The 72,089-nt window shown below is 40.8% G+C and overlaps 1 protein-coding gene and 1 non-coding gene across 4 annotated transcripts; both read right to left on the reverse strand.

Annotated features, from left to right (window-relative positions):
- Nucleotides 1-17,595: 17,595 nt before the first annotated feature.
- On the reverse strand, nt 17,596-58,882 carry HSD17B3 (hydroxysteroid 17-beta dehydrogenase 3). 3 transcript variants are annotated; one of them, XM_024753895.1, is made up of 12 exons: nt 55,893-58,882; nt 51,888-51,934; nt 35,722-35,797; nt 33,498-33,605; nt 32,416-32,483; nt 30,932-30,967; nt 28,014-28,048; nt 26,851-26,932; nt 26,320-26,370; nt 26,157-26,222; nt 22,855-23,004; nt 17,596-19,227 (listed from the first exon to the last, which is right to left on the reverse strand). In XM_024753895.1, exons 1-12 carry the CDS (start codon nt 56,044-56,046, stop codon nt 19,117-19,119), a joined length of 984 nt encoding a protein of 327 aa, XP_024609663.1. In that variant the 5' UTR covers nt 56,047-58,882; the 3' UTR covers nt 17,596-19,116. The 3 variants fall into 3 exon arrangements, with proteins under 3 accessions (XP_024609663.1, XP_024609664.1, XP_024609665.1); XM_024753896.1 differs by lacking the exon at nt 26,320-26,370 and having other exon boundaries at nt 17,596-19,252; XM_024753897.1 differs by lacking the exon at nt 26,320-26,370 and having other exon boundaries at nt 18,480-19,227.
- LOC112405490 (U6 spliceosomal RNA) lies at nt 36,988-37,089 on the reverse strand. The gene has a single exon (XR_003004345.1). It is a non-coding gene; the product is annotated as a U6 spliceosomal RNA (small nuclear RNA).
- Nucleotides 58,883-72,089: the final 13,207 nt, after the last annotated feature.

Raw genomic sequence — 72,089 nt, forward strand, 5'->3', positions numbered from 1 at the left:
TTAAACTGTTCTGTAGGATAAAAACAAATGGAAAATGTCCTGGTTCATTTTACTAAATTAACACAATCCTGATGCCATGGTTGGTGGGAGGATTAATTGGCAGACATGTGCTGGAGCAACCAGGGAGGTAAAAAAAAACTAGGGTGTGGTGTCATAAAGTCACATAAAGAAAGTGTTCCGAGAAGAGTATATGGGTGACAATCACAATAAGAAACTGAACACCGGATTAGCAACATAAGGGTCAGTGCTGTCCTTGACAAGCATAGTCTCATTGGAGAGGTGAGAACAAAGGCTGATTGGAATGGGTTGAAGGGAAAATGTGAGGTGAGGAAGTGGAGACAGTGACAAAGGAAAACTCTTTTGAGAAGCTCTGTGAAAGGGGACAGAGAGAGGAGGCAGCAGCCAAAGGATGACATAGAGACAAGGAAGAAACATTTTTTAATGGCACATGCTAGAGCTTGTTTGTGAGAGTGATCCAGGAGTGGGAGATTAACTGATGGTAAAGAAAGGAGTGGAGATAATTATAGGAAAAGTGGGAGGGAAACCAGAGGACCAGTGGTCTTGGATAAGAGCAGGGACCTTTCATCCATAGTAAAAGGAGGAAAATAGAGAGCGTGGACATTTAGGAGGGTGCAACTATGAAATGCATAAAGCTTTTGCAGTAAGAATATTTATTGAAATATTGTTTATAATAGGAAAAAATAAAAAACAAGCTAAATGTGAAAAGAAGCATTGGCTAAATGTACCAGAATGCTATGCAGACATTAGAAGAGATGTTATATACCCACAGCTAACATTTTACTTAATGATAAAGACTGAATTTTCCACCTAAGATCAGAAACAAGGCAAGGATGCCTGCTTTCATCACTCCTATTCAGTATAGTATCAGAAGTCCTAGACAGTACAATAATGCAAGGAAAAGAAAGTCATACAGACTAGAAAAGAAGAAATAAAACTGTTATTTCCAAATGACATGACTGTCTTTGTAGAAAATACCAAAGAATCTACAAAAACATTACTAGTACTAATAAGTGGCTTTAGCAAATCCGCAGGATACAAGATCGGCACACAAAAATTAATTGCATTTCTCTATACTAGCAACGGATGATTGGAAACAAATTCAAACATAAAACCATTTATAATTGGTGGAGGGAAAAGAGAAAGAAGGAGAGAGTTAGGTATAAATCTAAAAAAAATGTACAGGATCTGTATGCTGAAAACTGCCCAACTGTGATGAAAGAAATCAAAGAAGATCTAAATAATTGGAAAGACATAACATGCTCATAGATTATTAAGACTCAGCTCAGTAAAGACGTCAATTCTTAAACTGATTTATGAGTTTAACACAATTCCTATTAAAAAATCCTAACAGGATTCTTTGTAGATACAGACAAGCTAAATCTAAAATTTATATGAAAAGGCAAAGTAACTAAATCACTAAAATGATTTTTTTAAGTATTACCTGATTTTAACACTTATTATGGGGACTTCCCTGGTAGTCCAGTGGTAAAGAATCCGCTTTCCAATGCAGGGGACGTGGGTTCGATCCCTGCTCAGGGAACTAAGATCCCACATGCCTCGGGGCAACTAAGCCCTCACGCCACAACTACTGAGCTCACGCGCCTCAAGGAGAGAGCCCGTGTGCCGCAAACTACAGAGCCCATGCACCCTGGAGCCCGCGTGCCACATCTAGGGGGAGAAAAATCCGCAAGCCACAACTAGAGAGAAGCCTGCACACCACAGACAAAAAAATAAAAGAAAGAAAAAAGGACTTACTATGGCTATAGCAACAAAGATAATGTGGTATTGGCAGAGACACAGACACATAAATCAATGAAACAGGATAGAATTTTCAGAAATAGATCCACAGAAGGATGGCAAACTGATTTTTGACAAAGATGCAATAGCAACTCAATGGAAAAGGGTCTTTTCAACAAATGGTATTTGAACAATTGGACATTCATAGGCAAAAACATGAATTTCAACCTAAACTTCACACATCATACAAAAATTAACTGAAAGTAGACCATAAATTGAGATGTAAAACTGCAAAACGTCTAAAGGAAAACAGGATAAAATGTTTGTGACCTAGGATTAGGCATAAAATTTTTAGATATGACACCAAAGGCACAATTCACAAAAGAAAGTTTGGATCCATTGGACTTCACCAAAATTAGAAATACTTGCTCTGCAAAAGACCCTGTTAAGAGGATTAAAAGACAAGACACAGACTTGGGGGAAACAAAAAACAATGCATATTCTACAAATTCACTGGGACACTGTTGAAACCCTAAGTTGCCAAGCAAGATCTCTGTGCTGTGAGGAAGCTCAAGCCACATGGGGAGGCTTCAACTTACAGCCCCAGCTGAGGTCCCAGCCAATTGCTAGACGCTGTCACTTCCATCCATCAAACCGCCCAGGTGAGGCTTCATGCATCTTGAAGCAGATACAAGTCTTTTCCACTATATCCTGTCTGAATTCAAAACCTGCAAAATCCACGAGCATAATAGTTTTATGCTAAGTTGTGGGGTATTCATTACACAGCAATAGTAACCAGAGCAAACGGGTACTCTTAGTTCTCTCTGAAAAACATACTGACTCGTTGGGGGGATTTTGAAACTCCAAAAGGATTCTGCATTCAGATTGCTTTTAAATGTCAAGTTCTCATTTCCCTTTAAAGAAATAAAATATATATGCTGTAATTGACGCATTATATTGTGTGATTTATGTAAGAAAGTAAAGTTACAATTCCAATCAGTGGACCCATATTTAAAAGAAAGGACTTGGCCCTACATCAAAAGATTGGCAAAGAAATACACTTTTATATGTTTTAAGTTAAAATAAAATGTTTAATACAGCAACCCTTTGACCCAATAAATTCACTCCTGGACATAAACCGAGGAGAAATGAAAACATATGTTCACAAAAGTACTTAGGCAAAGATGTTCATAGCAGCATTTGTCATGATAACCCAAACTGGAAAACCAAATGTCCGTCAAGAGAAGAGTGGATAAACAAATTGTGATATGTTCCTACATGAAATAATACTCAAAAGTAAAAAGGAGTGAGTGAGATAACACGGGTGAACTTCACAGACATGATACTGAGTTAAAGCAGCCAGACACAAAGGAACCCAGACTGTATGATTTCACTTATATAAAATTCTAGCACAGACAAAGCTAATCTATAGTGATGGAATTCAGGAAACTTTCTGGGGTAATGAAAATGTTTGATATCTTGATAAGATTGTGGATCACACACCTGCCATTTTCAAAATTGTACAGTTAAGATTTGTATATTTTAATTATGTAAATTTTACCTAAAGAAAATGGAATTTTAAAACTCAAGTAGGGGCTGGGAAGAAAATGAAGTTATAGATGAGGCAAGAAGAGCAAAATGTCGATAACTGTTGAAAAGTATAATGAGGGTGCCTTAAACTATTGTGATTGCTTTTGTGTGTGTTTGGAATTTTCCATAATAATTTGTTAAGTTAAAATGTTTAAGGTATGTGTTATCCTCCAGGAATCCCAGGTTTAACCAGCTTTTTTTCCCTGCCCCAGACAGGGGCCTCTGCTGCACAGATTCCTATGTGCTCTCTCCAAAGGCTGAGTCACAGCACCGGCATGAGGTTGGCACAGGGGAGCTTTTAAAACCACAGCCAGAACTGGGGGCCTACTGCTCTCTGACACATATTCTAACACTTTAAAAATATCTGCCTTGTTTTATAATTGATTCATGTCTTGATACATCATTACAACTTTAAGTGAAATGTGATATGATATAACAGAAAAAAAACCCATGAATTTTGTTATCAGACAGAGCTAGGGTCAAATCTCAGGTCTGACATTTATGTATGTCCCTGAGCTTCCATATCCTTACCTGTAAAAAGAGGGCAAAAACTGTGCACAGACCGCTGTTGTCTCTCCATTTCGGTTACCCTTTTTTCACAGTAATACAAGTCTTGAGATTTTCATGTGGTGCCACAGAATGCCAGCCTCTCTTACAGATAAGTGTGGCCCTGAAACTAAGGTCTGCCCATGAGAAAGAAAAGAATATATCATGTGACAGCTTCTAGGAATCTTCCTTAAAACAAAACTGGCATACACTTGTTCCTTTTTTGTCATCCCTTTCTTCCATTTTGCTACCTAAGTGTGGATGTGATGGCTGGAGATTCAGCCACCGTCTTGGACACCTTAGAAATAGAGTAGTAATAAGCTGGCAGGAACCTGGGTACATTGAGATAGACACCCTCATAAACCAAAGATCAGAGTTCCTCAGCATCAGCACTGTTGACATTTGGGGCCAGGTAATTCTGTCTTGGGTGGAGGGAAGGGGCTATACTGTTAGGATGCTTAGAAGCACCCCTGGCTTCTACTCATGAGATATAGCAGGGGTATCCTACTTCCCTGACTTCAGGCAACCAAAAATGTCTCCAAATATTGCAAAAAGTTCCTGGGGGAGAAAATCACACCCACGGTTGAGAACCACTGCTAAAGATGAAGGTATAAATTTATACAACTTTTCTACAAACGACTTAGAAATAAGCATTAGGAGTTTTTTTTAATGTTTAGACCTTTTCCTCCAGAAACCCTACTTCAAAAAAATAATCAGTAAAGTTATACACACATGAATAAAAAAGACAACCTCATTTAAAAATGGGCAAACAGAAAAAGTAGCTTCAATATGACGTAAGAGTAAGAGGTGGAGATCATGTTCCTCCCCACAAATACACCAGAAATACATCTACATGTGGAACAACTCCTACAGAACACCTACTGAACGCGGGCAGAAGACCTCAGACCTCCCAAAAGGTAAGAAACTCCCCACGTACCTGGGTAGGGCAAAAGAAAAAAAGAAGAAACAGAGACAAAACAATAGGGACGGGACCTGCACCAGTGGGAGGGAGCTGTGAAGGAGGAAAGGTGTCCACACACTAGGAAGCCGCTTTGCGGGTGGAGACTGGGGGTGGCGGAGGGGGGAAGCTTCAGAGACATGGAGGAGAGCGCAGCCACCGGGGTGCGGAGGGCAAAGCGGAGAGATTCCCGCACAGAGGATCGGTGCCGACCAGCACTCACCAGCCCGAGGGGCTTGTCTGCTCATCCACCGGGGGGAACGGGGGCTGGGAGCTGAGGCTCGTGCTTTGGTCAGATCCCAGGGAGAGGACTGGGGTTGGCTGCGTGGACACAGCCTGAAGGGGGCGAGTGCGCCACAGCTAGCCGGGAGGGAGTCCGGGAAAAGGTCTGGAACTGCCAAAGAGGCAACAGACTTTTTCTTGCCACTTTGTTTCGTGGTGCGCGAGGAGAGGGCATTAAGAGCACCACGTAAAGGAGCTCCAGAGACTGGCGCAAGCCACAGATATCAACGCAGACCCCAGTGATGGGCATGAGACGCTAAGGCTGCTGCTGCAGCCACCAAGAAGCCTGTGTGCAAGCACAGGTCACTATCCACACCTCCCCTACCGGGAGCCTGTGCAGCCCACCACTGCCAGGGTCCCGTGATCCAGGGACAACTTCTCCGGGAGAACGCACAGCGTTCCTCAGGCTGGTGCAACGTCATGTTAGTCTCTGCGGCCGCAGGCTCGCCCCGCATCCGTATCCCTCCCTCCTCCCGGCCTGAGTGAGCCAGAGCCCCCGAATCAGCGGCTCCTTTAACCCCGTCCTGTCTGAGCGAAGAACAGATGCCCTCAGGCGACCTACATGCAGAGGCAGGACCAAATCCAAAGCTGAACCCCAGGAGCTGTGAGAACAAAGAAGAGAAAGGGAAATCTCTCCCAGCAGCCTCAGGAGCAGCGGATTAAATCCCCACAGTCAACTTGAGGTACCCCGCATCTTTGGAATACATGAATAGACAATGAATCATCCCAAATTGAGGAGGTGGACTCTAGGAACAACGATATATATTTTTTCTTCCCTTTTTCTCTTTTTGTGAGTATGTATATGTATGCTTCTGTGTGTGATTTTGTCTGTATAGCTTTGCTTTTACCATTTGTCCTAGGGTTCTGTCTGTCCGTTTTTTTTTCTTTCTTTCTTTTCTTCTTAGTATAGTTTTTAGCACTTGTTATCATTGGTGGATTTCTTTTTTGGTTTCGTTGCTCTCTTCTTTCTTTCTTTTTCATTACTTTTAATTTTTTTTAATAATTATTTTTTATTTTAATAACTTTATTTCATTTCATTTTACCTTTTTCATTCTTTCTTTCATTTTTTTCTCCCTTTTATTCTGAGCTGTATGGATGACAGGCTCTTGGTACTCCATCCAGGTCTCAGGGCTGTGCCTCTGAGGTGGAAGAGCCAAGTTCAGGACATTGGTCCAATGAGACCTCCCAGCTACACATAATATCAAATGGCAAAAATCTACAGGAGATCTCCATCTCAACACCAAGACCCAGCTCCACTCAACGACCAGCAAGATGCAGTGCTGGACACCCTATAGTAAACAACTAGCAACACAGGAACACAACCCCACCCATTAGCACAAAGGTTGCCTAAAATCATTATAAGGTCACAGACACCCCAAAACACACCACAAGATGTGGACCTGCCCACCAGAAAGACAAGATCCAGCCTCATCCACCAGAACACAGGCACTAGTCCCCTCCACCAGGAAGCCTACACAACCCACAGAAGAAACCTTACCCACTGAGGGTAGACACAAAAAACAACAGGAACTACAAACCTGGAGCCTGTGAAAGGAGGCCCAAAACTCAGTAAGTTAAGCAAAATGAGAAGACAGAGAAACACACAGCAGATGAAGGAGCAAGGTAAAAACACACCAGACCTAACAAATGAAGAGGAAATAGGCAGTCTACCTGAAAAAGAATTCAGAATAATGATAGTAAAGATGATCCAAATCTTGGAAACAGAATGGAAAAAATACAAGAAACATTTAACAAGCACCTAGAAGAACTAAAGAGCAAACAAACAATGATTAACAATGCAATAAATGAAATTAAAAATTCTCTCGAAGGGATCAATAGCAGAATAGCTGAGGCAGAAGAACGGATAAGTGACCTGGAAGATAAAACAATGGAAATAACTACTGCAGAGCAGAATAAAGAAAAAAGAATGAAAAGAACTGAGGACAGTCTCAGAGACCTCTGGGACAACATTAAATGCACCAACATTTGAATGATAGGGGTCCCAGAAGAAGAAGAGAAAAATAAAGGGAATGAGAAAATATTTGAAGAGATTATAGTTGAAAACTTCCCTAAAATGGGAAAGGAAATAGTTAATCAAGTCCAGGAAGCACAGAGAATCCCATACAGGATAAATCCAACAAGAAACACGACAAGACACATACTAATCAAACTATCAAAAATTAAATACAAAGAAAAAATATTAAAACCAGGAAGGGAAAAACAACAAATAATATAAAAGGGAATTCCCATAAGGTTAACAGCTGATATTTCAGCAAAAGTCTGCAAGCCAGAAGGGAGTGGCAGGACATATTTAAAGTTATGAAAGGGAAAAATCTACAACCAAGAATACTCTACCCAGTAAGGATCTCATTCAGATTTGATGGAGAAATTAAAATCTTTACAGACAAGCAAAAACTAAGAGAATTCAGCACCACAAAACCACCTTTATGACAAATGGTAAAGGTACTTCTCTAGACAGGAAACAAAAGAGAAGGAAAAGACCTACACAAAAATATCCAAAACAATTAAGAAAATGGTAATAAGAACATACATATCAATAATGACTGTAAATGTAAATGGATTAAATGCTCCAACCAAAAGAAATAGACTGGCTGAATGGATACAAAAACAAGACCCATATATATGCCGTCTACAAGAGACCCATTTCAGACCTAGGAGCACATACTAACTGAAAGTGAGGGGATGGAAAAAGATATTCCATGCAAATGGAAATCAAAAGAAACCTGGAGTAGCAGTTCTCATATCGGACAAAATAGACTTTAAAACAAAGACTATTACAAGAGACAAAGAAGGACACTACATAATGATCAAGGGATCAATCCAAGAAGAAGATATAACAATTGTAAATATTTATGCACCCAACATAAGAGCACCTCAATACTTAGGGCAAATACTAACAGCCATAAAAGGGGAAATCGACAGTAACACAATCATAGTAGGGGACTTTAACACCCCACTTTCACCAATGGACAGATCATCCAAAATGAAAATAAATAAGGAAGCACAAGCTTTAAATGATACATTAAACAATATGGGCTTAATTGATATTTATAGGACATTCCATCCAAAAACAACAGAATACACTTTCTTCTCAAGTGCCATGGAACAATCTCCAGGATAGATCATATCTTGGTTCACAAATCAAGCCTTGGTAAATTTAAGAAAATTGAAATCAGATCAAGTACCTTTTCTGACCACAACTCTATGTGACTAGATATCAGTTACAGGAAAAAAATCTGTAAAACATACAAACACATGGAAGCTAAGCAATACACTACTTAATAACCAAGAGATCACTGAAGAACTCAAAGAGGAAATTTAAAAAAACCTAGAAACAAATGACAATGAAGACACGATGATCCAAAACCTATGGGATGCAGCAAAAGCAGTTCTAAGAGGGAAGTAAAATAAACAACCTAACCTTACACCTAAAGCAATTAGAGAGAGAAGAACAAAAACACCCCCAAAGTCAGCAGAAGGAAAGAAATCATAAAGCTCAGATCAGAAATAAATGAAAAAGAAATTAAGGAAACAATAGCAAAGATCAACAAAACTAAAAGCTGGTTCTTTGAGAAGAAAAACAAAATTGATAAACCATTAGTCAGACTCATCAAGAAAAAAAAGGGAGAAGACTCAAATCAATAGAATTAGAAATGAAAAAAGGAGAAGTAACAACTGATACTGCAGAAATACAAAGGATCATGAGAGATTACTACAAGAAAGTATATGCCAATAAAATGGACAGATTCTTAGAAATGCACAACCTTCCGAGACTGACCCAGGATGAAATAGAAAATATGAACAGACCAATCACAAGCACTGAAATTGAAACTGTGATTAAAAATCTTCCAACAAACAAAACCCCAAGACTAAATGCCTTCACAGGCAAATTCTTTCAAACATTTAGAGAAGAGCTAACACCTATTCTTTTCAAACTTTTCCAAAATATAGCAGAGGGAGGAACACTCCCAAACTCATTCTATGGGGCCACCATCACCCTGAAACCAAAACCAGACAAAGATGTCACAAGGAAAGAAAACTACAGGCCAATATCACTGATGAATATAGATGCAACAATCCTCAACAAAATACTAGCAAAGAGAATCCAACAGCACATTAAAAGGATCATACACCATGATCAAGTGAGGTTTATCCCAGGAATGCAAGGATTCTCAAATATGCAAATCAATCAATGTGATACACTATATTAACAAATTGAAGGAGAAGAGCCATATGATCATCTCAATAGATGCAGAGAAAGCTTTTGACAAAATTCATCACCCATTTGTGATTTAAAAAAATACCCTCCAGAAAGTAGGCAGAGAGGGAACTTACCTCAACATAATAAAGGCCATATATGACAAACCCACAGCCAACATCGTCCTCGGTGGTGAAAAACTGAAACCATTTCCACTAAGATCAGGAACAAGACAAGCTTGCCCACTCTCACCACTATTATTCAACAAAGTTTTGGAAGTTTTAGCCACAGCAATCAGAGAAGAAAAAGAAATAAAAGCAATCCAAATCAGAAAAGAAGAAGTAAAGCTTTCATTCTTTGCAGATGACATGATACTATACATGGAGAATCCTAAAGATGCTACCAGAAAGATACTAGAGCAAATCAATGAATTTGGTAAAGAATCAGGATACAAAATTAATTCTCAGAAATCTCTGGCATTCCTATACACTAATGATGAAAAATCTGAAAGTGAAATCAAGAAAACACTTCCATTTACCACTGCACCAAAAAGAATAAAATACCTAGGAATAAACCTACCTTGGGAGACAAAAGACCTGTATGCAGAAAACTCTAAGACACTGATGAAATAAATTAAAGGCAATACCTACAGATGGAGAGATATACCATGTTTTTGGATTGGAATAATCAACATTGTGAAAATCACTATACTACCCAAAGCAATCTACAGATTCAATGCAATCCTTATCAAACTACCACTGACATTTTGCACAGAACTAGAACAAAAACTTTTACAACTTGTATGGAAACACAAAAGACCCCGAATAGCCAAAGCAATCTTGAGAACGAAAAACGGAGCTGGAGGAATCAGGCTCCCTGACTTCAGACTATACTACAAAGCTACAGTAATCAAGACAGTATGGTACTGGCACAAAAACAGAAATATAGATCAATGGAACAGGATAGAAAGCCCAGAGATAAACCCATGCACATATGGTCACCTTATTTTTGATAAAGGAGGCAAGAATATACAATGGAGAAAAGACAGCCTCTTCAATAAGTGGTGCTGGGAAAACTGGACAGCTACATGTAAAAGAATGAAATTAGAACACTCCCTAACACCATACACAAAAATAAACTCAAAATGGATTAAAGACCTAAATGTAAGGCCAGACACCATCAAACTCTTAGAGGAAAACATAGGTAGAACACTCTATGACATAAATCACAGCAAGATCCTTTTTGACCCACCTCCTAGAGAAGTGGAAATAAAAACACAAATAAACAAATGGGACCTAATGAAACTTAAAATCTTTTGCACAGCAAAGGAAACCATAAACAAGACCAAAAGACAACCCTCAGAATGGGAGAAAATATTTGCAAACAAAGCAAATGACAAAGGATTAATCTCCAAAATTTACAAGCAGCTCATGCAGCTCAATATCAAAAAAACAAACAACTCAATCCAAAAAAAGGCAGAAGACCTAAATAGACATTTCTCCAAAGAAGATATACAGATTGCCAACAAACACATGAAAGAATGCTCAACATCATTAATCATTAGAGAAATGCAAATCAAAACTACAATGAGATATCATCTCACACCGGTCAGAATGGCCATCATCAAAAAATCTAGAAACAATAAATGCTGGCGAGGGTGTGGAGAAAATGGAACACTCTCGCACTGTTGGTGGGAATGTAAATTGATACAGCCACTATGGAGAACAGTATGGAGGTTCCTTAAAAACTACAAATAGAACTACCATAAGACCCAGCAATCCTACTACTGGGCCTGTACCCTGAGAAAACCATAATTCAAAAAGTCATGTACCAAAATGTTCATTGCAGGTCTATTTACCATAGCCAGGACATGGAAGCAACCTAGGTGTCCATCAACAGAGGAATAGATACAGAAGATGTGGCACATATATACAATGGAATATTACTCAGCCATAAAAAGAAACGAAATTTTAGTTATTTGTAATGAGTTGGATGGACCTAGGGTCTCTCATACAGAGTGAAGTAAGTCAGAAAGGGAAAAACAAATACCATATGCTAACACATATATATGGAATCTAAAAAAAAAAAAAGGTCATAACCTAAGGGCAAGATGGGAGTAAAGATGCAGACCTACTAGAGAATGAACTTGAGGACACAGGGAGGGGGACGGGTAAGCCTGGACAAAGTGAGAGATTGTCATGGACATATATACACTACCAAATGTAAAATAGATAGCTAGTGGGAAGCAGCCGCATAGCACAGGGAGATAAGCTCAGTGCTTTGTGACCACCTAGAGGGGTCAGATAGGGAGGGTGGGAGGGAGGGAGACGCAAGAGGGAAGAGATATGGGGATATATGTATATGTGTAACTGATTCACTTTGTTATAAAGCAGAAACTAACACACCATTGTAAAGCAATTATACTCCAATAAAGATGTTAAATTAAAAAAAACAATGGGCAAACAATCTGAGTATATATTTCTCCAAAGAAAATTTAGGGTCAATAAGGACTTTAAAAGATTCTCAACATCATTAGCCACCAAGGAAATGAAAATCAAAACCACAGTGAGGTATCACTTCATATCCACTAGGATGGCTATAATTTAAAAGATAGACAATAACAAGTGCTGGTGAGGATGTAGAGGAATTGGGACACTCATACACTGCTGGTGGTAATGTGAAAATGGTATCACCACTTTGGAAAACGGTGTGGCAGTTCCTCAAAAGGTCAAACATAGAGTTGCCACACCACCCAGCAATTCCACTCCTAGGTATATACCCAAGAGAAATGAAAATATATGTCCACACAAAAATTTGTATGCAAATGTTCATAGTAGCATTATTTGTAATAGCTAAAAAGTAGAAATAACCTAAATGTCCATCAACTGATCAACTGACAAAATGTGATATTATTCATACAATAGAATATTATTCAGCATTAAAAAGTAATGAAGTACTGATATCTACTACAACACGGATAAACCTTGAAACATTATGCTAAGTGAAAGAAGCCAATAAAAAAACCCACATATTAGATGACTCCAGTTATACTAAAAGTCCAAAATAGGCAAATCCATAGAGACAGAAAGTAGATTAGTGGTTGCGTGGGGCTGGGGAGGGGGCATGTGGAATGGGGAGTGACTGCTGATGGGCATGGCGTTCCTATGTGGGGTGATGAAATGTAAAAAAATTGTTCTAAAATTAATTGTGCCAATGGCTGCACAACTTTTTGAATATACTAAAAACAATCAAAGTGTATGCTTTAAATGGGTGAATTGTATAGTATGTGAATTAGTAAAGCCATTATAAAAATACTCAAAACATCAACATCAACAACTGTAAAAAAGATGCATATAAAGGATGTATACTGGTGGGGCTTCCCTGGTGGCGCAGTGGTTGAGAGTCCACCTGCCAATGCAGGGGACACGGGTTCGTGCCCCGGTCCAGGAAGATCCCACATGCTGCAACAGGAGAGGTCACAGCAGTGAGAAGCCCCCATAACTGGAAAAAAAAAAAAAAAAGGGATGCATATTGGTGTAAGTTATTTTTAAGATTTTAGAAATAAGAAAATACCTAAATGCAAAGCAAAAAAAAAGATGGTAAAATAAACGATGTTGAGTCATTTAAGTAACCATTGTAAATCATTTTCTGAATACTGATTAACACAAAGAAATCTCATGCTATAATCTTAAGGGGAGAGGCAGAATATAAAATCTGCACTTAGACACACACACAGAGAAAATTTATAAAAGAAAATCCATAATCAATGAAGAATGGCTAATATTGGGTGGTGGGATAAATGGTGGTTTTTATTTTCTTCTCTTTCTTCTATAGTTTCTATATTTCCTATACTACATGAATTTTATAATCAGGAAAATTATTTTTTAAGGATTGAGAAAGAAAGTTTATTTGCAAAACTTACTTGAGAGACAAACAAGTCAGACAGAAAAGACAAATACAGTATGATCTCCTGTATATGTGGAATCTTTTTTAAAAACCCAAATTCATAGATACAGAGAGCAGATTGATGGTTAGCAGAGGCATGGTGTAGGGTGAGGGGGTGAGAGTGGTCAAAAGGTTATGAAATAAGCAAGTCCTGGTGATATAGTGTGCAGCATGGTGACTAAAGGTAACAATACTGTGTTGTATATTTGAAAGGGGTTAAGAGAGTAGATCTTAAAAGTTCTCATCACAAGAAAAAGTTTTTGTAAACATGTGTGATGATGGATGTTAAGTAAACGTATGGTGCTGATCATTTTATATACATGTATCGAATTATGTTGTACACTTGAAACTAATATTATGTTATATGTGAAGTATACCTTAGTTTAAAAAAAAAAGAACTAAAAATAACTTGAGAGATTTCTTTCCCCAAATTGACTTCTGTTCTAAAACTCCTATAGGATTATATAAAAAAAAAAAAAAAAACCAACAATCTCTGTCCTAGACCATTAGAGGGCAGTCACAAGTTAAAACAGACTGCACCCTAAGCACGGTGGATAAACCACAATGAGAATAGTCATCTTTTTTGGCATCGGAAGCAGACAAACATGATTAAAATCATGCTGACCTTGGGATGACCGTCTTCAGCTTTCTCTGGCAAGCTCTGGCTAAAAAAGTCTTTTTGAAGTGGGGCGTTCTGGTTCCCATCCCACAAGAACAAGAAATGGATGATGCCTCAGGGAACTGCCCCAGCAACAGCTCCCAACTTTTTTGGAGCAGCAGCCCATAATCACCTCATTTTCCTGCTCCAAGTGTTGTCAGAGGGATTCTTCTGCCTTTGGCATCCAGGGAGGTAATACAGATGGAAGGCTGGAAGAATGACCAGCTGCTGATGCCGTTCCTCAGGCTCCCAAGACCTCCAAACAAAAAGAAGAGAATCGGGCAAGAAACAAGAGCTCAGTACTCCTCAGCGGAAACAAAAGTTCTGTGAAGTCTGGCAAGCCTCGCTGTTCCCAAATGATTCCCAGATGATGGTGAATTTGGAAAATGGTCAGTGTTGAAATCGAGACACGTGGGCCTGGTTGCAAAGCCCAATTCCTCCCCTCTCTCCAGGACATGTGAAAGTGAAAAATACAAAGCTGGGGGCAATAGTGTTCACCTCTTGCCATTACTCCATTACATTAAAGAACCTTATCCAGACAGTTAGGGCTATACTATAGTGCTTTAGCCTACAGATGCTGGAAGAGGACGCATGTTCATATCCCAGCTCTGTCACTCACTGGTCAGGTGAATCGGTATGAGTTACTCAACTTTTCTGTGCCTCAGTTTCCTCATCTGTAAAATGAAGGCAATAATAATATGATTTCCTACCTACTTCCTAAGTTATTATATAGGAAGGATTTACATAGTCCCTGACACATTATTAGTACTCAACAAATGTTAGTTATTATCTAGTGCTAGTGGTGATGGGAATAAAGATCTTAAAATACAGAATTGTTCTACCCTTATTTCATCCAGTGCAACATCTTAGGGCTTTTCCTATGAGGAAATGCTCTCTTAAAGACCCTCAGAAAGGTTGTTAGATCATCAGTCATTCAAATCTACCCAGAATTAATACATTGGAAAAACCCCTAATCTCTAACATCTGCCCCAGGTTTTATTAGCTGAACTGCATTCCTTTTCTCACCTAAGCTGCTGGTTGTAGAAGTTCTTCCCCAAAGGCAAATTTACCAGGGATTGAAGTAAAGGTTTTGAAACACAGTATCTACACTTTTATAAGTTGCTCCATCGATAGTTGAAATGCCAAGTAACTCTCCATAATTGATATAGGCCAGGACAAACAAGAATTAATTAGTGCGGCTCGTTGTATTTTCCAGAGATGGTCACAACAATATTTCCTATTACATGTGATACTTCTCCCATCAAGAGGTGGTGTTTGTGTTCCCTCCCATTGAATCTGGGAGGGCTTTCAAATGATGCCATGTGACTTCCAAGGTTAAGTCATATAAACAGTATGGCTTCCTCCTAGTTTTCTTTGGGATGCTCATTCTTGGAACCCAGCCACCATGCTGTGAGGAAAACCAAGCTGCATTTAGAGAAGCCATGTGTAGGTTTCCATCCTGCAGCCCCATCTGGGGTCCCAGGCAGCAACTCCCATCCATTGCCAGACACGTAACTAAGCAACCCTTCAGATGATTCTAGCTCCGGAAGCTGAATCATTTCCAGTCATTGAGCCTTCCCAGCTGAGCCCCCAGATATCATGGAGCAAAACAAACCTTCCCACTGTGCCCTTTCTGACACACAGAATCTGTAAGCACGAGAAAATTGTTGTCATTTTATGCTACTAAGTTGGGCATCACTTATTACACAGCAATAATAACTGGTACAGCAAGCAAGCATGATTGTCTCACGTTTAAGTAGATTAGCCTTTAATGTCTGTAAAATACCCTTCACTTTGCTGATATCGTAAATTCCACAATGAGATACTTACTCTTTGGGCTTAAAGTTTTAACCCTTTTGAAACACAGAGTGAAGTGGAGTAAGAAAGAAGCCCAATGTCCCAATCCAGGTGCTACCAACTATTAATGGTACAACTTGGACAAATCACCTAATATGTGGGGCTTATGTTGCATCCCTTTTCTCCAGATCCAGCCTCTACCCTTCGCCCTCCCCACCCCAAACTTGGTATCTCAGGAGATTAACCTTATGATTTACATCAGTGAGCTTCCAGTTGGATGTGACCAATGGGAGGCACCAGCCGGAGGCCCAGAAGACAGCAGGAGAATGAAGTTTGGGTATCATTCCAGTAAAGGTAAAACAACCCTGTTTTTCCACTCAACCCTCTCTCTACTCTCAAGTAATTCTGATCACCAACTGTGCAGGGAGATTTTCCCACAGCACGCAATTCTTGGACACCCACTGGATGTCCTACAATTCAACTCAATTCTGACACTATCTCCCTGAAGATAGCATCAGATCCCATAGGTTAAGGGCTCAATCCCTCAAGACTGCACCCACTTCATATGTCAATTGCAAGTCCAGGCTGTTATCTGGGCTTCTGACCAACTGGCTGTAAATAAGAAGTTCCCACAACCCCTCCTCAGGTTTGATCATTTGCTAGAATTGGTCACAGAACTGAGGAAACCTGTTTACTTACTAGATTTCCAGTTTATATATAAAGGAATACAACTCAGGAACAGCCAGAGGAAAGAACTGCATAGGTTAAAGTATGTGGGAAGGGGTGTAGAGCTTCCATGCCCTCCGTGGGCACAACACCTTCCCAGCACCTCCACATGTTCACTAACCCAGAAGTTCTCTAAATCCCATAGTTATAGTTCATATTTTATGGAGGCTTCATGATAGGTATGATTGATTAAATCATTGGCCATTGGTGATTGAACTCAATCTCCACCCTTCTTTCCTCCCCAAAGGTTGAAGAGTGGGGCTAAAAGTTCCAAACTCTAATCACATGATTGGTTCCCCTGGCAACCAACTTTAGGGGCTTTCTAAAAGCCACCTCATTAACTTAAACTCAAGTGCAGTTGAAAGGGGCTCATTATGAATAACAATTGACACATTTGTTGCTCTTATCACTTAGGAAATTCCAAAGAATGGGAATGAAAATGAAATATATATTTCATTTCATGAGAAATATATATTTCTCATTCTAAACCACAGTATCGCAATTTCCCTCTGCCTCTCTATAGAGTGGCCACCGCCTGGCAGCATCTCTCAGCCAAAGGTTGCAGTTCCTCTGAGGCAGTGCTTCTTACACAGTTCCCTTTCTCTCTCTCTCTCTCTCTCTCTCCTAGTATTTGGTCCTTTCCCAGCCCCTTCAGGCCTTGGGGTAGTAAAAGCGCCCCTCTATCACTAGCTCTGATGACTTACCTACACCCTTCCCACACATTTGCAAGTAATCCCTCAGATTGCTCAAACATGCCTTTCGTTTCCTCTTGGGATACTGACTGATAAGGAGTTTTTGATTCTTCATCGTAAAATGGAAATTCCACCCATCCAGGCTGCTTCAGAGATCGAGCAAAATAATCAATGTGACAGACTATGTCAGGTCCAGGCTCAGTTACATCCAGTCACAAAAAACAAAAACAAAACAGAAGCACACTGAGTATTTCAAACAGAGGGAATTTAAGAGAGGGAATTGGTAACACCAAAGTTGAAAGGCTGAAAGAGCAAAAAGAGGATACTAAGTAACCCAGATATCAGTAACTGCAGGGCTGGTGGAACAAAAAGGAGGAGGTGGTGCTTCTGGGAACTGGATGCTTAGAGGGGGACCCCTGCATGGTAATGCTCAGATACCTAAAGAGGGCTTTGTGGGGCTGGTGCTCAGATCCTTACAGGCTGCCTCGTGATTGGTGCTGAGTCTGGCTAAAGCTGTTCTCTCTGCAGAGTGATGGCAACAGAAGTACAAACACGAAGACATTTCCCTAGCCCCTTCTACCTCCTTTTACTCTCCCAAATTTGCCTCCCCTAGGCAGAAGCCAACCCAAAGCCAGCTGGTGTGAGTGTCTTAGGACTCGAGTTTGAAGCTTCCCCAGACCATCACCATAGATCAGAGCATAAAAGGTGGAGCTTAGGACTGAAAGACACCAGGTTAATAATCAGCACATAAAAGCGTCCTGTATTATAGTTGTTATTGTTACCCATAACTGAGAAAATATAAGTAGATATCTATACTTTAAAATGGACAAATTTTCCCAGTCTTTTCCTCAGAGAAGGTCTAATAAGAGCTAGGACCTCATAGTCCACTTTCTAAGCTTACCAAGGTTTTAAATGTTCTATCCTCTGCTTTCCTCCAGAACATAAAAATGTCCCATAAATTCCAACCAAATATCCCAGAATCCTTTTAAAACTAGAGCAGCAGCGCATAATCTTTGCTCACACCATAAATGCAAGTGACCTTCTCAGAAAAGATAAGTGCCACCAAGCATTGGCAGTGCCTAGAACATGTTGATGTCTTGGGGAAGCACTCTTGACCAATGCCAGACAACGCAGGGTCACCAGCTGGCATGATCCTCCCCCAACTCCCTCAAGAGTTGAAGGATAGTAGTTCCCTAACACACCACCTCATATGCATTAACAATTAAAGCCCTCAGTCCAGCAAGCCAAGGGCTGGAGGCCTGTAAAAACTCATTTCTACAGATACCAACTCCTGTATTAGAGCAATGTTTTTTTAAACTACTTTTAGCAACATATTTTCTGTTTTTATTTTTATAAACACAGTCTTCCATAGAACCCCAAATAAAATTGAAATAGAAAAATCTGGTGCTGCATTAGCTGAAATGAGGGGTCCCCAGAAACTCTCCTGATGTAGCTGTTGCCCCCACCCCTTATCCTAGACAGCTTCCTGGGTCTCTGAGGAAGCCAGTTTGAGAACCAGTGAGTGCCCTAGGACTACAGCAGTCTTGATAAAGTTTAGTGATTTCAGACATTCTTTAATATAGCTATAAAAGTAGATTACTAGGTATAATTGTTCCCAATATTCAAAGAATCAGAGGCTTTCTTCTCACCACATTATATTATAATCCCATACAGAAAATTTTCCAGTTTTACCTATAGACACCCTCACCTTCTCTAACTATTAAAACCCCATTGCACAACACATGTTTTTACATCACAGCTCTCCCAAAGATCTCCAGACTTGAGTAAAATTGCAAAACAAAGTTGAATTTTAAGTACTGGATCCGTGACATGGGCCCTCCAGCTTCAGGGAGGTGACAGGTACTGGTCTGTTCCTGGGTCCTCTGTAGCCAGTGCAGAACTTGGTGAAGAAAGCAATGCTGGGTGGCACATCAGCCCACCAGGACTATGTGATGTTGGCATTCTGCTTGAGGTAGTCCATGTAGCGAGTCAGGAGCAACTTCTGAAACACACTGCTGTAGAAGGCCCATGACGGGATCAGGCTCAGAATGCTTGCCTTTAATAGACAAAAACATAAGTGTCTGGGAGAAAAGAAGAGCAAGGAAGTTGCAAGAAAACATCTCAATTTATATTCATCATCTTTAAAAATGTATATCTGATGACTGAAGTTAAGTCCCAAATCTTTTAAGTAGTTGTTAAGATAAATATAGTTAACACTGTTGTATGTTATATATGAAAGTTGTTAAGAGAGTAAATCCTACGAGGTCTTATCAAACGAAAAAAATTTTTTTATTTCCTTAATTTTGTATCCATATGAGACGATGAATGTTCACTGAACTTACTGTGGTAATCATTTCATGTAAGTCAAATCATTTTGATGTATACCTTAAACTTATAGAATGCTGTATGCCAATTATATCTCAATAAAACTGGAAGAAAAAAATTCTTTTAAAGAGTTAATGAATGGAAATGAGTCATAGCAAGGTGTAAATTATTATCATGGAGTATTTGCTTTGAAAAGGGGGGGAAGCCTCAAGTTGAGGCACAAATGCCTAATGCTTTTCAGGCAAGAGGCACAGGCCTTGGAAGATTCTTGCCCTCAAATTACTCTGTGTCCAGGCCCCCAGAAGTAATCATTTTGTCCACAGTGTGATCCGGTTAGTCCAACATTCCTCAATTTACCTACAAAACAACAGAAGTTCAACTAGAGGAAAACTTGAGCCTTGTAGGCAGCTTGAACCTTCAGATTTTTGCAGTCCTCTGAGGTATCCCAAACCACCTAAAGGTGGTTCCTGGGAACCAGAGTAGAGCTCTTCTTCCACTGTCCAAGTCTATGAATCAATGCAACATCTTCTTCAAGAACCTCATTTTTCTCCCAGACAGAGCTTTTTTTATTTCACAGCAAAATCAAGCCCTTCCATTAGCTTTGTGTTGAACCAAATGGTTTGGCTTACTGAAGTCAGCCATAAATATAATAAACTGAAATCCCAGGTCCCCAGAAAATGTTCTAAAAGGCCCCCTCTCCCATCCCCATCTTTATCTACCTTCTTCCAACCTGGAGACGCCATGTAGAAGGAAACAGAAAAGGTTTGGCATCAGGCAAAAATGGACTTAAACCCTTGCATCACTTTTACCAGCCAGGTGGTCTTGGGCCATCTGATCCATCTGAGCTTCATCTGATCTGATCCAGCTCTGAGCTTTGGTTTCCTCAGTGTAAAAGGGGAGCCAAATGTCCTGTCTCACAAGATGTTTAGGAGAATTAAATGAGGTAACTATGAAGCCCCAAGTTCCACACGGATTCTTAGGTAGAGGCTCCAGTCCCCCCTCAACTGCTGCCCAAAAACTCCTTGAGGGTAGAGAGCATCCTGTCTTTGCCTCACCTCTTTGAAATGGAAGACTTGCTTGTTTACTGGTTGATTCCACTTGATTATCCATAACTTTAGATTCAATGATCTTTCTAAACCCTGGCAAATTCAAAATTGGTTTTAATGGTTTTAATGATTGATGTGTTTTCCTTTGTTTTCTCTTTTGCTTCACCAGGCACAAAGACTTTTTCCTACTGTTTTTGGCATCTGTTTACCAGTAGAGATTAGAATTTGTTACATAAGAAATCAAAGAGAAAAGTAAAAAAAAAAAAAAAAATTCAACTTTTGACTTCTAGAATTGGATTACAGTATGTATGTAGCAAGACAATTGTCTTGCAAGCCATGCTATTGTCTCCAGAAAACATTTTCTAAATGCTAATGGATTCCATTTAAAACATCAATATCCTGGAGAACTAAAAGTATAGAGTTCCGCTAAGAGGAGAGGAGGATGTCTTATCCACTGGAACTACCTAAATCCCTCTGAGATGAACAGGATGTGACCCTGGGAAAGCATACAAAAAGCCTGTACTTTTTCTGCCCTGGAGATGGTGGGAGGTAGAAGAGAGAAAGAGGAAGACGTGGCCAGATGTGTGTCCTCTGATATGTGTGTCCTCTGAGCTTATGCTGGAGGGCTGGGGGCCTGGGGTGAAGGATAGGAAAGTGTGATAAATAAGGAATGGTAGCAAAGGAGGGTTTATTGCCTCCACTCTTCTGGAGTGCAGCCACAGAATATTATCTCAGCGTGGCGAGGTAAGTGCTGAGACTTGCTTTTCCAGCATCCCTCAGGTTCAAATTGGTGCTGATGCAGAGTAGAGAGCCAGAGGGCCTCTGTGAACCAAAGCTGCAGATGGACAGCTGGCCTCTGGCTGGATGAGGGAGGTAGCAGAGATTCAGGCATGTTCAGCCATCAGTAGCTGGGGAATGCATTGGCCTAGCCAAAAGGACAGAAGGAGTTATCCCCACACCCCCCACAGACATAAACCAGCAAGGTGAGCAACCGTCAGATAGATTAGGGACACCAGCCACACACACTTAAGGACCAGCAGGAATTCATAGGGACTCTTTCCCCAGTGTCATTTTAGTGAGAGAGGCCAGAAGAAGGGACACTCAGGCAAGACCGAGCATTTTTCTCTAAATAATGGACAGCCTATTTCCTAAATGGACAGTTTAGATTATCAGATCAAACTAAGTTAAAACTCATTAGACATTCCACTAATTTGTTTTCGTGCCATGCAGCAAGTAGCGGTCTGAAGAAAAACCAGATCAGCAATACGCAAAGTAAAGATCTTATATTCTTTCTGCTTGTCCACTTTGCACTGTGTTCAAATGGTGATCCTGCACATGGTTGACATTCTACAGTAAAAGCAGCAAGTAATCAGCTAAGACAATTCCGTATCTCTTGCCGGAGTCTCGGTACTGAGTCCCAGGAGACAGCTGAATGCTTTGGGAGGATTTAGTGCACTGACCCATGAATCTCTCTAGCATCAGAGAGAGAAAGAAAGAAAGAAAGAGGCCTAATTCCCATGGTAGAAAAACATATGAGGCAGAGGAGAAAGTTGACATGTGAAGGGAAAGTAAAGATCTGTCTAAAATTCTTCGGTGATGATGGAAACAGAACTACCCTGACACTGTTTCTTTGTTTTCAGTTTTAGTGTGAAACTCAAGTCTACCTTTGTTTCATGTTTGTGTTTTTTCCTAAAAGCAGCCCAGGGATGATAAGAACTCCTCGTGCCACATACTTCAGACTTTATTTCCATGTCTGATGAAGTCCGTGGTGTACAGGAACCAGCTTGTACTTTCTCACGAGAGCCAATTGTGAGCTCCCCTCCTGAATTCATGTGCGGTGACAACACACTGGTAACTTAACATCAGTCATGCAAATCAGCAAATGCTACAAATCAAGATGTTTTGTTTTATTTTTGGTTTTTTCCTGGATAGTTAAACATTTACCGGCACAGTGGGCCAAGGACATCGACAGCCCCTACAGGGAAGCACCCTGTGTTTTGGCCTGACCTTCACAAAGCTCTGGGAGCCGCCTTACTTTCTGAGGGCAGAGGTGAGGCGGCCAAGGGTGAGATTTGCCAACTTCAGAGTTATCTATAGGCTGGGCACCCAGCGCTTCAGCTTCTCCTTCCCCTTGCTAGATACACCTTTTCCCAGGCTGGATTACCCTCAGCAGCACACCTCTGGCATCACTATCCTTGCGTGACAGAGAACGGCTGAAAGCTCCAACAGCAAGGAAGAGCTGGCTAAGCCCTGCTAGGGCCCCCTGCTTGTCTGTCCTCCCTTGCTTCAAGAAAGGAGAAGTTATCAATTACCAAGATTTCATGGGCGAGGCAGCCACAGGTTTCGTCTCCAATCGTGACATAATTCAGTGATTCTTTAACAAACTCTTCAGCAGTCTTGGTTATCATGTTTGTATTTAGATACTTTGTCATCGGGGTTGAAACAGCATACGGGGTGAGCACCTACAATGGGAAATAAAGACCGTAACACAGGAGCAATCTGCCCAGCCCTGAGAAACTAATACCCATTTTACCATCCCTTCATGTTCCAACTCTGTTCTCCCCCTAAAAAGTCTCAGGATACTATATGATAATAGAACAGTTAAAGGTATAGAACGAGCACAGAGCTGGGAATCAGAAAGGTCAGTTTCTGGCTTAACATGGCAACTAACTCAAGATGAGGCCTTAGCCACACAACACCAAGTGGTTCAAATGCACACAGGGTGAATGAGGAGCTCTGTCTTACAGCACGTTTCCCCAACTTAGAAAGTGAAAATGCAGGACACCCAGTTATATTTGAAGACAAACAATGGGAAAATATTTCAGTTTAATTATATCCCAAGTATTGCATGGGATACACTTATTCTCAAAAGATTATTTGTTATCTGAAATTCAAATTTAACTGGATGTCCTGTGTTTTATCTGGCAACCCTATCACAGAAATTTATTTCTAACACGTATAACCAAATTGGAGCACTTTCAAGTATTTTAGATTCCCACTTTCACACTTCGGTTAGGAGCCAGGAGTGGCACATACCTCATAATCTTTCCTGTCATGGTAAGACAAATAAACAACAGCACACTGTACCCTGAAAACCCAATACCATGTTTCCACTGGTGGTCTCACCACCTTGTGGCCTGGCATGAGGTTTCATAATGGGGTTTCTTACTTTATTCCCAGACACAGAGACCTTGGCATCTTTAGGGAAAAAAAAAAAAAATCCATGCTTGTTTTCTTTTTCTTCACGTCACCTTTGAAATTTTTGTCACATCACATTTTTTTCCTCATCATACTTGAAATTACATTGTTTCATAATTTAATCCAATGTATGTCAGTCAATTCAATTCAATTGGTTCTCATGGAAATGAATGCAGTTATTAATTTGCATAACACTTTTCTTCCAAAGAGCTCAAAGTGTATTCTTAGAAAAATATAAGAAGCTTGTGTTTTCAAACCCAGTTTTCAGATAGGGAAATAATAAAAAGTGATTCCATTCTTACAGTGAGTTTTGGTTGACAAAACACCTTTATGCATAAAACAAGGGCTCAATAAATATTTGGTTAAATTTGCATACTTATCTATTCATTAGATCTTCACAGTAACCCAGAGAAGCAGCTATTATAAACCCCTTTTTACAGATGGGGAAACAAACTCACAGAGTTTAAGCAGGCTGTCCAAAACACTCAGTTGATGGCAGCACTGGGATTTGAAAATCAAACCCAAGATTACAGTACATACTTCCTCAGGAATTTTACAAATATTTATTGAGCACCAATTACATGCGTGTTTGGAGAGACTAGCTGGTTTTCAGAATGTCACAGCGTCTCTTCCAGGACTTGGAGCAGCTCTGAGGCTTCTGCATGAGGCAAGGGGCTCCCTCCCCTTTCCTCACCTCCTCCCACATCTTCTGCCCCACAGAACCCACTAACTTAGCAGCTACAGCATCTCTGGCCCACAATTATCAAGATCGAGATGATGCTAAGACCTGATACTCAACACTAATATTTAGTGCTGTTCACCAAATATTTTTAGTTCTTCTTTCTTCCAGACACATGACAGAATTGCACTTCCTGGGTCCCTATGGTTGGGTGGGACCATGTGACCAGATCTGACCAATGAGTATGAGCAAAAGTGACATGCGGCCTTTTTTGGGGGGCTCCGTTAGGTCTTTGTTGCTGTGCACAGGCTTCCTCTAGTTGCAGCGAACGGGGGCTACTCTTCACTGCAGTGCACGGGCTTCTCATTGCGGTGGCTTCTCTTTGTTGTGGAGCACGGGCTCTAGGTGCGTGGGCTTCAGTAGTTGCAGCATGCAGGCTTCAGTAGTTGTGGCTCGCAGGCTCAGTAGTTATCAGAGCCCTTAATTATCAAAGCAAGTCTCTTGAACTCCTACCACTTTTTCTTTGACATATCAACTGACAATATCCAAGATGGCGGCTGCCCCATCAGCCCAGGTCCCTGCATCACTACAGTGAGCTAATCCCCTCTGACAGTTCACAGTGAATGTGTAGCATGAATGAGAAATAAATCTTTGTGGTTTTAAGCCAATGAGATTTTAGGCATTACTTTTTACTGCAGAAAACTTAGCATCTATAAGGTAGAGCTGTTGCAAAAGGAATCCGTCCTCAGCTGGAAGTTGGAGAATGGATAGAAGGGAAGAATCTCTTTTAGGTGAGACTTTAGTTCAGCAGGGCAGAGAATGGGACTGTAGTCTAGTGACAAGTCTGTTACAACCACTCACTACAACTGGGAAGATGATGTTATTTACAAAGCTTCTAGTATTAACTCATATCTGCCTGTTGAATAAGCTTCATCCTATAGCTGGTTAATTTATACTGAGATACTCTCACCTGGGTATTTTAATTGAAAATCAGTATGTGCAGCAGTAATTTTAAAAATATAACTGAGTGTGCCTTTTTCATTCCTAATAGTATGTCATCGAACTTCTTCCCAGTTAACCAAAAACTGTAAACTGTTTATTCCAGGTTCCAGAAACCACTTAATTGTGTTGCTGAAGGAAGCATGTCATATTGCTCAGCCTACAGACAGCAGTGACAACCCAGCTTTGTTTACAGTCAGGACAAGGTCAACTCCATGACCACTCTGTCATTGTAGAGGAGATGCAGAGCAGAGCACCTCTTCCTCAAGTGCTCAAGAACCAGGGTGTGGAGATCTCTATGTTCCATCACAGATGAACAGCCCCCAAGCGAAGCACCCTCTCCCCTCTTCCAACATTAACCAAGTGCCCAGTTTTCTTTTGTTCCTTCTCCACAGTTCCTCCCACATGAGCCTGTCTCCTCTATCTAGGTCGGAGAGTAGAGGATGCTTAGACAAGAACCTATTTCTGTCCTGACGCAGCATTGGGTAGAAAGTGTTTCTGAGCACTCACTCATCCCACCCCATTTCCTTCTCCAGCACCCAGGGCACAGTGAGGGCAGCAGCAGGCAGAACCACGGTGGCTCCACTGCCACCTCTATGGTCACAGGAATTCACATGGTGTCATCCAGACCCCCTCTCCTGGTCACACATGCACAGCCTGTCCTGCAGGAAGCAGTGGCCCAGGCTCCATGGGGATCCAGAGTTCCCATTCCCAAGGACTCAGAACTGTTGACCTCACCTGGATAATGATTCCTTTCTCTTTATATTCTGCTTGCAGTGCCTTGGAAAATGTGCACACAAAAGCCTGGAGCAAGAAGGAGAAACACCTAAGGACTTGATTCTCTGTCAGAGCCAATTCACTCAGATTTCAAAGGACACCACAGGGAGCTTATCTTCTTCACCTTAAAATGCAGCAGTTCGTCTTGATGGGAGTTAGAACTTCTTTTCTTGGTCTGGGAAGAGCTCCCGCAATGAGAAGGAACATAAGTTTTGTAATAAGTACATACCTAGGGCCGCTGATTATAGATACCCTACCCGGGGGAAGCTCTGCCTTGTCTAGAGCACCCACAGTTCCAAAGATTTATGGCTAGGGCAAGAGGACACCTAATGAGGCCTCTGGGATGGAGGGAAACTACAATGTTACTTGCTGGCCAGAGGAGCGCAGGGCTCCCAGGCAAGGAAGTGAGTGGGAGCCGGAATTCCATGGGGGCCGCGCTTGCCCGGCTGTGCTGCTGCGAGTCTTCATCAGCCCAGGGGCAGCATCTTTTTCTAATTCGCACCCAGATACTGGCTGACTCGCTCCTCCCTGTACCTAGAAGAGTATCTCTAGGCAAATCAGTCCATCGCCTTGCCAGATGATCCAAAGGAAAATGCTAAATGGGAAAAACAAAAGGAAGAAGGAGAAGGAGGCTTGGACTACATCTGTCACTCACCTTGGAAGCCGAATACGTAGAGTACAGAGGCCAGGGAAAGAGGGCCGCCCCGGAAGATATGTTCAAGATGAGACCTTTCCGCCTAAAGGGCAAGAAACAAAGTTTCAGTTGTTTGCTGCCTGATTACACCTTGAGAAGGAAGAAAATAAAGGGGCTCATGCGAACGCTGGGAAACTTCCATCCTCTCTAGGTTTCCACGTGTGCTAAGTGTTCTGCCTCCGAGAACCGTGAGTGGAACTTCACCTCAGTCATGAACTACACCACTCCATGACGTCACTCGGCAGTCAGTTGACTTCAAGAGCTTGTGACTGGACACAGGGGCTCTGCTACAGCAAAGCTCCACCACCGAAATGCAGAGAACCAACTCAGCTCAGACAAGACTCAAGGGGGAAGTGATCCTTCTCTCTCAAATGTGACCACATGAGCTCAAGGTCCCTTCTGACTCATAAAGATGACCCACAACGGGACAGATGTCATATGCAGAATCCTGTCTTGGGTGGAATTTGACAGTCCATCATCTGCTCACACAGGCACTCCTACACAGGTCTCTGGGGTTCTTACTTACCCTTTTGAAATTCAATATCCTTAATCCTTCCCAACTAGATGGATTCAAACCAGAAAAATCAAGAAACTGCAAATCGGAATACAAGGCCAAGCCCCTTCTTCCTCTAGGTAAGATAAAACTATTGACCATTTGCTTTTAGTGAATACCACCTGAGAAAAACCAGCTCCCAAGTGGGCATTGTAATAGGGTGATTTAAAACATGGAATAAATAGAGACACTGATGGGGTGGTGATTTTTACCCCAAAACCGGAGTATTCATTCTGACAAGAGCTGAAATGCATAATAACAAAGAGATGGTCTTGGTCTCAGGCCAACTTCTGAAGTTTCTTTTATACTCACTGTGAGTTAATTTTTTGAACACAATGTCTGCTGAAACTGCTGTTCTCTTCCTCCCTCCAGTATATGCTACATTTGACCTGCAAATATGCTTATCTGCTTGCAAAGCTGGCCTGGTCCAACCATAATCTCCATGTCCTTTCATCATAGTTTTATCATTTGTTAAAGCAGCAGCGGATGAACCCTATCCCCCTGGTCCTTAAGTCAGCTGAGTGCCGTGCCAGGCCAGGCAGACCATGGCTTTTCCAAGGAAAGACCTTACCTTGATTCCATGTGTTTCAGAATCAGCTGCGTCATCTATAAGAGAAGGGCAAAGTTAAGCCCTGACAAAGGAACTATGTAGCAATGTGCCGTGGGGACTTAGGAAGTAGGTGCTGGAGGAAACTGGAGAAACAGGTTCATCTTCTCAGATGGCCTTGAAAATCTGCTGACACTCATTGGAGGTAATTCTGACAACACTAGAGTCTGGCTGGAATCCATAAAAGGCAACTTAGAAAAATGGCAAACGGTTCAGAGGCCTCTGGTTTCTCCTTCATAAAACTGAAGTCTTCCTGGAAAATGAAGGGAGTGAAAAACTATGGTAATTGGCTTATGTCTGTGGGACCAACACTGAGGCTCCACAGATACCCTTCATTCTGGGAGAGAGGCAAAAGTAGTTTGGCCATTACAAAACTCACACAGGAGTTAGAATTAGGGGACTGTCAGGAAACCTAACAAGTGTCCATGAGTGTCTCACATACAAGGTATGAGACGGAGAAGGACGTCTCTTCAATTCAACAGCAGCCTCACTGGCGGCCTGCAGGTGGCCTGTGAAGTAGCTCCCTAGACACCACATGTCTGCTGGTCTGTTGGAATTACAACAGCGTTGAAAAATCCCTTCCCCACCCCAACCTACTGTCCCTGGAAGAAGTCTTCCCTGCCAGTTCTGGAGCTTAAATATTTCATTAAGAAAGCTTTTCATGTCATAATTTTAAGGCACCCATTTTAAGAATTAAGAAAGAGGCAAACCCATGGACTAAAATGTTCTTGAAAGTACAATTGAGTGGAATCAGGCCCTGTCTTGGGAGCAGGTTTGAGACAGAGAGCATCCAAACAGACAGGGAGAGGCAGAGAAATAGAGGACACTGGGGACCAGAAGACAAGTTTGCCTAATTTTTCATGCTGTCTGGGGCCCTGCATTTCCTAGGGAGGCCCCTAAGCTCATCCCTGGGAGCCTCCAAATAATGTTTTCACTGCTCTGGAGAAGAGGCAGGGGTGGGAGTGGTGAGGGCTTCCTAGACTGGACTGCCTTCTGAAACCCTGGATTTTGAGGGAGGTGAGAGAAGCATGAGGAGTAGATCATGTCAACACCCTTTCCTTGCTTCTCCCAACTTCATTAAGGATATAGTTGGAGCATTGTTGAACAGCATTTCTCAGTCTCCCAAAAGCCTGACTGGGTGAATGATCCCAACTGGAGATACAACACTGGACTTTGTGGGTCCCTGTCTCAAAGGTTCCAGTATTTAGTCTCTTATCCCACGTTCCCTTTGCCCTCAAACTCATTCTCCCATCTCTGCGCTTGATAGAGAACTCTAGTGTTTCCAGATGGTTCCCTTGGAATAATGAAATGATACTAGTCATGCTTCCAACCAGCGTGGCCAATTTGGGCATTGCATACTTAGAAGCTAAACTTCAATTTGTTTTCTTTGTTACTTAAGGAAGTTAGTGTCTACCAAGATATAAAATAATTTTTTTGAAAATCAAAGCATTTCTCTGCTAAAAGAGTCAGAGGGTTGTCAAATACATTTGGGAAACCCTGTGATCAAATGAACCAAGACTGAAAGATCAACGTATCCATTAATGTGAAAGATTTTAGTGGTAAGGCTGCAGACAACAGTGGAACATATAAAACCTTCAATTACATCAGCTGGGGATTTTAAAAAGCCATTGATTGCTCAGCATAAAAAGAATGTATGTACCAATAAAAACTGAGCAGGAAACTATAAAATACCAGTATACTTACAAAAACAAAAAAAACAACCAATGCTGAAAATAATTTTTGTCAGCTCAACTCTAGCCACATGAAAAACATTTTTTTTTGGTCTGTTCAGCATCCATCCCCTCTTTTTATGTTGATAGGAACCTATTTTCCTCTGGGAAACCAGTTCTCCCCGCCAGTCCATGCTGTGAAGACGAGATAGCCCCCCGCTGCTCCCCAATAAGGGTCCCAGTTCCATGAAATCAGTCATACCTGAGTCATTGCTGAAGTTCCATTGGACCATCCAGAGTGATTATGAGGGCTGCCAGGCACAGCTGTGAACTTTGTGTACCGAGCAAGGTGCCCAGCTGTGGGGGTGAGTGTGCGCTGAAAGCCCAGGGTTCACTCACAAGCCATTTAGAGGGCTCTCATCATTCAGAGAGAAGGGAAATATTGTGTCCACACAAAAGCATCATCTACTCACCAAGCATGGGGCTATGTCCACTCTTAAGCAGCACCTTTCCCCAAATTGTCTGCACAGACAATTTGTCTCCGTTTTTCTTATTCACACAAAGACACAGCATAGGATAGCTTTGTGGTACTCATGCCTATAAATGCGTATGCAGTTAATTCTAATAAAAGGACCTGAGTGCTGAATGGCACCTGACACATCAATTAGTTCAATACTCTTTTAATAGCAGATGAAGAATCTGAAGTTCAAAGGGGCTAAATAGCAGGCCCAATGCTGTCCAGTAACTGATCTGGAATCAGAATACATATGAACTTGAACTTCACTTCAACAAATAGTTTTTGAACAACAAGAGTCTATAAAATCCAAACCACACCCTCTGTCCTTTTTCCACACCAAGTGAGCTTTCTTCTATTTACAAAGACTCAAATCACAAGAAGATACTATTTTTTTTTAAGTTGCTTTGGAATCCTGAATAAGTTTCATCACCGTCAGGCCTAATATGTTCTGACATAGGACAAAACTGAATGCAGAAAAAGGATTCAGATGCTAGGAAGAGTGAATCCACTGTATTTTCTTGATGAAAACAGACAAGACAATTAAAAGGCTACTACGTGGTCTCTCATTTCAATTTTAAAGTACAGTTCAATTTTAAAGAATTCTGCATCTACAGGGAAGGGGCCAATTCTCCTGAGTTGCCAAATCCAACAGCAACTACATTTTAATGCACTGAGCACATACATTGACCACATACCTTCACTACCGAGGTGATGTTGCAGTGGATGAGGCTCTGTAATAAATAACCACAATCATGAATCAGCCAGATCATTTGAGAAATTCTCTTGAGAAGTATTCAGTGCTAAACAACCATGAAGCGGGCAAAAGTGTGTGTCTGAGTGGTTGCCTCAGCCTGCAAATTAGGCTCCTAGTTGATATTCAGAATGCACTAGAACAGGGAAACATCTGACATCCACACTGTGATTCTATAAGAATGTGATCTTGAATAGAAGTCAATTAAGAGTTTCCGGGCTTCCCTGGTGGCGCAGTGGTTGAGAGTCCGCCTGCCGATGCAGGGGACACGGGTTCATGCCCCAGTCCGGGAAGATCCCACATGCCGCGGAGCGGCTGGGCCCGTGAGCCATGGCCGCTGAGCCTGCTGTCCGCAACGGGAGAGGCCACAACAGTGAGAGACCCGCGTACCGCCAAAAAAAAAAAAAGACAAAAGTTTCCTTGAAAATTTCGGCAGGAATACGGAAACAGTTTTTCAAAGGGAGATGGTTAATTTCCAGCTGAAGGAAGGGAGGTTAGTATATGTGATCTAGAAGACAATAGCATAGACATTAGAAAGGTGAATGGTTGTATAACACAAGGTATACAGGTTCCGGGCTACAGAGGGCAGTTAAAGAAACTGCTAGAATCACCCAAGACAGACAGAGAGGAAAAGAGGGTCAGACACATAGACAAGTACAAATGCAGATGTAAATAAAGAGAAGCAAGAGCGGAACCTGCTTAATGGAGAGACACCAACTTGTGCCAGAAACCGGGACCATGGAGTTAGATGTGTGGCCGGTGAGGATGTTCAGCAGGGTCCAAGGAATCTGGCATTATTTGTCCACGCAGTAGACGTGGGGCCTACACAGAACCTTAGGAATACTTGCGGGATCGGGGAATAGAAGCATGCTAGCCTGTTCAGAATTGTTATAACCCACTACTTCAAAGGTCAGGGCCTGAGGAAGTATCGAAATATAGTGTCTTCGAAGACTGTTAAATGCGTAGTAAATTTGCTCATGGCCAGCAAGGGCAGTCATGGGTCCGAGTCAAGCTGGCTGAACTGACAACAACCCCAACCACAGAGTCTGTGCGAGGGGCTTCTATCACACTGAAAGTGGAATGAGTCTTATTACCTGGGAAGACAAAGAAAGCCATGAATACAAAGTTATGAATTTGTTAGGCCGAATTACCCTCTTAGAAAGCAAAGTGCAGATCCCCGAAAGACTGGCACAGGTAAATTTTGGTGTGTGGAGAAGAGGGAAGTTGTCCTTATCCTAGAGATAGTCATGAACAGCAGTATCCTTGACTGTGTATCAAGTACTCAGGCGAAAAGAAAGGGAGACCTCCAGTCATCCACCTGGAATACAGAATACAATCCCATTACCCCCTCCCGGCCCTGGTGATTACCCAGCCAGGGTGCTCAGGACCACGTGAGAGGAAAACATCCACAGAAGAGTATAGGCCTACCTGGATGTCATCCGGCGTGTTAAGGAAATGACGCGGGAGAAGGTTTGGGAGCATGCCGACATTGTTGACTGATCAAAAGAGGCAAAACAAAAAGATGTCAGAAGAGCCCATGGCAAATGTCAATTGAAAGCCTTAAAAACTGTCATATTCAACCCAGGAATTCTTGGGAAGTTTTCCAAGGAAACATGTACAAAAGATTTATATACAAGGTTGTTCGTTGCAACATCATTTGGTAACAGTGAGGAAACTGGAGAGAAAGAAATTGTGGTCCTATAATACAATGCACATAAAATGAATCATGGTGGTGGGATGCAATGGACGCATTCAAAAGTATGACCGCTCAGAGTTTTAAAAACCTGGGAGAACATTAGCAATGTATGATTTTTTGTAATGTTGCAAAACAGTACATACATTTAATCCTGATTTTGAAACTATGTGTGTATGTATTTGGAAGGATATATACCAAGATGCTATCTCAGGCTGTCAGGATTTCAAGAAATGCATAGCTCTTTTACATGCTCATCTGTTCTTTCCAATTTTCCTGCAACATGTTTTACACTTTTATCAGTAAAAATGTAATTATTCTAGAAATCAAAATCTTCTTTCTATGTACAATACAAACACTGTACTGTGATGTGGTTACAAAACAGACTGTCTATAAATTATCTCAGAAAAAAATTGTATCTCATTTCCCAAAAGAGAAAGTCAGTCCTCAGACAACCACACTGACTCACTATTTCATGGGTCAATTGCAGCGATGTTTGTTTGCTAAACTAATTCCTTTAGGCCAGAGTTTCCCTCTTCCTGCCGAATGTCAATACAGTTCAGTGAAAGAAAAATATTTTAATACTAGGAAATATGGTTGGGAAGATTGAAATATGTACATTTGCTCCATTTCAAAGTCATATACAAATTTGTTAATCCAGTAATTCCTCTTGAAGAACTGAACTTTAATATTTGGTTTAATGCTACAGCTTATCGTCATGGGTTAAGCTTAAGCTACTCTTGAATAATCAATTATCACTAAGATAATTGTTTCACTGATTTATTACAACAAGCTTTGCATTTTATAATTTACTTACCTAAAATTCCAATTTCTAAGTCTTTAAGTTTTTCTTTAATATACTCATAGATGTCATCTTTGGTAAAATCTGCTTGTATAATCTTCACACTACTTCCTATCGTCCACTCTGCATTAGAGACAACAATTATTTTTTTAATGAACAGGAGTCCAAATCCCCCTCTTGCCCATGTTCTCCCAATGCTCCTATACTACCTGAACAGACACTTAAGAGCACAAGCCTGTCACCTTAATTAGAAACAAGAAATAGCCTCGGATAAATGCTGGGATGTGTTAAAAGATTTGTGAATGATGGTTTCTGTGTGATTCTAAGAGTCACTACAGTGACAAGTAAAGACATTATAACAGATTTAATGCAGTGATTCTCAAAGCAAGGTCCACAGACCACAGCATCAGCATCACTGAGAACTTGTTAGAAACACAAAATCTCAGGATCCACCCCAGACCTACTGAACCGGGAAACCCTGGGAGTTGGCCTGGTGATCTGTTTTCACATGTGCTAGGGGTGACTGTGGTGCATGTTCAGGTTTCAGACCCCTGGACTAAGGGCTGTAAGAGCAAAGTGCAATGCCTCTGCTCAGTGAGTGTCAGGTCCTTGTCACATACACTCAGAAATCCTTTGTATTTGTCCAATGTCTTAGCATTTATAAAACATTTACATGCACTATATATATATATATATATATATATTTTTTTTTTTTTTTTTTTTTTTTTATGTCCCCTGCATCAGCAGGCAGACTCTCAACCACTGTGCCACCAGGGAAGCCCGCACAATATATTTTTTAATCCTCTCAACAACCTTGTAAAGTAGGTATTTTCTCCATTTTTCAGAGGAGAAAATTAAGGCTCAGAGAAGCTTACTAGCTTGACCAAGGGCACCCAAACTCTGCTCCCTCCAAGTTCAATCCTCTTTCCACTGTTTTATGTGATCTTGCCTTGTGCAGGAGCTCTTTCTTAGATATAAAAGCAACGGGCATATCTCACCAGATGCTGCCTGCTTAGCTCTGGAATTAGACCCAGTATTTCTGGGGCAAGTGATCTTAAGGCAAAGTTTGGGGGCAGTTCAAAGACACTACTTATTTTTCAAAAGGACGATAAAAAGTACACTTTAGCACTGTAAGGGAAACACTGAAGAATGTCCTAGTCCTGGGTCAAAGTTATTTCTGATATCCAGACAGAAAACAAAAGCAGAATTCACTGGTTCAAGGGCACTGAGCCTCCTCGTTGTGACTGCTCAACCCCACACCTCCCACAGCCTTCTCTTAGCCCAAATTCTCTCCAGAGAAATAAGGCTCTCCCCCAGACAGCCTGCTATGGTCTTCATGAGTCTTCATAGTTGAAGACTCATTCCTTTGAGTTAAGGAATTTATCAATTACTAAATTAGTAATTACTATTTAAGTGCAAATGCCCAGAAAGGGATATGATGATCATTATTAACTAAGAACATGTCAGAGTGGATCATAATAATAAAGCTTTATAATATAAATGCTGTCTCTTGGGGTTGTATAGTGTACAACTTTCAAAACCATATGTGGCAGCCCTGGATCAAACCTTTTTTTTTTAATCTAACAGCTAGCCGTAAGCATTGTCCCTCACCCTACTGCAAGGAGCACAGCATAGACATAGGGAAGTGAAGTCCCAAACACAGATGCTGCTTTTTTGTGTGTGCGTGTGTGTGGTACGTGGGCCTCTCACTGTTGTGGTCTCTCCCATTGCGGAGCACAGGCTCCAGACGCACAGGCTCAGCAGCCATGGCTCACGGGCCCAGCAGCTCCACGGCATGTGGGATCTTCCCAGACCGGGGCACGAACCCGTGTCCCCTGCATCGGCAGGCGGACTCTCAACCACTGTGCCACCAGGGAAGCTGAGATCCTGCTTTTGGTGGGAGTAGCAGAAGCAATCAGACAGCTGAGGCCTCTGGATGAGGGAGTCTGATCCTAGATATGGAGACGCTAGACCAAAGAAGAGAGTAGACCTATTCGTGGGGTGAGTCTGCCCCTGCTTCATGCAGCCTGAAGAACCCCTGGTGAACTAAACTGAAGTGAACTAAAGCCACTTATATCCTGCACTTAACTTTGTAAACTGGGGTCCCCTAAGGAGGCTGGTACCGCAGCCTCCAGAGAGCAGACGTAGGGATGCTGACAGATGTCTCTATGGGCAGGACAGGAGCAGAATTGGCTGGTGGGCTCCACAAACATCTCCCTTATTTCTTGGGGTCACTCACCAATCTCTGTAGCAATGGCTTGTAGTTTTTCCGGTGTCCGGCTGATAAGCACGACATTGAGTCCCTGTCTTGCTAACTGAGGGTAGAGATGGGAAAACCAAAAAGGAGATGATAAGCAGACAGGGAAGGCTTGTTACATTAAAGGTGAGTTGGGGCATCACTCAGTTGGTCACAGCGTGATGTGCTTGCTTCTCCTGAGTTTAAATATGCAGAATATGACAAAGGTTTCTGGGTTATGAGTAAAACAGCCACACTGGGCCAGGCTAAATGTGACATAACAGTAGTTTATTTGCATGTGTTTATTATGTGCCAGGAACTATGTGCTTTTTTGCACAGATCCACAATCTGAATGCCCTCCTATCTAAACCACCTACGATCAAATGTGTGGTGGAATTCAGAATTTGGAGGATTTTATACTATAATTTATGTAACAGGGTCTAGAGTAGCATCCCATAATAAAAAACAATATTTCTGCAGCGACCTTGTGAGCTGCCTCCTATTCACAAGAACGTTCTTCCTGTGGTTCTCTTCACTTGGGCACGGTCATGGACCTGAGCCCTTTCTTTCCGGTTTCTGGCTCCCAACGGGACAGAAAATGGAATAGGAAACTGGAGGGTAAACAGACGCTTCCCTGAGATCAGAAGGAACTCTCTTCAGGTTGGACACTGCTCCGACTCATGGGAGCTGAGCGACAGTGCAGAAGTGGTGTGCTTGAACATAGCATAGGAGACAGGTAAACGCAATGTGCTGAGTTATCATGGACAGGCCCAGACTCCTCACACCTAAAAATGCTACAGGTGAGAAAAGATAGAGCTTTGCCTGAAGACAAATGGGAAAACCAATGCTCATTTAAACAGAGACACGTAAAATAGATAGCTAGTGGGAAGCAGCCACATAACACAGGGAGATCAGCTCGGTGCTTTGTGACCACCTAGAGGGGTGGGATAGGGAGGGTGGGAGGGAGGGAGATGCAAGAGGGAAGAGATATGGGAACATATGTATATGTATAACTGATTCACTTTGTTATAAAGCAGAAATTAACACACCATTGTAAAGCAATTATACTCCAATAAAGATGTTAAAAAAAGAGACAAAAAAATTTTTTTAATTAAAATATAATAAACAGAGACAGACAACATTTGAGTTAGTGACAAAGGGCCCAGTAAACTGAAATCCTTCTCTATGGTTTTAATTAAATGAAACTGTTATATTTTTAAATTGTGGTAAAATACACATGACATAAAATTTACCTATAGGGAATGTTTCACAATTACGGAATGTTTCACAATTTGTGTGTCATCCTCACACAGGGCCCGTGCTAATCTTCACTGTATCACATCAGTTTTAGTGTATATGTTTCCAAAACAAGCACTATGCCAGCTTTTAACAAGGAGTTCTATTATAGAAAACACATAAGAAGCTGAATTGAAGACTTTACTATATGGTCTCCAATAGCCCATATTCAAACCTATGGTATCAGAATCATTCAGGAAGACATCAAAAATAAACACCAATTCCCACCAGGACCATCCAATTAAGAATCTCTGGAGCTGAAGCCTCAGCATTTACATCTTTTTCTATTTTGATTTATTAAATTATACTATTAAATGCACAAGTACATTCTCACTGTAAAAGCTGTCACTAAGCCACACCCACGGTTCCATTTCCCCACCACCGCTAGGCTCCCGCTGTCTTTAGTTTGGTATTGATCCTCCTTTCTAACTTTCTCTCTGCATCTACATGCATCTATAAGTACATACAGAAATAGAAGTTTGTTTTGTGGGATTTCTTTCTTTTCACACTTTATAAATGGCATTATAAGCTTGTCTTTTTAACTTAATGATGTGTCTCATCTCTAAGTATTGTATCTATTTCTACGTCAGTCCATATGCTGAGCCACATTTTTATTGCTTCATAGTGCTCTATAGTTCACTTTTGGGTGAGCATTTAAGTTGTTTTGAAGTTTTCCTATTACCAATATTGCTACAGTGAAAGCCCTTCAATACTGCTCTTTGTATATACAAGTGAATTAATTCCCAGAGTAGATAGCCAAGGAAAAGTGGAACTGCTGTGTTAAAAGGTACGTGCTTTTTAAATTTTCACAGTATTGGCAAAATATTCTCCTTTAAAACTGTACCATCAAAAATACAGCTTCTACTTCTCCACACTCTGGCCCATATACTATATTAGCAAATTTTTCAACCTAAAAGTCAAGAAATTACATCTCTCTACTGTTTTGCTTTGCACTTTTCCAACTATCAGTGGGACTGATTTTTTTTTATGTTTATATGTGAATTACCTGCATATACCCTTTTTTATTAAACTTTTTGTTGAAGTATAGTTGATTTACAACATTGTGCTAATTTCTGCTGTACAGCAAAGTGATTCAGTTATACATATATAAATTCTTTTTTATATTCTTTTCCATTATGGTTTATCATAGAATATTTTGTTCGTTTGTTTTTTGTTTTTCTCTTTTTGTGGCCGGTTTATTTCACTAAGCATAATGTCCTCAAGGTTCATCCACATTGTAACATGTGTCAGAATTTCCTTCCTTTTCAAGGCTGAATAATACTGCATTGTATGCCTACACCACGTTTTGTTTATTCATTCATCATCAATGAACTTTTAAGTGCATCTTCTTTTTTAAATTTTCCCAGTATGTTTATTTTTTTTAATTTTTATTGGAGTATAATTGATTTACAATGTTGTGTTCGTTTCTGCTGTACAGCAAGTGAATCAGTTATACATATACATATAACCACTATTTTTTTTAGATTCTTTTTCCATATAGGTCATTACAGAGTATTGAGTAGAGTTCCCTGTGCTATACAGTAGGTCGTTATTAGTTACCTATCTTATATATAGTAATGTGTGTATGTCAATCCCAATCTCCCAATTTATCCCTCCCTACCCTCCTTTCTCCCCTGGTAGCCATAAGTCTGTTTTCTAAATCTGTGACTCTATTTCTGTTTTGTAAATAAGTCCATTCATACCATATTTTTTGGATTCCACATATAACTGATATCATATGATATTTGTCTTTCTCTGTCAGACTTACTTCACTCAGTATGACAATCTCTAGGTCCATCAGTGTTGCTGCAAATGGCACTATTTCGTTCTTTTTTATGGTTGAGTAATATTCCATTGTATATATGCCCATTGACAGAGGAATGGATAAAGAAGACATGGTACATATCATAGAATATTGAATATAGTTCTCTGTACTATACAGCAGGACCTTGTTTATCCATTCTGTATATAAAAGCATACATCTGCTAACCCCAACCTCCCAATCCATCCCTCTCCTAACCCCCTCCCCCTTGGCAACCACGGCTCTGTTCTCTGTGCCCCTGATTCTGTTTCTCTTTCATAAATAAGTTCATTGTGTCATATTTTAGATTCCACATACAAGTGATATCGTATGATATTTGTCGTTTTCTGACTTACTTCACTTAGTATGTTGCAACTCTAGACATACAAGTGATATGCTATGATATTTGTCGTTTTCTGACTTACTTCACTTAGTATGTTGCAACTCTAGACATACAAGTGATATGCTATGATATTTGTCGTTTTCTGACTTACTTCACTTAGTATGTTGCGACTCTAGACACATCCATGTTGCTGCAAATGGCATTATTTCATTCTTTTTTATGGCTGTGTAGTATTCCATTGTATATATGTACCACACCTTCTTTATCCATTCATATGTTGATGGACATTCAGGTTGTTTCCATGTCTTGGCTATTGTGAATAGTGTTGCTATGAACATAGAGGTACATGTATCTTTCTGAATTATAGTTTTGTCTGGATATAACCAGAATATACCCGTTGCCCAGTCTACTGTTGGGTTGTCATTTTTTTATAAGTTTGTAGGAGCTTTATTTTTACATATACTTGGTATTAATTATTTGCCTACTATATATGCAGTAATTATTTTCTCCTTTGTTTATGGTGTTCTTTCCATACATTACATAATATTAATTTTAATGTTACCAAGTTTGTGAATATTTTCCTTATTTTTTTTTAGAATTTCCTTTATGATTTTCCCCAACTTCAAGGATATAAATACATTTTCCTGTAACACTTGTAGTTTTTTTATTTTTGTTGTTGTTTATTTTTGAGAATAGTGTGAGGTTGAAATCATCTAGCATTATTTTTTTCAAAATGGGTGGCTCATTGTTTTGGCAGCATTTTTCTATTTGTCCATCTTTTCTTGATGTGAAATGTTTATGCCAAATTCTCATATGTACGTGGATCTGTCTCTAATCTATCTGTTCTGTTCCACTGGCCTATTTGTTAACTTCTGTGCCAGTGCCACTTCTGATAATCTTATAATAGGCTTTGATATCTGGTGTCTCATAGAGGAAGTCCCTATGATTTATTATTTTCTTTCAAAATGTTCTTGTGTTACCTTCTTAATTTTCCAAGTAAATGATAAGATTATATTTTTTAACGTTTTATATTGAAATTAGAGATATTTAAGGGAAAAGTTGCATCTTTGCATTAATCAGTTATCCGTAATATGCCATTTATTCAGATCTTATGCATTCTTCTAAAACTTTTAGAAGTTTCTTCATGTAAATCTTGGACATTTCTTGTTAGTTTGCATTAGTTGGGATAACTTAAGCTGCTGTAACAAATAACTCCAAAATTTCAGTGGCTTCACGCAATGAAGTTTGGTTTTTGTCTTGTATAACAGACTCTATTCCACACAGTCCTTCAGGACGCACAGCTGAGAAAGGCATTTCCACCTTCAACACCAGGTTTCTAAGATCGCCCTGGCTGTTGATATCCAGCCAGTGCAAGGATCGGAAGAGGGTAGAGAAGATATATCCCCTCTCTCAGCCACCTTGACCAAGAAATGACACACATCGCTTCTGCCTGATTTCATTGGAAAAATGTCACAAAGCCCCAGCTATATGTAAGGGAATCTGGGAAGTTCCCTGGCTGGATAGCCACTTACTAGCTACAACTTTATACAATGGGAGAATAGGGATCTGGGGGGAAACTTAGCTGTTCCTGCCACCAATGTCCTATGTTTATCTGTTGCCATTGTGAATTAAATGACTATGGATAACTAAATTGGGTCAATTTATATAATGGAATACTATACAATACTGAAAATGAATGAACCAGGTTCTACACACGTCAGCATGGATGAATTTCAAAAGCACAATATTGATCAGTAAGAAGCAGATTACAGAAGACATATGAATCAATTTATATTAAGTTCAAAACAAATGAGGCAACCAAATGTTGTTGAGGGATACACGCATGTGTAACAACTTTTTTAAAACAAGGAAATTACTAACACAGCATTCTTAATAGCGCTGACATCTGTGGGAGTGAGGAGGGGAAACACAAAGGCATGACATATGTGCCTATACGACAAACTTCAAGGAAACTGGTGATGCCCTGTTTCTTAAGCTGGGTGATAGGAGACACTGTCCTCATTTTAAATTTTTTTGTAACCACACTTAGATATTATGTACACTCTTGTTTGGTACATCTCTCTCTCTCTCTCTCTCTCTCTCTCTCTCTCTCTCACACACACACACACACACGTGCACACAACCATGACATACTACAATGAATTTAGGATACTCAAAGCCTGGTTCAGAAAGTATAGGGTTGAAGTGAAGACACGCAGGAACAAAGCAATGAATCCAAGGAAACATAAAAATAGTTAAAAGCTGATGCATTCATTTAAGGGAAGGTGAAAGGGAATAAGCCTAGAGTGCAGCTGGAGTAGTTTAGGGTAATTTAGACATCAGGAAGAAGAATTTCCTTGCTGAAATGGCATAAGACACCATCATATGTTGACAGTAAATGTGTGATAATATTCAAGAATAGAGCAAAGCAGTTGTTTCTTTCTTGGGTTGGGCTAAGCCAAGGGATTTTAATGCAAGGGGCCACACTGTGCCATTACCTGTAACTGACAGGAGTGCTGTCTTGAGAAGCATTCTAACTGCCTTGCCTGTCACACTGGAGCTTGTAGCATCCATACCATCCCAGACATTGGGGTGGCACTAGAATTGCCCAGATATGGAGCAATAAAACCAGACAATCTTTAGTCATATATTTTGCTTCTAGCATTCTGTGGGCATTAATAGCCAAGAATGCATGTTTATATATATTAAAGTGACAAAAAGTAAGTTTTATGATGTTTAAATATATATGTATATAAGTATTAAAATTTATAGTAATATAAGATGGGTTAAAATTGGTTCAATCATATAGAGGACCATCTGGCAATGGTATCCAGTATTTAAATGCACATACCCATTGAGCCTGCCATCTTACTGATAGAGATGTATACTTGGATATGTGTAAGTTTATCTTCAAGGGTGTGTCTTGAAACATTATTTGTAACTACAAAAACAAAAAGTAACCCTAGTGCCCATCCCTAAGAGGCCGATAAAAGAGACATAGTACATCCCTGGGATAGGATAACCCTGAAACCATTAAAAAGAATGAAGGCCATCTGTATGCCTTTGCTGTGGCAAGATCTCCATATTACATTATTTAATGGACAAAGCAAAGTTTAGAAGAGGGTTTATGGTTGTGTGAAGCAGGATCCCATCTGTGCTCATGTGGGCAAAAACTAAACATACAGGTGTAAATTCTGCTAGGAGACTATAAATTACTTTCCTTCTTCCTGGGCATGTGACTAGATGACACTCCTGGCCTTTCTTGCCCTATGTCTGGCCATAGGACTGAGTGCTGGCAGTGGGCTGCAGGACACACCCATGCTTATGACCCAGCTCCAACCTTGAAGAGTAGCACAAAGGCTTATAAGATAGACAAGAAGCAAGACAGAAGGAACTGGACAGAGCCACCCACTAATCAGGAAAGTCTCTGGATTGTTACACTGAAGTTACTCTGTACTATCAACATCCATGTCAACAGGTAAGTATGAATATAGCCACGGTTTTCCTTTACCTTTTCTGAAAGGAATCTCAAGACATTGTGAACACTGGTGACCTTTACAGAGAAGGGCCAGGTAAGGGCAGGGGTGAGGGAGGAGAGGCCTTTATTTCCCTTTGTATGCTTTTCTGTGCTGCTTGAGTTTTCTCATTTTATGCCTGTATTATTTTATCTTTAACGGAAATTACCTGGGCAAAGAGATGATGGCCTTTTTGTTGTTTTCTTCCTTATACTTCTTTGAATTAAAAATGTATACATAAACATCATTAGCCATCAGGGAAGTGCAAATTAAAACCCCAATGAGATATTACTACACAGCTCTCAGAATGGCTAAAATAAAACATAGCAACACCAAATGCTGGTGAAGATGTGGAGAAAATGGACCACACATACAGTGCTGGTGAGAATGGTACAAACAATCTGGGGAACAGTTTAGCAGTTTCTTAAAAAACGAAACATGCAACTATCATACCAGCCAGCAATTGCACTCCTGAGCATTTATTCCAGAAAAAATAGTCTTACGTTCACACAAAACTTATATACAAATGTTTATAGAAGCTTTATAAGTATTGCCCCAAACTGGAAACAATATCCTGTAATAAACCATAATGGAAAAGAATATAAAAATAATGTATATATATGTATAACTGAATCATTTTGCTGAACAAAGTAACACAACATTGTAAATCAACTATACGTCAAGAAAGAAATAATGAAAGAAAGAAGGAGGGAAGGGAGGGAGGGAGGGAGGGAGGGAGGAAGGAGGTGGTGGGGGTGTTTATAAAACGGCCACACAAGGGATGCCTGCGGTGATGGAAATGTTCTGTATCTTGACTGTATCTATGTTGATATCCTGAGTGTGATGTTGTAGAATAGCTTTGCAAGATTGGGTAAAGGGTACATGGGATCTCTCTGTATTCTTTCTTACAACTGCATATGAATCTATAATTATCTCAAAATTAAGAGTTTAATTTTAAAAAAGAAGCTAAAGGAAGCTAAATAAATACAGGAAAATGAGGTAACAGTGCTTTTTAAAAGAGAATTGGGAAAAAAAAAAAAAAAAAAGAGAATTGGGGATGTGAAGTGAGTAGATGCTGTATGGGGCTGTACAGTGCTTAGCTGGGGCTGAGATGAGCTGGGAGGCCAGAGGGGCTGGCGCTGCTTGGGGCCAGCTGGGCTGCTTTTTGTACAGACCAGAGCAGCTGCACATGCTCCTAAGGACTGGGCAGAGCTGACTAGAACCCTGAATGGCTGGAACCCTGGGAGGCATTAAATATTATGTCTTTCTCTTACCCAAGCCTGTTTGGTTGTTCATAATCACTGGGTTTTCTTGTTGCCTCCAGTAATTAGAGATAGATTTTGGCTACAGATCTCCTCCCCAACAACCAGCCAGCAGATGGTATGTTATAAGATTTAAACAAGCCTCAGACCAAATCCTACCAACAGAAACATTCAGTAGTAAGCTGGCATCAAGATAGTCATGAACCTATTCTTATAGCTCAGTGGAGTCCCAGCTTTCTGTCCCTTAGGCAGTCTGTGAAGGCTCATCCCAGGCAGATATGATAATGTTCTGGGGGCAGGGGGCAGTCAAACTTCTAGCAGGGTAGGGTGAGAGAATCTTCCACTGTCAGCAGGACATGGGGCCAAATCAGTCAAAGGCCAAGGAACACCACTCTGCGATGCTCACAGATTTTACATCCTTGTTCACAGGAGGGCAGAAGTACCTGTACAATATTTCTAGCTAATCCACATATCTTGGAAGGCACTTCCTCAGGAAAATTATTTATAACGTCTCTTAGGCTAAGGGGCAAACCCTCTAATGAAAGTCAAGTTAGCTAAAGCACAGATATTGATGAACTCTAATTTAGCATCTTTAAAAATTAACTAAAACCTGGATTTAGCCAAGGTCCTGGCAAAAACAGCACACTCAAATTGGGTAACTAGAAGAGAGTTTAATAAAAGGATGATTTACAAAGTGTGACTAATGTGTAGAGAACCCACGAGATTCTGGAGCTAATAAGGGCAGAGCTGTTGTCACCTGTGAACCTGAAAGGGTTGGGGGATGAACAGTTACCAGAACCAGAGGGTGGAGAGGGCTGCCTGACAGAGCTGTGGCCTTCAGCAGAGGGATACAGCCAGCCCACAGGGAGAGAGCAGAAAGGAACCCAACCTCACACTCCTCTCTCTCTCTCTTACCTGTTGCCAGTATCCCCCAACCCCCACCAAACCCCACTGAAACCAGAAGCCATCTGAGGCCCTTGGTGCAAGGCAGCCTCCTAGGGCACACAGCAGGGCGAAGAAGGGGCAGAGGGTGAATCCCGAGGGGCAAGTAGAAGAAACTCAACACACACCACCTCTAGATGTGGTGGTGTATTCCATTCCTAGGTAATCTACCCAAGAGAAATGGAGGGACTTCCCTGGTGGCCCAGTGGTTAAGAATCTGCCTGCCAATGCAGGGGACACGGGTTCAAGCCCTGGTCTGGGAAGATCCCACAAGCCGTGGAGCAACTAAACCCGTGCACCACAACTACTGAGCCCATGTGCCACAACTACTGAAGCCCGTGCGCCTAGAGCCCATGGTCCCCAACAAGAGAAGCCACGGCAATGAGAAGCCTGTGCACCACAACAAAGAGTAGCCCCCGCTCGCCGCAACTACAGAAAGCCCGCACACGGCAACGAAGACCCGATGCAGCCAAAAAAAAAGGAGAAATGGAAACATATGTCCATGAAAACAAGCACATAAGAATGTTCACAGCAGCATATTATATAGCCAAAAAATGGGAACAACCCAAACATTCATCAGCTAGGAAATGAATAAACACATTGTGGTATATCCATACGATGGAATATTATTCTGCAATAAAAATGAAAGAACCCACTGACACATGCTACAACATGGACGAACCTCAAAAATCCTGTGCTAAATGAAGGAAGTCAGGCACAAAAGACTACATATTGTGTGGTGGCATTCATATGAAGTGTTCAGAAAAGATTAGTGGCAGCCTAGGACTAGGGACGGGAATGGGGGATTAACTGTGACCAGTTGTGAGTGACCTCATTAGGATCTTATTAGGATGATGGAAATGTGCTAAAACTGGATGGCGACGATGGTGAAAACCTTGGTTAATTTACTAAAAATCATTGTGCCATACACTTAAAACAGGTGAATTTTATGGTACATGAATTATATCTCAAGAAGCTGTTTAAAATTTTAAAACTGCATTTTTTACGTGCATATCATATTATGCATGCTGAAGTATTTTAAAGTAACTTATATTCAGTCTAACAGCTGATCTTCAGCCATAAAGTGTTATAACAAGTCCCACCCCGGGCCTGGATCCTATCTAGTGAGGTTTCACTTTGTAAAAAGACAATCAGTCAATATCTAGACATACATAGAATGTAATTAGGGGTGATACTCTGCATCTGTTGTTCCTTTAAATAGTTGATTTCCTAGTATATTTTTAAATGACATAAAAAGAAGTTTACTCAGACATTTTGGCTGGAACACAGTTATGGAAAAGAAATAAGCCACAGAAAATGTCTCAAAGACTTTTGTGTCAATTTTGACTGACCCTAGGTAAAGAAAGCTTCATTCAGACCAGACTGAGCAAAGGAGAAGGTGGGAAGCAGGTTCTCTAAGAGAAACTCATCTTCAGCTGGGCCCGTAACACACTTTCCCCTGAAAAACAACCACCACGGAAAAACTAAACCAAGAAGAGTGAACCCCAAGGTGAACTATGGACTCTGGGTGATAATGACGTGCCAGTGTATATTCACTGTAGCAAACTTCCCACTCTGGGGTGTGTGTGCAGACAGGGGTATATGGGAACTCGCTGTACCTTCTGCAAGATTTTGTGGTCAATCTAAAACTGCTCTAAAAAATAAACTCTATCTTAAAACTTTAAAAATAGATAGAAAATTAAAAGATAAAAAAATAAGAACTGTCCCATTTTAAGGCCAATGATATCATGAAGTCTTCTCTTTCTCTCCTGGAGAATTCCCCACCCCCACCTCCAGCCCTCATTTTCAGTCTGGGAATCTATCAAAGGATGGCTAAAGAATTAAGTCACAATTCACTTCATCAGCCTCCAGAGGGGGAGATTGTCCATTAAATGGAAAACAATTTGCATTTTCAACACAAAGGATGCTCTCTGCCTTGTGTGCTTCCAGCCTCTCCTGAATTGTGCCATTTATCTCAAGAGCCATAGACTTTTTTTTTTTTTTTTTTGCTGTACGCAGGCCTCTCACTGCTGTGGCCTCTCCCGTTGCGGAGCACAGGCTCCGGACGCGCGGGCTCAGTGGCCATGGCTCACGGGCCCAGCCGCTCCGCGGCATGTGGGATCTTCCCGGACCGGGGCACGAACCCATGTCCCCTGCATCGGCAGGAGGACTCTCAACCACTGCGGCACCAGGGAAGCCCAAGAGCCATAGACTTTTTAAAGGTTCCATGTGAAGTGGTCTGAGCCAGGAGGGGGACATGGAGAACACTTGGCTGTCTGGGCCAGCATGTTCCCTTTGTCCTTTTGAGCAGGGCTCAATCTTCTTTCTAGAATGTCCAGGCTGACAGGCTCCATACGTGGGTTTTGCCATCACCCCCCTTCAGGGAATTAAGCCCCAGAAGCACGCCCTCTCCCAGAATTCCCTGCCAAGCACTGTGCTAAAAGAAGAATGGCTGCTGCTGTGATGAATAGACCATTTTCCTTCTGCTGTGTGTTAGGGCCTAGGTCAAGGAAGGTGCTTGTTGCTGCTAATCTATAACAGGTGGTGGGAATGCCAGGGAAGACAGGGCTTCTTCTGTGTGGCAGTAAATAAAATAAAGGGCTTGAATTCAGGTGCCAAAGGAATGGAAATGGTGTGAAATACAGAGTGAAGCAGAGGCTTCAGAGGCATGAAGAGCAGGCCCATTCTTGTCCTTCCTCCTCCAGCCCATCCCTCTCCACAATTTGTTTCACGCTGCTTCCAATAATGCTTGAAATTCCTTTAAAAGGAGGCAAAGTCACTATTGCCACTCTAAATACAAATACAGATTAGGTTAAAATGTAATATAGAATAGGCTACTGGAAAGTTGGAGTAAAAGTCCCTATTTCTACCATGAAATGCAACTAAAACATGCAACCTGGACATAATACATAAAATAAATATAAAAAGACTCCAAAAGATAGTGAGAAGATCAGCTATGGGCCTTGAGACCTGAGGAAACCGGTGGTGAGTCTCCTGGGTTTTCTTTTTGCCTCATATATCCCAGACTTATTGCTGGAGAAGCTGGATATTCAGAAACACCAACAGTGCAGACATAAAAAGTCCCAATAAAGCCTGCTCTTTCTAACCAAAGAACCAAAACATGGCAGCCTAGCAAGGCAGAAAACTTTAGACAATAACTGTCGTGCTCCAGACAAACAACTCAAAAAAAAAATCTATGTTCCTATTGCCACCCCTGCCTCCAAAGGCTGAGTGGGGAGCTGACACTTCCACTCTGGTGAGGCTGAGTCCCAACAAGGACTCCAACCCCCTGCCAGGTTGGCATCAGAGAAGGATGAGCAGGGAGCTGGGACTTTCATCCCAGCCACCCCACCCACCATGTCAGCAGAGACCTGAACTTCCACTTCCACCTGACAGTGCCAGAGCACCCCTTCTGCTCTCTCCCTTCTTCCTTCCCCTGGGATGATGACAGAGGAAGCCTAGTGAAGATTCAGGACTTATACCATCACTGCAGTGTTAGTGAGACCACCTCCTCCAAGTACTGCTTGTGGGGAGCAGTAAGCATGCACTCTTGCCCCAAAAATCCAGAGTGGCTCATGAGAAGCCAGAACTCCTACACCCATCCAGCAGTAACAAGGAGGCAGCACCCCCCAAAGGAGGCCAAGTGGAAAACCTGGGCTTCTACCTCACCTGGTAGGAAAAAGCACCCCCTCCTCCCCCTGTTGAAGCAATGTCAGTACAGACCTAAACCAGAAGATTTAAATATGATCCAGAGTCTCATAACGTAAAACCAAAAATGTCTGAGATTCAATTAAAGAAAAAAAAACTCCTCACACCAAGAATAAGGAAGATCTCAATCTGAGTAAGATAAAAACAATGGACAAATGCTAACACCAAGATGACACAGATGTTAGAATTATCTGACTAGAATTTTAAAGCAGCTATCGTAAAAATGCTTCAGAGAGCAATCACAAACACAATTAAAACAAATGAAAAATAGGACATTTCAGCAAAGAAATAGAAGATATAAAGAAAAGTGAAATGGAAATTTTAGAACTGAAAAATACAGAAAGTGAAATTAAAAACTCAACGGATGGGCTCAATGGCAGAATGGAGAGACCAAGGAAAGAATCCATGAACTTAAAGATAAAACAACAGGAATTACCCAATCTAAACAGAGAAAAAATACACTGCAAAAATGTGAACAGCATCTCAGAGACCCACTAGACTATAAGAAAGGTCTTGCATTTGTGTCATTAGAGTCCCAGAAGAAGAGGAGAGGGCTAGGCAGCTCAAATATTCAGAAAGAATATTTGAAGAAAGAATGAATGAAAAATTTCCAAATTTGTGACAAGGTATAAACCTACAGATTCAAGAGACTGAGTGAATCTCAAACAAGATAAACCCAAAGAAACCCACACCAAGAAACATAACTAAACTCCTGAAAACGGAACACAAAGAAAAAAATCTTGAAAGCAATGAAAGAGAAACAACACCTTACCTATAGGGGAAAATGATTTGAATAACATCAGACTCCTCAGAAATCATAGAGGCCAGAAGGAAGTGGCACAACATTTTTCAAGTGCTGAAAGGAAAGGATTGTCAACTATAAATCCTATAGTCAGCAAAATTATCCTTCAGGAATGAAGGGGAAATGGGGACAGTCTCTGATGAAGGAAAACAAAGAGAATTTGTCACTGGCAGAGCTACTGTAGAAGAACAACTAAAGGAACTTCTCTCTAAACAGACAGGAAATAACAAAAGAAAAAATCTTGGAACATCAGGGAAGAAGAAAGAACAATAGAAAGAGTAAAAATATGGGTAAGTACAACACATTTTCTTTCTCAAAAAGAGAAAGAAAAAAGCAATATATGGGAAAGAAAACACAGATTAAATATCCAATAATAGTGGCTAAACTTGGAGAGCTTACTCTATGCAAAGCATTTTGCCCGTCTCATCCCGTTTAACTTTTACAAAAGCCCAGATGGAATTATCATCACCTCCATTTTATTGATGTGGAAATTCTGCAGTGAGCATATTGGAGGCAGAGTTTGAACAGACATCTGATCCATTCCCAACCTCGAATTCTTAACCATTACAATCCATAGCATTCCAGACTCTGAACTGCTTTCCTTGAAGCAGCAATTAGCAGGGAGAAAAGAACAGGCTCTCTGGGAGAGAGGGAATCCTGCATGAAAGAAAGGTAGGGATCCCAGAAAATTGTTTAACACAGCCTTAGAAAAGAACAAAAGGAAACAAAGAATAAGATTCTACAAGAAGAGCAAAGCAAGAGTTAGTCTAGAAGAGAAACAGAATTTAGAATTTGAAGGCTCTTAGGAGACATCTTTTGTGCTCATAAAGACCTGGAAGCCCAGAAAGGATGTGTAACTTGTCCAAAATCTGCAGACAGTTAGTGTCTGAATGAGGACTGGAACTCATAGCTCCTGACCCCCAGGCCATTGCTTTTGGAAAGAGTAAGGAAATGAATTGCCAAGGAGAATCCGCACATGGGTCTCCTCTAAGAAGAAAGAAAAGTGTCTGAGTCTTAAGATATCAAGGGGGCCACAGGTATATCAGGTCAGCATGAATTTGAGGAAAGAATCTGGAAAATCATAAAGAAATAACCTGAGTTCTCCAGAGAACTGAGAGGTAAGGCCTTGGATCTTGTGGATGAAAGATAAGACCCTTTCCAAAAAACTGGTCTAAGGTGAAAAAACAGTTATATAAGAGGTGATATAGTTTTAACACAAATAGCTAGAAAAGCTTTCCTTCTGATTTGGGGTATGGAAGATACAAGGCTTTGGAAAGGGGTTGGCACATGGTCTCTCCAACCTCAACACTCAAATATAACCACTCATCTACTGAGTGTTGGGCACTACTGATCATCAGAAAGTTCCTATATACAAATTAGGATAAGAGCAAAGATGAACTCTTTAGTTGCAAGAAAACAACAAAAACAGAGTTGAAGTAGAATGTCAGTACCAAAGAAATTATCTTCAGAGCATGGAGGATGGGGGGTAGACCCAAAAGACCAGCACTCGGAGCTTTTAAGTGGTATAGTTCAGCTCTGTTAACTAAAAAGAAAACCAGAAGTTTCTATCAGGTACCTCCAATATACCTTGCAACGTTCATTTCACAGAAGATGATTTGACCTCTCTCATGACACAGTCCTTTAGGAACAAGAAAACACATGAGTACTACACTATTGTTGAACGTAGTTTTCATAATTGAAGTGCTTTTCATTATGTTTTTAAGGTATTGATTTTTAACAGCCATCCTCATAATTTCTAGGATTCTATTTCTTCTATTGTATTTTACATGGTTCTAGAGGTTAGTATAATACGCGCAAGGAAGAAAGAAAATATATAGGAATTCCAGGAAACAATACTTCATTAGTGAAAATGTCGAACTTGTAATAATGCTAATAATAATGGCATACAAAACTACATATGCTGTAAACACATTTTTAGAAAAGCGTAACTACCTACTATCTATCTATCTATCTATCTACAGAGAAACAAAAACCCTGGAAGGAAACACTCAAGGACTCTAATCACACTCCAGTGACCCTCAGCCCTATCAGATTCTCTCTTTATATTATATTTTTTAATGCCCATTAATCTTCTTGAAGTGAAAATTATATATATACATATCTCCTACCTACACAAATGATTTTTAAATCAACATATGCCCTAGCTATAAAAGGAAAGTAGTTTATAATTTTTTTATTGCTTTAAGTATATAAATGCTTATGGTACAATTACCCTAGGAAATAACAGTGTCCCCATAAATTCCTAAAACAACTCCTAAGGGGAGATACTGCCACCTTTGAATATCATTGTATTTTTTTTAAAAGGTAGCCAGGCGGTGAGATTATGATTTTTAAATTTCTTTTTTTATAGAAAATAGTTTCCTTCATAAGGGAATGTCCATTTCTTTTATAATCAGAAAACTAGTGTTTGGGGTGGGGTCATGTGACTATGATGTGTTTAATAAAAGGGGAGGAGAAAGTCTCCAGGGACACAACTTACCTCAAATGAATAAGCTTTCCCAATCCCATCTCCTGCTCCAGTGATCACTGCAAAAAGCAGAAATGGTTTTAAAGGATAGAATTAATCTTTAAACCCCTTTCTTGCTGGCTACATGTTCTTGCAGGCCTACTCTCTAGGACACAATATTCCAAAGCACTGCCCTTCTGCTCTCCAGCCCTACTCCGCTCAACTGTGACGTTTCCAGCCTTGACTCCCTTCACTAAATGTTCAAAATGAAGCTTTTTTTTCTTTTTTTGGATGGGGTTTGGGGGGAAGGGTTGGTGAGGCTATGAAAAACATGCTCCAAAATGAAACAAAGAACATTAGCCAGCGAATATTTTATTCAGACCCCATAAGGGCTTAGACATTTCTAAGCCTTAATTCATCAAGGACAAGCAGTGTATGCTATTATCTCTCTACCCACACACCCAATTATCACTGTAAGGACATTTCAAGGTTCCTACTAAAAGCTGAGTTCTCCCCACTTCCTATCCTCACTCTCACAGGACAGCAGCAATCAAAGCCCATTGAAGATAGAGAACTTAACAAAGAGGAAAATACAGAAATACAAAAAGAGGATGCAGTGACATGAGGAACCTAAAGAACTTGTGCTCACTGGATCTATTGATTAATAGATAACAATGAGATGGGCCTTCTAGTCCTTTTATAGCCAACAGCACATACATATTTAATGACTGAGCTCTAGGGTAAACGTCATTCGTGTGAATGTCACAGTTTCAAAACACAGTACAATTCAGTATATACATAGCTGCAGTTTACCTTTGCACCAACAGTTGGAGGATATGCTTTCCAAAAGTGTGTACAAAAGCTATGTATACATTTAGTTTACTTGAGAGGGAGAGCAGACCAAGCCAAAAAAGCTTCAGGCAGTGCTTCGGGCAGAAGTACCCTCAATTTACTTATTACCAGTGATTTTACTTGTTTATTTGGGTACTTTTAAGTGACTCCACGTATATGACTTGTTTTACTCTGTAGAGGTATTTTGCTCAGGGTTGTTGTCTTCTGCCTCACCTTCCCCTCCATTACAGGCATCCTCAAAATCACCCAGTACAAGGCCTGAACTATAGTCAAGATAACGTCAATAAGTGGCTGGTACCTACTGAGTGTTTACTTTCTGCCGCGCATTATATTTTTGGGTTTTGTTTTTAGTCACTTAGACCTTATTATTTACAAGTTAAATTACACAGCATGAGATGGACTGGAGGGAGAAGAGGGGAGGAAGCTGGCTCCTGAGGTTCCCGGCCACCTCCACCCCCTCCTCGGTGCCTAGCAAAGTCTCCAGTGCTGCCTCTGCCCCAGTGTCCAGGTCAGGCCTCGGAACACAGCTTCCAAGCCAGGACTGAGGTTCTGGCTCTGACACCCCAGAGCACCAGGGCTCCCACTAGCAGCTTCTTCATGGCGGGTGGTGGGAATGTGAAGGCATCAGTTTGTCTAGGTGAGGGTGACAGATGAGGCTGCTGGAATTCAGGGAGACAGTGGAATAGGCACTGTAGGTCCAATAAAGCTCTTCCGTGTCCGGCTTACAGAAATGCAGAAAGAGCATGTGGATGGGCAACCCCACAGCCACCATCTCATCTGATATTCAAAACAAGCCTATAATTCAGGGAACATCATTTTCCTTAGTTTATATTTGAGGAAGCTAAGGGAGAGAAAGTTCTTAACCCAATCAAGGCCACACTGCTAAAAATGATGACTACAGGATTTGAACCCAGGCTCTGACTTTAGGGTCACAAATCTATAAAGAATATCAGTGATGGGACTTCCCTGGTGGCACAGTGGTTAAGAATCCACCTGCCAATGCAGGGGACACGGGTTCGAGCCCTGGTCCGGGAAGATCCCACATGCTGCGGAGCAACTGAGCCCGTGCACCCCAACTACTGAGCCTGCGCTCTAGAGCCCACGAGCCACAACTACTGAGCCCACGTGCCGCAACAACTGAGGCCCGCATGCCTAGAGCCCGCGCTCCGCAATAAAAGAAGTCACCACAATGAGAAGCCCGCGCACCGCAACGAAAGAGTAGCCCCCACTCGCAGCAACTAGAGAAAGCCTGCACGCAGCAAGGAAGACCCAGCATAGCCAAAAAAAAAAAAAAAAACAAATACCAGTGACAAAATTAGGAAATCAACCACATATGACCGCACATGCACTTCTTTTAGAATGTGTGTCCTCAGAAGGGCTTTGCCGTACACTGATGGGCAGAGTTCTAAGCCCCTCAGAGCACAGGCATTTGGATCTGTGTGATGCAGAGTATTTGGATCCAGAACATTCAAGTTCAAACTGCTTAGCAAGTTCACTGGAGACCTCATACTGCCCTGAGAGGGAGTGCTCACACACACATATTCTCTGTCTCTCTCTCTCTCTCTCTCTCTCTCTCTCCCCAGATTAACAAGCAACAGTTAAAAACGCATTTTATTCATGCCAAACAATTTTCATATAGTAATTTTTTTAGCTTTGGGAAATAAGGATACAGGATGCCTAGTTAAACTTGAATTTCAGGTAAACAACAAATGATTTTTTCGTATAAGAATGTCGCACATAATATTGGGGGTGTCATGTACTAAAAAATTATTCTTTATTTATCTGAAATTCAAATATAACTGAGTATCCTGTATTTTATCTGGCAGCCCTATAAGGTTGTTTACAATCTTTCCTATTTAGCCTGGCATTGTGTTTCTAAAGCCACACAAATTCTTATTTTTTTTTAAATCATTGGATTTCTTGGTGCCCAACTGTAGTGTAAAACCTGACAGTTGGGTTTTTGGTTTTGTTTTTTTCTTTTTTGTAATGCAAGTGCCTGACTTTGATTGCCAATGAGGCATCAACTTCAAAGATGGTGATTTCTAATAAAAGCTATGCTGGCCACACCATCATGTAAAGAGCCAGGCCATCTCCCCCAAATGAGGTTCCTTTGTTTTAAAAATCTTGATTGATTTCAATAACTGACCATTTGGACCACTTGTTTTTTCTCTTCCTGTGCTTTAAATTCCTGCTTTTATGTTTTAAATTCACCATTAAAGAGTGAGCGTGTGAAACCCTGGGCCCCCACCCCAGAATAAAATAAAAGCAGAACTCCAGGCCCATTCACTCTCTCTCTCTCTCTTTGCGCCCATGACCTTGCTATGTGGCACCAGGTGTCCTACATAATTTCCAGGTCCTGAAAGTAATAAACCTTTTTTTTTTTTAAAGTGTCCTGATGGTTATTGCTGAAAGCCACCTTGCAATCACAGTAAGAACCACAAGGGCCAGCCCGACCACAGTATTGGTTATTGATAGACTGACACCAGCACATAACACCAACTTTGAAGTGCAAACTTAGCATCTCGTTCAAGGAGATGCCAAAACCATAGCCTCACGTCCTTCACCTTAAACTCAGTATGGAGCTGAAATTCTGCATGGCAGTTCCAGGAGCTAAATCCCATTGGGAGGCAGCAATTAATCAGTCTACTTGGGACACAAACCAGACCCAGATTCCATATATAACCATTTTAAAAACATGTCTCCACAGAGATCTTTATTGCCTTGATTTTGTATTAGCCTCACTTCTTGAAAGGGCTCAGAGAAATTTTTTTTTCATAAAATGAATTTAAATTATTGGACTTCAGAATGTTGAAACACCCTTTAAGAAAATGGAAGCACCCTGGGCTTTTGAAAATCTGAAGAAGAGGATAGATAATTTCCTGCAGCATCTGTTACTTTTATCATCAGAAACTCCGAAAATAAGAAAACCCAACTAGTGAGAATGAGAGGAGAAGCACACAGGCAAGGACTGAGTCACATTGTTCCCTAATTATCCTCCTGATGCCCCACACCTCATTTCTCAGACAATCCTAATTTCATTCATGCCTTCCAGCCTCCCAAATTAAAATACCCCAAAGGAATTACATCTTTGCTCTCAAAAGGAAAAGATACAATATATCTTTTGAGACCTAAGTGATAATAAGCAAGAACAACAAAAAAAAACAAGAGATGGAAAACTTTCTTTACCTGCCCACTGTCCCATTGACTTCAAGAAAGACCTTGGCGAAACTTTCCAGAAGTGCAGGAAAATACATTTGGAGAATCTCACCCATTTCACCAGGTGGACCAGGCACACCAGCAGCCCTACAAAAATGAAGAACTGTTCCAGAACCTCCCCCATGATGGCACCGCAGCAGATGCTGTTTTGGACCTGGTTGGGGCCCTCACAGCCTCCAGGCGCGAGCGTGACTGCTCTGGAGGAGTGTCAGTCAGTCCCCTTCTGGAGTCACTGGGCACATTCCAACGCGTCACTGTGTCGAGGCATTCAGATTGGAGTAACTTCTTTACACAATCCTCTGATTCACAGGCTTCGGAATAAAATATTGTTTCTAATATCTTTACAGCACTGTTGGGCTTTTGTGACACAGGGGAGTTGGTGAAGAAGTGGACATAAAGAAAGATAAAGGCTGGACAAAGAAAAATGGCAGCCCAGCATTCCCTCCCTGAATTTGGAAGCTAAAAAAGATACTTAAAAGTATGCAAAATCCTATAAGTCATTCATTCACTTATTCAGCAAATATTTATCGACTGCCTACAGGTGGCATCAGTCTTTGAGGCGCTGGGAATATATAATAGTAAACACGGCCAGTCACTGCCATGGGGGAGCTGAGATTCACAGTCAATGTGCGAATAACTAAGATAATGTCAGATATCAGTGCCGTGAAAAAGTGCTACGGAGTGACTTGTTAGAGTGACTAGTGAGCACAGGAAGAAATTCTGTGAAGAGGTGGTATTTTGAACTGAAATTTGAAGGAAAAGGAGACAGCCCTGCAAAGATAGGTTTCCCCCTCCAGGCTGAGGGAACAGCTAGTGCAAGTGACCTGAAATGAGAAAGATACATGTATTTGAGGAATAAACAGCACTACATAGAGGAACTGGTCGGTAGAGAACAAAGGAAGGAAAGAATAAAGTAAGGTGAAGGCATGGGGAGGAGCCAGATACTCCTGGTGAGGAGTTTGGACTTTATGAGCAACGGCAAACCACTGAAGAGACTCAGACAATGGTGTTATCTAATCCGAGTCACTCTGGATGCTGAGAGATGATGACCTTTTGGAGGTGGGGATGGAGAGTGGTCATGGCACTGAAGCAGGGGCAGCGAGACTATGACAGTCATCTGAGAAGAGTGCCCCCATGTTCATCCTTTGGCCCCCTTCTCCTTCTGTCCACACTTACTCATTTGGTGACGTTACCCAATCTCTTGATTCTAAGGACGCTGTGCACTGAGGACCCCCAAATATATAAGTTCAGTGGTAACCCAGGCTGCTCATCCAGACTTGCATTTCCAACTGCCTACTTAACACCTCCATCTGAATGCCTGTCATCTCAAGCTTAAGTCTAGTACTGGTTTCTGATATTACCAGCAAATGTCAAAACTTGTTCCCCTTGCAGACTTCCCTATCCCAGAACATGGCAACTCTTATGTTCCAGTTGTTCAGGTTAAAAACCTTAGAGATATCCTTGACTCCTCTCTTTCTCTCACATCCTGCAGCCAATCTGTCTCCTGTTGACCAACAATTGTATTTGTTTTCAGTTTTAGATTATGCTAAACAACATTGCTATGGATATTCTTGTATTTGTACTTTCCCACACGTGTGCATGTCTCTCTCACACACACAAACACACACATACATGTGATTGCAGGGTCATACATGTTATACATGTACAACTTCAATTTTACTAGTGTGTCAGTCCCACTCAGGAGACAAACCGCACAGCAATTTGAACATGGACTATTCAATGTTAAAAAATTAGTTGGGAATTAGCTACTAAAAGGGCATAAAAGAAAACTCAAAAGAATACTCAAAGGCTGAAGAAGAGTATTTAGGAAACAAATGAACTTGGAAGGGAATTCCTGGAGCCAAGGCTGGGATTCAGACCTCACTGGAGAGAGTATGGTTGCAGCCAACCGGTTGGTGATGAAGTTCTCTGGGTTGCCTGAGACAGAGCTGCTCACAGTCAGGAGGATAAGTCCGGTTAGCAGGGAACTGCTGCCTGGGACCAGAAATCCCCACTGGGAAGCTGACAAAACTTGCTGGAAAGCTACTGGGGGGTCGGGGAGTGGTTGCTGTTGAACTCCCTGGGGTGAGCCCTACTGGGGCTCAACTGGGAAAAACTGACATTTATTTTTACAATATTGGGTCTTTCAACCTACAAACTGGCATATCTCTCCTTTTAGGTCTTCTTAATGTCTCTCAATAACGTTTATAATTTCCTTAAAAATTCTTGCTCTTATAGAAATTTATAATAAGAAAAATATCAAAAATATGTAAAAGTAGAGAGACTAACTTAATGAACCCTCACTTACCCATAGGTATAGGTAACTATGATGACAGTTAATAACAAAATTAACTATCATTTCATGTCCATTTTTACTTTGTATATACCCATTTTCCCTACTCCCAAACCCCTATAACGGGAAGGACTCTTCAAAAGAATAACATAAAAATAATGCAGTTATTACAATTTAACAATTAGTAGTAATTCCATCAAATATACAGTCAGTATTTAAATTTCCCTGATTGTTACATACATATTTTTAAGTTGACTTTTGAATCATTTTCTTCTTAAAGGGCTACACATTGCATTAAAGTCACATGTCTCATAAGTGGTATAGGTTTTCTCTCCCACCCTTTAAAAAATGTTTACTATCATTTATTTGTTTACGAAATTAAGTTGTTAATCTTATAGAATTTTCCACGTTTTGAATTTGCTGATTGCATCTCCATGGTGTTTCTTAACATGTTCCTTTGTTCCCTATATTTCTTCTAAACTATTTAGATCTAGAGCAGAGGTCAGCAAACTTTCACTTTAAAGGGCCAGATAGTAAAGATTTTATTTTAGGCTTAGTGGGACTTACCGTCTCTGTTGCAAAACAGACCCTGGCCATTGTAGTACAAAAGCAGTCATAAGTACTTAAATGACAACTCTATGGATAGGATGGACCTCAAGGGCATTATGCTAAGTGAAGTAAGTCAGAGAAGAAAGATAAATACTATATGATCTCTCTTATATGTGGAGTCCTTTAACAATGTGTGTGTGTGTGTGTGTGTGTGTATGTGTGTGTGTATATATATATATATATATATATATATATGATATGTATATATAAATAAGCTCATAGTTAGAGAGCACAGATTTGTGGTTGCCAGAGGCAAGGGGTGGGGTGGGAGAAATGGTGCACTTTTCGTGTCTGTCTTTTTGTTTTGGGTTTAAATAGACTGAATTTTTTTAAAGGGAGGGGGTTAGGGAGAAATATGTACAGGAGTATTGGGAACCATGGGTAATTAAGATGTTCCCATCTTCTCCAGTCTTCAGAGATTATTAATACCCAAATGACAATAGTCTAAGTCTCTATTCTACTGCCATCAAAGAGTTCAGTATTTTATTAGGTTTTCCTCCTCATGTAATTTTAGGGAACCATTAAGGAACCTGTTGTCCCAATCCTCCCATTCTAGCCAAGCAAGTCTGGTCTCTGGCTCTGGGACAGTGCTTCACTCTGCTGGTCACTCCTTGCCGTCTTTCTCCTTTTCCAGGCTGCTGTCTTTCTTCTTCTTTCTAAGGGAAAATAAGAACATTTAGTTATAAGACAACTTAATCTAGATTTAGGGGGAAAAATCTAATATTGCAGGTCAATAATTCTGCTAGTTATACTCAATCTATATGCCCAAACAGAATAGATAATGTCTCAGCCTAAAGCATTTTCATATACATGATGGGGAGGGGTAATGGTAGGTGTATTAGCATCACTAAAAGAGTCATCAAAGTGTTGCCTCCAGAATTAAAGGACAGCCTGCTCCCTAAAATACAGAAGTTCACTGCAACCCTCCAAATGATAGTTCTTCAACTAGGAAAAATTTAAGATCTTGTCTCCACCAGCTATAGAGGAGGCAATGTAAACACTGTGGATCAAAGAGAATTTCTGTAACAAGTGATGTGATTCCTGGGTTTTGTTTGCATATACAGAAACAGTAATGATCAACTTCACCGAATATATACTGAAAGAACAATCTGAGAGATCTTTGGTAGGGAAACTGTAGAGTTACCTGATGACTGAAACTTCCTAACTTGAAAGAGCTATGAAAAAGAGAAGAGACTATAGATAATTTCATATATATGTGGAATATATAATATTGGGAGATAGAATTTAAAAGGAAAGACCAAAGCACAGATAGTGTGACTGTCTTAGCCGGGGTTCTTTCTGATATGAGGACCTTGTGAAGACAGTTATTTTGGGAAGTAATTCCAATGAGCAGGAGTTGGGTTGGGACCAGGAGATTGAACAGGAAAAGACAGAAAGACATGAATATGTCATTGAGCTGGTCACTGCTGTGAGTGACTGAGGCTCCATCTGCTGGAAAAGCCTCTGAGAAAATGTAGAATGCACCTCAGATTCTTCTGCCTTAAGTAAAAAAGTACAGTAGTTTATCTATTGGCTCCCGGCTCCGTGATCAAGGTTGCCCTGTGCGGTATCACCTCCCTCAATTCCAGGTTTGCCTGTATGTCAGGTGATGAGCGAGTTCCTGTGGGTTAAGAGGAGCCCCAGCTCCCTGAGAGATAGCAGCTACTGTCAAGTTCCGCCTGCATTCCTCTCTAAACCATGCCATTTTATTTACCATGGCACTTTCAACTAAGGTCTTTATCTGGAGCAGTTTCTCAGTTCCAAGGGTCAATTGCTCATAAAGCTATGGGCTGCCTGAAGAGGGTACAAGTAATGTGGAGATTAAGCTAAAATTAAAGCAAATGAGATGGCCTTTGTCAATGGTGGCTCCCCACTCCTTCCCATTTTCTCCGGCTGCCCCTTATTTACTGTTTTTTGTACCAGACTCTGCATTAAGCACTTTACAAGGATTACCTGTCTTGTTTAATTATTACTCTTCCCATTGAGGGTTGGTTGGCAAAGCAGATATTGTAGATCAGCCTTCTCAGCACAACCACATCTGTCCCCAAAGGAGTGAGAGGCTGAGGTGTTTGATAAATATGAAAACAACAATTACCGTTTTCACTAAGGCCTGGAAAAGGCCAGGCCGATGCCCATCCTGCAGTCCTATGCCTCTGCTTTATTTTTCTTCTGAGCATATTATTTATTGGCTTATCTTATTTGCTTGTGGTTGGGTCTCCTGCCACTACAATGTAAACGCCTTTGGATTGGGACTTTGTTTTGTTAGAGCAAAAGTAAGTAGTCAATAAATATTCACTCTTTAATGAAAAAGGAAAATGAACGTTTATTGGTGTGGAAGCAATGAATTTAAGTTCCTGTTAAAGAAGTTTTGGTAAAGAGGTGATAGACACTGGTACAGGTAAGGGGCAGGTTGCAGGGTCTCAGGGGGCAGGGATAGATCTCAACTGGAAGCCTATAGCATATGGAGTTAATGAAGAGGAAATTTTTAAAAACCTGAAAAAGGCAAAGATGGGAAGGGGTTCCTTCACAATTGCCCCATTTATCAAATGTTTGTGTGTTTATTATCAAATGTTTGTGTGTTTATCTGTCCCAGCACTCGATAGAGGACAGAATGGTTGGACACAATATGGTAAGATACAGAAGTGGGAGCAAAGGGGGTGGCAAACTGGAGAAATTCAGAGGAATAAAGAGGCCTGAGGAAGGCTCTCTAAGATGTTCATAAGGGCCTGGCCTTCTCCCTAAAGCATCTGTGTAAGTGAGCTGTGGTATGTGTTAGGGGAAAGGATTACAAGAAGTTTCACACTAGAGAGACCTTTAGAGAATTTGACTTTGTCACCAAGTTTTCAGTGAAAGAGGACAAAACTAACGTTTTCTACTGATGCAGGTCATCAAATGTCATCCAAAAATGGAGAGTGGCTTTCACAAAGGAAAAGCAGAGCTAATAATTATGTAAAAATTAGCTCCCTGAGAGTAGATTTCTTGAAAGTGGCAAGGTTTAGAAAACCTGAGAGAAAAATAGAAACGAAACAACTTATCCTGGGCTTGGGGGCTAAGGATGGTGGAGCTGGGTGCTGTGTATTCAGCCAGTGTCGAACCAGAACTCTTTGTCCAGTGGATCAGTATTTCCTGTCAAAGCTGAACTTGTCAGACAGACCTTCAAAGAGTTCAAGGATCCCACGAGTCCCAGGAAACATGTGCCCACTCTTCCTTCTCTGTTTCAAAGCCCCTCTTCCACTGTTGTCGGTGGCTACATTTTCTTGTCTGTGGGGCAGGTTGCAGCTTGGGAGGCTCAGGCAGCTGAAGGCTGGAATCAGAAGAGACATTCCTGACTCCACACACCCACAGTTCCTTCCCCTTCTTTAGGTGTCAGAACTCTGGGGGACCAAATCCTGGGCTAGCGTTTCTGGCCTTGCCTAAAACCCTCTGTGTCGTTCAAACAAACAATAACCATTGTTGTGCAAGTGACATAAGTCAAGCCAGAAACATGCAACCCAGAGAAGTATATTTTACGTTTTGATTTCTTCTTTCCTTTTGGCAAAAACTTGTCGTTCCCATCCCTGCCGGGGCAGATATAAAGTGCTCTTAGTGTGGAGTGGAAAGGGGCCATTCTGCTTGATGGCACTGTAGCCTGGTGCCTGTCCTGGATGCCCCCTGGTTACAAAGACACCTCCCCATGGGAAAGCAGTGTGGGTCGGCCCAGGCTTGCACAAACGAGGTGCTCCAGCTCCCACGCTGGCTCCCAGATCAGCCAGAAGATTTTCAGCCAGGGCCAGATCTCCTTAGCACAGAGTGACTGGACTGCAGATTTGATAAGACCTCACTGCATCACACAGTCCATAGAGCCCTGTGTCTGAGGTTGAGGTAAGGCTGAATTGAAGGAATACTTTTCGACTAGTAGAAATCACATGTACTATTGAACAGATTATGAAATTGGTATCATTTGTGACATCCTCTTTTCCCAGACTGGGAAAATTCATTATTTTAAATTTCTCCCTTTCCTTTATGTTGTAGATAGAAGCGGTCACCAAATCCAACATTACAAACAACCCCTCTGAGTGATTCCTTTCCTTTTCATGCCCTGCCATCTCCAAGCACCACCCATCGTCTGGGATGCAGCTGGGAGGAAGGTGAGCATGGGCTCTGGAGAAAGACATTCCAGATGTACATGTTGGCTTTCGTGTGACTTGGACAAGCTAAACTTTCTGTCCCTCAAGTTATTATTATAAAATGGGATTGAAAGTACTTCTTACTTTTCAGGGCTATTGTGAAGATTAAATGAAATAACATTTATAAAAGTGCAGATAAGGGGAGACCTTCAAGATGGCAGAGGAGTAAGATGTGGAGCTTACCTTCCTCTTCACAAATACATCAAAAATACATCTACATGTGGAACAACTCCTACAAACACGTACTGAACACTGGCAGAAAACCTCAGGCTTCCCAAAAGGCAAGAAAATCCCCACGTACTTAGATAGGGCAAGAGAAAAAAGAAAAAACAGAGACAAAAGAATAGGGACAGGACCTGCACCTCTGGGAGGGAGCTGTGAAGGAGGAAAAGTTTCCACACACTAGGAAGCTGCTTCACTGGTGGGACAGAGGTCATATCCCAGGGAGAGGACTGGGGTTGGCTGAGTGAACACAGCCTGAAGGGGTCTAGTGCACCACCGCTAGCTGGAAGGGAGTCTGGGAAAAATTCTGGACCTGCCGGAGAGGCAAGAGACCATTGTCTTGGGGTGTGTGAAGAGAGGGGATTCCTACTCCATGTGCCCACAGATGGCAGAGCACCGCTTAAGCGAGCTCCAGAGACAGGCGCAAGCCGCAGCTACCATCTCGGACCACAGAGAAGGACATGGACCGCTAACACTGCTGTTGCTGCCACCAAGAACGCTGTGTGCAAGCGCAGGTCACTACCCACACCTCCCTGGGAAACTGTGCAGCCCGCCGCTGCCAGGGTCCCATGATCCAGGGACAACTTCCCCGGGAGAAGTTGCACCTCAGGCTGTTGCAATGTCATGCTGGCCTCTGCCGCCACAGCTTCCCCCCACATTCCAATTGTGACTACCGTACCCCTCCCTCTCCCCGGCCTGAGTGAACAAAAGAGCCCTAATCAGCCACTGTTTTAACCCCCTCCTGTCTGGGTGGGGAACAGATGCCTGGGGTGGCCTACATGCAGAGGTGAGGCCCAAACCAAAGTGGAACCCTAGGAGCTGTGCGAACAAAGAAGAGAAAGGGAAAATTCTCCGTGCGGCCTCGGGATCAGTGGATTAAATCCTCGCAATCAACTTGATAAACCCTGCATCTATGGAATACCTGAAGAGACAACAGATGCTCCCAAAATTGAGGCAGCGGACTTTGGGAGCAACTGCAGACTTGCGATTTGCTTTCTGCGTCTGATATGTTTTTGGTTTTATGTTTATCTTAGTTTAGTTTTTAGTGCTTGTTATCATTGGTGGATTTGTTTATTGGTATGGTTGCTATCTTCCTATTAAAAAAATTCTTTTATTATTATTATTCCTTTTTTCTCTTTTTGTGAGTGTGTGTGTGTGAGTTTCTTAGTGTGATTTTGTCTGTTTAGGTTTGCTTTTACTATCTGTTTTGGGCTTCTATCTGTTCTTTTTTTTTCTTTTCTTCCTTTTCTTCTGAGCTGTGTGCCTGGCAAGGCCTTGGTGCTCCAGCCACATGTCGGGCCTGTGTCTCTGAGGTGGGAGAGCCAAGTCAAGGACATCGGATCACCAGAAACCTCAGAGCCCCACGTAATATCACTCGGCGAGAGGTCTCCCAGAGATCTCGGTCTCAACACTAACACCCAGCTCCACACAATGGCCAGCAAGCTCCAGTGCTGGATGCCCCACGCCAAACAACTAGCAAGACAGGAAAACAACCCTGCCCATTAGCAGAGAGGCTGCCTAAAGCCATACTAAGTTCACAGGCACCCCAAAACACACCACCGGATGCAGCCCTGCTGACAAACAGGACAAGAAACAGCCCCACCCACCAGACCACAGGCACCAGTCACTTCCACCAGAAAGCCTACACAAGCCACTGAACCAATTTCACCCACTGCGAGCAGACACCATAAATAGCGGGAACTACAAAGCTGCAGCCTGTGAAAAGGGGACCCCAAGCACAATAAGTTAAGCAAAATGAGAAGACAGAGAAATATGCAGCAGATAAAAGAGCAAGGTACAAACCCACCAGACCAAACAAATGAAGAGGAAAGAGGCAGTCTACCTGAAAAAGATTTCAGAGTAATGATAGTAAAGATGATCCAAATCTCAGAAATAGAATGGAGAAAATACAAGAAATTTTTAACAAGGACCTAGAAGACCTAAAGAGCAAACAATGATGAGCAACACAATAAATGAAATTAAAAACACAATAGAAGGAATCAATAGCAGAATAACTGAGGCAGAAGAACAGATAAGTGACCTGGAAGATAAAATAGTGTAAATAACTGCCACAGAGCAGAATAAAGAAAAAAGAAAGAAAAGATTTGAGGACAGTCTCAGAGACCTCTGCGACAACATTAAATGTATCAAAATTTGAATTATAGGGGTCCCAGAAGATGAAGAGAAAGAGAAAGGGTCTGAGAAAATATTTGAATAGATTATACTCAAAAACTTCTCTAACATGGGAAAGGAAACAACCACGCGAGTCCAGGAAGCACAAAGAGTCCCATATAGGATAAATCCAAGGAGAAACATGCCAAGACACATATTACTCAAACTATCAAAAATTTTAAAAAAAGAAAAAATATTAAAAGCAGCAAGGGCAAAGCAACAAATAACATACAAGGAAATCCCCATAAAGTTAACAGCTGATCTTTCAGCAGAAACTCTGCAAGTCTCCTCTATTTACAATAGCCAGGACATGGAAGCAACCTAAGTGTCCATTGACAGATGAATGGATAAAGAAGATGTGACACATATATACAATGGAATATTACTCAGCCATAAAAAGGAATGAAATTAAATGAACATACATATTGATAACTGATAAATGTAAATGGATGAAATGCTCCAACCAAAAGACACAGACTGGCTGAATGGATACAAAAACAAGACCCATATATATGCTGTCTACAAGAGACTCACTTTAGACCCAGGGATACATACAGACTGAAGGTGAGGAGATGGAAAAAGATACTCCATGCAAATGGAAATCAAAAGAAACCTGGAGTAGCAATTCTCATATCAGACAAAATAGACTTTAAAATAAAGACTATTACAAGAGACTAAGAAGGACACTACATAATGATCAAGGGATCAATCCAAGAAGAAAATATAACAATTGTAAATATTTATGCACCCAAGGTAGGAGCACCTCAATACATAAGGCAAATGCTAACAGCCATAAAAGGGGAAATCGACAGTAACACAATCATAGTAGGGGACTTTAACACCCCACTTTCACCAATGGACAGATCATCCAAAATGAAAATAAATAAGGAAACACAAGCTTTGAATGACACATTAGACCAGAGGGACTTAATTGATATTTATAGGACAGTCCATCCAAAAACAACAGATTACACTTTCTTCTCAAGTGCACATGGAACATTCTCCAGGATAGATCATATCTTGGGTCACATATCAAGCCTCGGTAAATTTTAAAAAATTGAAATCATATCAAGTATCTTATCCGACCACAATGCTATGAGACTACATATCAATTACAGGAAAAACACTGTAAAAAACACAAACACACACACACACACAAAAAAAAACAAAAAAACCCCACAAACACATGGAGGCTAAACAAAATTCTACTAAATAACCAAGAGATCACTGAGAAAATCAAAGATGAAATCGAAAAATACCTAGAAACAAATGACGCTGAAAACCCAACGACCCAAAACCTATGGGATGCAGCAAAAGCAGTTCTAAGAGGGAAGGTTATAAAAATACAATCCTACCTCAAGAAATAAGAAATATCTCAAATAATCAACCTAAACTTACACCTAAAGCAATTAGAGAAAGAAGAACAAAACAAACCCAAAGTTAGCAGAACAAATCAGAAAGATCAGATGAGAAATAAATGAAAAAGAATTGAAGGAAACAATAGCAAAGATCAATAAAACTAAAAGCTGGTTCTTTGAGAAGATAAACAAAATTGATAAACCATTAGCCAGACTCATGAAGAAAAAAAGGGAAAAGACTCAAATCAACAGAATTAGAAATGAAAAAGGAGAAGTAACAACTGACACTGCAGAAATACAAAGGATCATGAGAGATTACTACAAGCAAGAATATGCCAACAAAATAGGCAACCTGGAAGAAATGGACAAATTCTTAGAAAAGTACAACCTTCCAAGACTGAACCAGGAAAAAATAGAAAATATGAACAGACCAATCACAAGCACTGAAATTGAAACTGTGATTAAAAATCTTCCAACAAACAAAAGCCCAGGACCGGATGGCTTCACAGGTGAATTCTATCAAACACTTAGAGAAGAGCTAACACCTCTTCTTCTCAAACTCTTCCAAAATATAGCAGAGGGAGGAACACTCCCAAATTCATTCTATGAGACCACCATCACCCAATACCAAAACCATACAAAGATGTCGCAAAAAAAGAAAAGTACATGCCAATATCACTGATGAACATAGATGTAAAAATCCTCAACAAAATACTAGCAAACAGAATCCAACAGGACATTAAAAGGATCATACATGACGATCAATTTGGGTTTATTCCAGGAATGCAAGGATTCTTCAACATATGCAAAACAATTGATGTGATACATCATATTAACAAACTGAAGGATAAAAATCATATGATGATCTCAACAGATGCAGAAAAAGCTTTCAACAAACTTCAACACCCATTTATGATAAAAACTCTCCAGGAAATGTGCATGGAGGGAAACTACCTCAGCATAATAAAAGCTATATATGACAAACCCACAGCCAACGTCATTCTTAATGGTGAAAAACTGAAAGCATTTCCTCTAAGACCAGGAACAAGAAAAGATTACCCACTCTCACCACTATTATTCAACATAGTTTTGGCAGTTTTAGCCATGGCAATCAGAGAAGAAAAAGAAATGAAAGGAATCCAAATCGGAAAAGAAGAAGTACAGCTGTCCCTGTTTGCAGATGACATGATACTATACATAGAGAATCCTAAAGATGCTACCAGAAAACTACTAGAGCTAATCAGTGAATTTGGTAAAGTAGCAGGATACAAAATTAATGCAAAGAAATCTCTTTCATTCCTACACACTAACAGCAAAAAATCTGAAAGAGAAATTAAGGAAACACTCCCATTTACCATTGCAACAAAAACAATAAAATACGTGGGAATAAACCTACCTAAGGAGACAAAAGACCTGCATGCAGAAAACTATAAGACCCTGGTAAAAGAAATTTAAAATGATACAAACAGATGGAGACATATACCATGTTCTTGGATTGGAAGAATCAACATTGACTATACTACCCAAAGCAATCTATAGATTCAATGCAATCTTTATCAAACTACCAATGGGATTTTTCACAGAACTAGAACAAAAAATTTCACTATTTGTATGGAAATACAAAAGATCCCAAATAGCCAAAGCAATCTTGAGAAAGAAAAACGGAGGTGGAGGAATCAGGCTCCCTAACTTCAGACTATACTGCAAAATTACAGTAATCAAGATGGTATGGTACTGGCACAAAAACAGAAATACCAATCAATGGAACAGGATAGAAATCCCAGAGATAAACCCACACACATATGGTCACCTTATTTTTGATAAAGGAGGCAAGAACATACAATGAAGAAAAGACAGCCTCTTCAATAAGTGGTGCTGGGCAAACTGGACAGCTACATATAAAAGAATGAAATTAGAACACTTCCGAACACCATACACAAGAATAAACTCAAAATGGTAAAAGACCTAAATGTAAGGCTGTCAAACTCTTAGAGGAAAACAAAGGAAGAACACTCGATGACATAATTCACAGTAATATCCTTTTTGACCCACCTCCTAGAGAAATGGAAATAAAAACAAAAATAAACCAGTGGGACCTAATGAAACTTAAAAGCTTTTGCACAGCAAAGGAAACCATAAACAAGAGAAAAAGACAACCCTCAGAATGGGAGAAAATATTTGCAAATGAAGCAACTGACAAAGGATTAATCTCCAGAATTTACAAGCAGCTCATGCAGCTCAAAATCAAAAAACAAACAACCCAATCCAAACATGGGCAGAAGACCTAAACAGACATTTCTCCAAAGAATATATACAGGTTGCCAATAAACACATGAAAGGATGCTCAACACCACTAATCATTAGAGGGATGCAAATCAAAACTACAATGAGGTATCACCTCACACGGGTCAGAGTGGCCATCACCAAAAAGTCTACCAATAAATGCTGGAGAGGGTATGGAGAAAAAGGAACCCTCCTGCACTGTTGGTGGGAATGTAAATTGATACAGGACAGGGAGGGTAAGCTGGGACAAAGTGATAGAGTAGCATTGACATATATACACTACCAAATGTAAAATAGATAGCTAGTGGGAAGCAGCCACATAGCACAAGGAGATCATCTCTGTGCTTTGTGACCATCTAGAGGGGTGGGATTGGGGGGTAGGATAGGGAGGGTAGGAGGGAGGAGCAAGAGGGAGGCGATATGGGGATATATGTATCTGTATAGCTGATTCACTTTGTTATACAGCAGCAACTAACACAACATTGTAAAGCAATTATACTCCAATAAAGGTGTTAAATAAATATTAATTAATTTTAAAAATGCAGATGACTAAACAGCATGGTCCCAATTGTTCTTTCAGATGTGATGATTAGAAGAAAAATGTTTATAAGAATGTTCATCAAAATGTTAATAATTTTTTTCTATTTATTTTTTTTTTAACATCTTTATTGGAGTATAATTGCTTTACAATGGTGTGTTGGTTTCTGCTTTACAACAAAATGAATCAGTTATATATATACATATGTTCCCATATCTCTTCCCTCTTGCGTCTCCCTCCCTCCCACCCTCCCTAAATAATGTTTTTATACTGAGGTGGTGGGATTTATGAGCTCTTTTTTTTTAAACTTGCATCTTTGTGCTTTTCTATATTTTTAAAATTTCCACAATGAACATGTATTACTTTTGTAACTAAAAATCATTAATATGAATTAAAGTCCACCAAAACTTGAGGAACTGGTTAGATGATAGCACTTGTATTAAAACTTTCCCGATCTTCCCAGGGGCTGAATCAAGGCTCAGCTAGGAAAGATGCATTCCAAGCTCACTCACATGTTTGTTGCCAGATTAATTCCATCCCCGCCACACACACACACACACACACACACACACACACACACACACACACACACCGCTGTTCCTTGACATGTGGGCCTCTTAAGAAAACAGCTCAGAAAATGGCAGCTTGCTTCATCAGATCAAACAAATGAGAAGAGTCAGAGAGATAAAGAGAGAAGACACACTCTCTTGTAACCTAATCTTAGAAGGAACCACCCATTACTTTTGCTGTATCCTATACATGAGAAGCTAGTTCACATTCTAGGTGCAGCCCACATTCAAAGGGAGGAGATTATACAGGAAGTGAATATAAAGAGGCAGGCATTGTGATCCATTTCAGAAGCTACCCACCACATGTACATACTATATGATGCCATTTAGAGGCAAACCTAATCTTCAGTAAAATAAATCAGAACACTGGTTTTTGGTAGAGGCACAGTGATTGATTGGTTAGGGTCATAAGGAACTTTTCCATGGTGATGAGGTTGTTCTATATTTTGATATGTGTGTTCATGGGAGTACAACTTTATCAAAACTCATGTACAGTACACTTAAGGTCTGTGTAATTTATTGAATGTAAATTGTACTTCAGTTTAAACAAATTTTATCCTACAGTTTTTTTTTAAAGGGTGGATAACTTAGCCTTCCATATTACCAGAAATGGAAGTATGTAGTAGTTCACTTGTGTGCTTGATTTTAAACCAAAGTTCCCACCTTTACTCCTTTTTTTTTTTTTTTTCTGTGCTGGGCCAGATCTTAGGTCCCCAACCAGGGATGGAACCCGTGCCCGTTGCAGTGGAAGCACAGAGTCCTAACCACTGGACCGCCAGGGAATTCCCCTACCTTTACTTTTCAACATCAAAAAATGTATTCAACTCCACTTAATAGATTGAGAAATTACCTGTCAATATCTGACTATGAATTCAGAAAAGACTTAAATTCGTATTTCACTATTCACAAGAGTACCTCAATGTATTTGAAAATTAAATTCTTCAATGTGGAGACCTGTTATTTTTTCCAGTCTGTTAGCTGTTTTCTTCCCACTGAAGAAATGCAACTGAATGTGTTATGTTATTATAGCAATAAACATTAACTGCAATGTAAAGCTTTTAAATACTTTTTTTTTTTTTTTGCGGTACGCGGGCCTCTCACTGCCGTGGCCTCTCCCGTTGCAGAGCACAGGCTCTGGACGCGCAGGCCCAGCGGCCATGGCTCACGGGCCCAGCAGCTCCGCGGCATGTGCGATCTTCCCGGACCGGGGCACGAACCCGCATCCCCTGAATCGGCAGGCGGACTCTCAACCACTGTGCCACCAGGGAAGCCCTTAAATACTTTTTTTTATCTTTAAAAATTTTTTATTACACTTTTCATATTTTAAAAACAACTGTATAAGCTGGAAAGCCATCATAAGTATACTTACATCAGCAAATTTTTATAATATTTGATTTTTTTTATTGAGGTATAATTGACATATAACATCATATTAGTTTCAGGTATACAACATAATGATTCAGTATTTGTACACATTGCAAAATAATCTACCACCATACATAAGTTACAAAATTTTCAAAAATTTTTTTCTTATGGTGAGATCTAGTCTCTTAGCAACTTTCAAATATGCAGTGCAGTATTATTAACTATAATCACCATGCTGTGCATTACATCTCCATAACTTATTTATTTTATAACTGGATGTTTTTATACCTTTTGACCCCATTTCACCCACCCCCACCCCACCACCTTGACAACCACCAACATGTTGGCTGTAAACACATTATTTTTATAGTTCAATAAATGGTAACAAAAAATTTTCCTTGCCGTACATGTCTAGCAACTCTACATAGTATGGAGATAAAATAGTTCGAGAACTAGGCCTCTAGAACTGGAATCAAAAACTCAAATGCCTACAGTCAAGGCAGAGAAGTAACATAAATTAAGGAAGTAGGCCGGACACCTTAATTCTTTCAACACAGGCACAGAGTAGGTATAATTTCTATTTCCACAAACA

The sequence above is a fragment of the Neophocaena asiaeorientalis genome, unplaced genomic scaffold, assembly GCF_003031525.2.
Source record: "Neophocaena asiaeorientalis asiaeorientalis breed wild unplaced genomic scaffold, Neophocaena_asiaeorientalis_V1.1 scaffold220, whole genome shotgun sequence".
NCBI lineage: Eukaryota > Metazoa > Chordata > Mammalia > Artiodactyla > Phocoenidae > Neophocaena > Neophocaena asiaeorientalis.

What these genes read in the sequence shown, in the direction of transcription:
- HSD17B3 (XM_024753895.1), bottom strand. Translation starts at nt 56,046, where the DNA reads ATGGGGGAGGTTCTGGAACAGTTCTTCATTTTTGTAGGGCTGCTGGTG. An exon ending in ACATCACCTCGGTAGTGAAG is followed by an intron (nt 28,049 to 30,931) that starts GTATGTGGTCAA and finishes CTTCTCTTATAG; the next exon opens with ATGACGCAGCTGATTCTGAA. An exon ending in GCCTCGCCCATGAAATCTTG is followed by an intron (nt 19,228 to 22,854) that starts GTAATTGATAAC and finishes TGTCTATTAAAG; the next exon opens with GCAAGCATTCTGAGCCTGAT.